Below are 72089 nucleotides of genomic sequence, written 5' to 3' on the forward strand. Positions count from 1 at the left end.
CATGAATTAACAATAGCATACACATATACAGCAAAATATAGCAACCAAGTTTGATACAAGTCAAATTAAATACAACAAACAATAAATAGTTTTTGGACATGCTTTTCCACCCCAAAACATTTAAAACCGAAAATAGGGGGAGTCGTGAATACTCACAATGATATGCAAAGCTATTTGTGATACCTTAAGCTAACTTCCCTCACGTCCTACTTCCGATTCCTTATGATAAGGTTACACACTAGTAAGTCTCTAGTTGAAAATCTAACACTAGTATACTTAATTTCTACAATAGAATTATGCCAATAGAAAGGTTGTAGAACTCGTTACTCGGTACCTGTTCGGTCGACTACCGAGTAGCAAGTACTCGGGAGTCCTCGGGGAGTACTCGAATTTGCAAATTTGTGTAGAAATATTTTCAGGAAATTATATATGTCAAAATCATAAGATAAAATCATAAGTTGGTTGAAATATATAACAAAATTAGATACATGTGAATACACAAAAAATGAAAAACACATAATGGTCTCACTTCGTGAATAATTACTGAAAATTTAAGATATATATGTAGTAATAATCACATGTGTGTGTGTTAAATAATAAATCATTAAGTATATTATACATATAAATCACCAAGTTGACCGAATTTCACAACACTACTCGGTTCGTAAGGGGCCGATCGGGGAGTACTCGGGATTATGTAACTCGCATCGGCAGGGGGGGGGGGGGGGGGGTAGCGAGTACTCAGATGAGTAATCGGCCAACACGGCGAGTTTCACAACATTGGCCAATAATGTGTCAAAATTAGGTTTTGTATAATTTGCAAACATTTTTCTATAAATTCAGATTTCTATGCATGAATTTGTTAAATAACAAATTTAAGTAAAAAACCCCACTTTTGTCAATGTCGATTGAAGTGTAACTATAACATTTTGAAAAGTGTTTCAAATGGTTAAATCGTTAAAACTAAATCATATAAGTTATAAAACTTCCCAAACTTTGTATTTCAGTTCCAATTATAATTTAGAACCCTCTTGTAATTTTTCATGATTTTTAAATATGTTTACTATTTTTCCACCATTAAATTCCTTGAAAACATCATAAAATCGTGAAAAATAATAAACAATTAATAAAAATTCCCAAAATTTTTGAAAAACTGTTATACAATGTATATAAATTGGGAAAAATACTCAATTTGATTTTTAAATAGTTTAACCTAGTTTTATGATTTTTGTATATTTGTTATAGCAAAAATCAAAATAAATAGGAATTAATTTACAAAATTCTCCAAACATTTTGTACTTCTGTTATTTAACATATTTAAGCTGGAAAAAATATCAAAGCTGGTTTTCAAATAGTTTAACTATTTTTCTTTGTTTTATTCATTTAAATAAGCATTAATTTGTGAAAATTTATTAAATAGTAGGTAAAATTCACTAAACTTTTTATTTATAATTTATATGTAATATAAGATATTCTGATGAAGTTTCATAATTTTTGGATAAGTGTAGCTATTTTTCATCAATTAAAACCCTTAAACATTCAATAAATCGGGAAAAATAAGAAATTGTCTTGGAAAAATCTGGAAAATTTTCATGATGTCTAGAAGATGTGAAAATTATGAAATATGGCTTTGGACATTCATTATTTTATTTTTCTATATATTTCTCTTCAACAAAAATAAATTAGAAATCGACAGAAAACAGCCTTAGAAATGCATATAACTTCATGAAAAGTCTTTACTCAGTGCATAGGTGATACCCGATATTTACCAAAATTTATTAAACATCAAAAGTATTTTATATGAATTATTCCTCTATTTTCTTGCAAAAACTAAAATAAATCGAGAAAAACGAGTGATTTTCTGAAAATTTCCAGATGATCTTATTTTTTTGTTTGGATTCTGGGAAAAATTGGATTTGAGCATAAAAGAAGTTTTAGATATTTATAAACAAATCCTTTATGAGCATTCTTAACAATGTACTGTGATAATCAAACATTCAAGCTTGATGTTCATAACATGCATTATGATTTGAAGACCATAAATAAACTTATTTTGTTCAAAATGATGTTTTTAAATGAACAACTTGAATGCATGTGGTTTTGGATCTTTAAAACTTGTAAAACTCAAGTTGATGGAATTGATTTAGTTTTTGATCATTGGATTTCAGTTTCTAACAACATGTATATTGTTTTTGGGTGAAATCCTACCACCATTATCATCAAAATCGACATGCATGAACATGCATGTGAATAATCACCAATAAAAGTGTTTATGGAGAAGAAAAATGTAAGAAAACTTGATATTTTTGAAAGAAAAGTGAACAAAATGTTAGGAGATTGATTTTACCTTGAATATCAACTTCAAATGATGAATATTCTTGAGTAAAATGAAGGATATTTGATGGAAATTTCGTGGGTTTTGGAGCTAATTCATAGAGGGAAAGAATGGGGGTTTTAGAGAGAAGAAAAGAGAGAAAAGAGAGATTATGTCTCTCTGGATACCCAATCTCTCCCATCATCTCTTTGGGGTTTCTCTCCACCAAAATACTGAGATGTATATGAACTCATGAAGAATCGAATGTAAAAATCTCTGTAACACCCAGGATTTTGAAAGCCAAGAAAGTAAAGGAAACCCTAAATTTAAGAGGGACTCGACGAGTCAAAGGAAGGACTCGGCGAGTCGGAGCGGGATCCGGGTCGATAAGAAAGTGACCAACTCGACGAGTCGGCCAAGTGGACTCGGCGAGTCTGGTCTGTGCGAGGAAAACCCTAAATCCGGGGCTTGGAGCCTATTTAAGCATCTCAATCTTCTTCCTAGGGCTCCTTTACAGCCTCTTGCACCCAGAACGCCGCACCTTAAGCCCCCATTGTGTTCATTCAAGCTTTTAGCCATTTTTGAGTGGGTTTAAGGAAGAAGAAGGAGTAAGAATCCTTGAAGCATCAGGGAGTGGCTTTGGATCTGAAGTTTGGGAAGCATTTCAGAGCATTAGAAGGTATCAATTCGTTTATCTCCTCCAGATTTTCCCTTGGTTATGAGTTTTGGGGCTTTTAAGCCATGTTTAAGACCAATCTTGAGCTTGAGGTCCAGATCTGAGGTTGCTACCTCAGATCCATGTTTATTTTGGTTTGTAATCCCAAAAAGTATCAGCCATTGGGTGGAAATTGGAGTCTCTTTGTCCTAAACCCTAGCTATGGGTGTATTTTGCCTAGATCTCACTCTCTACACGTAAAGTTTGCAACTTTACGTGGGAAATAGGCTTGGGGAGGGTAGATCTATAGTTTGGAGCTCATGCATGACTCGGAAGTCCTCTGCATGTAAGTGGATCTAAGTGGACTCGACGAGTCCTTCGAGTGGACTCGGCGAGTAGCTTGAAGATGAGGAGGAACTCGACGAGTGGGATGAACAGCTCGTCGAGCGGATGAAGATGGGCATGAACTCGGCGAGTTGGATGAACAACTCGTCGAGTTGGATGAAGTTTGTCGTGTGCTCGGCGAGTCTGTTCTTAGACTCGGCGAGTCAGGTCGAGTGGTCCCAAACCCTTCGAGTTAAGACTCGAGTCAGCGAGTCGAGCCAGGACTCAGTGAGTTGGTCAGGACAGGAATCGGGAATCAGTAAACTCGGCGAGTCAGGGGCTGACTCGGCGAGTAGAGTCGTGAGTGGAAGGACTCTGGATTTATGAACTCGGCGAGTCAGTGGGGTGACTCGGCGAGTAGGGTTGACCTGGAAGGTTGACTTTGACCGGGACATCGACTTTGACCAGAGTTGACTCGGTTAACCTTTGGAGGTCAGTTAGACTAAGTGTTATGTTGATATTGGTAGCTCGGGGAGCTAGCGGAGCAGCAGTTCGGAGTCAGTGATCAGGTAGCGGTCAAAGGGGTTAACAGCAGCAGTTCAGCAATATCAGGTGAGTTTTCCCTTGTATGAATGGGTCTACGGCCACAATGCCGGCCCATGTAGTTATGAGTAGAAGACCCGGGGGTTAGCCCTAGGCACAGTATGCTAGTATGATTTTTGGACGAGGTCCAATGACAGAGGGCGGGTGCCCAAGGAGCGGTTTATGTGATAATCTATACTTGTTGTCTGTGTGATACTTGTATGTGCCTGGTAGGGAGGTGAGAGAGGGCGAGGTCCCGTATCTCACCAATAGCAGAGTGTGGATGGTGTTCCACATCTCAGTAGCAGCAGAGCAGGGGCGAGGCCCAAGTTAGGAAAGGAGTGAAGGTGGGCTGGGCCCGAACCTCACTATCAGCAGGAGTATGGACGAGGTTCCATGACTCATCAGTAGCAGAACTCGGGCGGGGCCCAGAGATAGGCGAGGCCTTAGAGCAAGAGTTGTTAGTATATGTTTAGTTATGTAATGTTATGTGATATGTTTATGTGCTATTATATGTTAGAGGGCGAGGCCCTGTGACAGGCGAGGCCTAAGTGAAACAGATCTGTATCCGAGCGAGGCTCGAAGCCAGGCGGGGCCTGGAGCGGCGGGGCCGTTGTAGCGGGCGAGGCCCGAAGTAGGGGGGGCGAGGCCCCGGATAGCGGGCGTGGCCCAGTATGTGCAGTATGTGGTTTTGCATGGTATGTGGTAAGGTGGGGAACTCACTAAGCTTCGTGCTTACGGTTTTCAGTTTTGTTTTCAGGTACTTCCGGGAGCGGAGGGAGGAGCTCGGGGTGATCGCATGGCACACACCATAGATTAGTCAACCTGGGAATGTTTACTCTGATAATAAACATGTGTTTTGAAAACCTATACTCAGATTATGTTTTGGAATGATGTCTTTGGTTAAAGTAATGTTTTATTAAAAAGAAATTTTTGGTCTTAAATTTTGGGATGTTACAAGTTGGTATCAGAGCCTTGGTTTGAGGGATTCGGGCATACTCTCGGGTGTGCCTGAACTCAAACTGAGGGGTCGGATAAAAAGTTTTTAAAAGTGAAAAGGCCGTTTTGTAAAAAGAATTTTGAGAACGAAAAACAGTTTTAGAAAAGCAAAAAGAATTTAGAAAGAAAAGAACTTTGAAAAGAGAAAAGAGGTGTGGTGCATGCAATCAACCGAGCTCAAGTAAGTACCCCAAAATACCCATACAAGTTTATGTTATGATCATCAGTTGATGGAACAGCATGCTAGAATAGGACTAAGGATCGAGGGATGATGCCTTATGTGCCTGTTATTTGTGCTTTTGAGCTGCATGATAGTGCTGATTAGACAGTAGTAGGATAGCCTGTTTAGGTTATGCCTGAGTTTATGAGTTTGTGTTGCATGCTAGTTCAGATTCTTGCTATGTGGATATGATTGTTTGAGTATGTTGTGGTTAGGTTTTCCCCTTGTCCGAATGCTGCTTGCTTTGTGCATTATGGGATTTTGAGTGATGGGAGTTAGCCATTAGGTGGATACGTCACGTCACATGTGATCAGGGTTGAATAATCTCAGAGTGCTGGATTTGGCCCTATTGCGCAGCTCTCGTTTGAGTCCAACCGTTGTAGGGGCGAGTCTTTTACTTGAAGGATTATCTGAGCCTCGTCGCATGTGATGGTATCCAGGTGATGGCTGATTGGCATCACGAGGAGACCTTCAGCAGCTGAGGACTGGTTTGAGTTGAGTCAAAGGTTTCCCCTAGGGTAAGCCTAGGATGAGATAGAGTTGGGAGCAGTATGAGTGGTTAAGGGACCTGGTGGAGTCAAAGCAATTCCTGAGGAAAGTACGGATAGATGTGGAAGGTAGTATGGGCCCGTACTACTGAAAGCAGAGGATCCGTACTCGATTCAGGAAGGGCAGAGGCAAGACCGGGAACCTGGTAGGGCATGTTTGATCTGGTATCAATGATGGGTATTCTGATTGTGGTTGTGGTATATTTTCAGCATGGTGACATTGCGAGAGAGACCAGCGGGCGGATCAGGCGCCGGAGAGGGATCAGCCTCGGGTTCAGGGACCGAGCAGCTCGAGGAGCGGATGAGGGAGTTGATATCAGCTGAGGTTACGCGCAGTATTCTAGCTCAGACTCCTGTGATCTTTGGCACGGTTAAGGAGGGCATACTTGAGATCTTGGAGGAGAGGCTGGGAGCCTTCCGTGCTGAGATGATGGCATTGATGGGAGCGCGTACCTTGACATTTCGAGAGTTCAGAGCTTGCGGGGCACCAGATTATCATGGGGCTAGGGACCCCATTGCTAGCAGCAGATGGTTGGCTGATGTTGCCAACGCTTTTCGTACAAGCAAGTGTCCCGAGGGGGACAAGGTTAGACTCGCCTCCTGTCTTCTGAAGGACAGAGCGAGGGATTGGTGGGAGGAGATTGGTCATGCATTGGGGGATGATGCCGCGTTGGACGCGATGACTTGGAGCGATTTCTCGGCCAGGTTCAGGGCGGAGTTTTCGCCGATTATTGAGGTGCAGCAGCTGGCACGAGAGTTTCAGGATTTGACGCAGACTACTGAAACTGTGGCGGAAATCACCGCCAAGTTCAGGGAGAGGGCTCTTCTTGTACCGCAGTATGTAGCGGATGAGGAGATGAAGAAGGCTCGGTACCATGAGATGTTGAGGGACGACATCAGGGAGTTCGTGAGTAGGTCCAGCTGTAAGACGCTGGAAGATATGATTTCTCGGGCTAGGGAAAGGGAAATTGATTTGGAGCAGATCCGGAAGAGGAAGCCGGATGAGGTTCAAGTATCAACGGGTTCGGGCAAGAGGCCCAAGGGATCGGATTCGAGATCGAGGGATCATCAGGACCGCAGTCGGTGCGGAAAGTGTGGCAGGGTGCACGGGGGCGTGTGCAGGAGTGGTAGCGGTGGTGATTCTGGCTGCTTCAAGTGCGGTCGGACTGGTCATTTTAGCAGGGATTGTACTGTTACCACCGCGCAGGGATCAGACGTGATATGTTTTCATTGCAACCAGCGGGGCCACAAGAAGGCCCAGTGCCCCAGTTTGTCTTCAGCAGGACGGGTGATGGCACCTGCCCCTGCAACCTTGAGGATCGCAGATGGCCGTCAGGGCCGGGTAGAGGCACCTGCAGCAGGGAGCAGGGCTTTTCAGATGACGACCTTGGAGGCGCGAGCATCGCCGGACGTTGCAGGTATGCAATTTCCATTCTCAGTTCTCTTATTTTGTGCATGATTTCATTGTTATGGTTCTGCATCATTATCGGTATGAGTGTTTTATTTTGATTGGTTGATTGTGATCGAGTTATATGCCATTTGCATACCTTGGATATTTGTATGGGAGTTAAGGGGGGAATGTGCTCTATTGAAGAAGGTTTCGAAGGATGCAGTAACTGTAGCATGCTTGGGAGGGATTTGGTTCGTTTCGTTAGTTCGGAGTGGTGCAGTGATTGTGATGGATTGGCTAAAGCCCTAGCTATGGCAGGCTTGGATTCCTCAGTAGTCGGGCTATAGAATGGTAGTAAGGATCGGGATTTCTTTGAGTGATGAGCAGCAAGGGATAAGCAGGATCGAAGTGGGGGAGAATCCTCCGGGTGTGCCCGGAGGAGAGCACGCAGACCCAGAGCGAGTACGTGACCTCCGAGAGGGAAGAGAAGTAGTTCAACGTTTGATGGATTGAGGATTCCAGGGTTGGGAGTTTGAGAAACTCCATATCAGCTAGCGCGTGGGATGGTATGGTTGGTTATGATTGAGAATTCAGATTGTGGATCGCCTGAAGGACTCGCGGGAGTCGGAATAAGGATCTTGAGAAGTCGATGGCACGTGGGTGCCTTCGTATTAGCAGTCAGTGGTAGGGATGTAAGACTACGGGTAAGCCGTAGCATTCCTTAGTAGTTTCGTTAGCAGGAGTCGGGGCGAGGCCCTTATCTCCTAGTGATCAGGTAGGGATCAGGAATGGGTAGTGGACGAGAGTAGTAGAGAGTTGCCTGTATAGCTCTAGAGAGGTGAGACCTTGGGAGAGGCCGCTCCAGGATATAGTTGGGTGAGACCCGTGGGCGAGGCCCGTATGAGATTAGCGGTGCAGGTGAGACCTGGGAGCAGGGTTGCTCAGTAGTATGGTTGGGTGAGACCCGAGGGCGAGGCCCGTGAGTTTAGCAGCGCAGGTGGGACCTGGTCGGGACCTTAGTGTCAAGTTAGGGGATCGGGGATCCCAAGTTTGTAGTGCCTGGATGGCAGGATTGATTGAGCAGTTATAGATGGTCGAGGTTTCCTCGGTAGTCGCTGAGAACGACCAGGGATGGTGTTGGGTTTAGCTACCGGTGGGGGCCGGTAATCCAGTCATTGATAGGTTGGTAGGGACCAGGGCGGTCCCGGTTTATCAGGAAGTCAGTCGGGGAATTGCCAGTCGGTGGCAGTGTGAGTATGCAGCGTATGGTGGACTTCAGTTAGTTGAGTCGAGGGGTGCTCGACACCAAATGTTGGCAGGAAGGAGTGTCAGTGAGTGCTGACGGTGGTGACCCGTCCTGGAAATAGCAGGGAGATGATGGAGTTAGTGAAGGATAGGACCTTCACAGTGTCAAAGGAAAAGTCGGTAATGAGACTTTGCCTTGGGAAGGCAAGGGATTTGCGCAAGGAAAGAAGTGGAGAACCCCTGTGGGTTCAGTGCAGTATTCGGTGGAAGACCAGCGCAGGTAGGCGGCCGGTGTTGGGTATTGGAGGCAGACCGTTGGCGGTGGGCCATGGTAAACTTCGAGGACGAAGTTCAGCTTAAGTGGGGGAGAGTTGTAACACCCAGGATTTTGAAAGCCAAGAAAGTAAAGGAAACCCTAAATTTAAGAGGGACTCGACGAGTCAAAGGAAGGACTCGGCGAGTCGGAGCGGGATCCGGGTCGATAAGAAAGTGACCAACTCGACGAGTCGGCCAAGTGGACTCGGCGAGTCTGGTCTGTGCGAGGAAAACCCTAAATCCGGGGCTTGGAGCCTATTTAAGCATCTCAATCTTCTTCCTAGGGCTCCTTTACAGCCTCTTGCACCCAGAACGCCGCACCTTAAGCCCCCATTGTGTTCATTCAAGCTTTTAGCCATTTTTGAGTGGGTTTAAGGAAGAAGAAGGAGTAAGAATCCTTGAAGCATCAGGGAGTGGCTTTGGATCTGAAGTTTGGGAAGCATTTCAGAGCATTAGAAGGTATCAATTCGTTTATCTCCTCCAGATTTTCCCTTGGTTATGAGTTTTGGGGCTTTTAAGCCATGTTTAAGACCAATCTTGAGCTTGAGGTCCAGATCTGAGGTTGCTACCTCAGATCCATGTTTATTTTGGTTTGTAATCCCAAAAAGTATCAGCCATTGGGTGGAAATTGGAGTCTCTTTGTCCTAAACCCTAGCTATGGGTGTATTTTGCCTAGATCTCACTCTCTACACGTAAAGTTTGCAACTTTACGTGGGAAATAGGCTTGGGGAGGGTAGATCTATAGTTTGGAGCTCATGCATGACTCGGAAGTCCTCTGCATGTAAGTGGATCTAAGTGGACTCGACGAGTCCTTCGAGTGGACTCGGCGAGTAGCTTGAAGATGAGGAGGAACTCGACGAGTGGGATGAACAGCTCGTCGAGCGGATGAAGATGGGCATGAACTCGGCGAGTTGGATGAACAACTCGTCGAGTTGGATGAAGTTTGTCGTGTGCTCGGCGAGTCTGTTCTTAGACTCGGCGAGTCAGGTCGAGTGGTCCCAAACCCTTCGAGTTAAGACTCGAGTCAGCGAGTCGAGCCAGGACTCAGTGAGTTGGTCAGGACAGGAATCGGGAATCAGTAAACTCGGCGAGTCAGGGGCTGACTCGGCGAGTAGAGTCGTGAGTGGAAGGACTCTGGATTTATGAACTCGGCGAGTCAGTGGGGTGACTCGGCGAGTAGGGTTGACCTGGAAGGTTGACTTTGACCGGGACATCGACTTTGACCAGAGTTGACTCGGTTAACCTTTGGAGGTCAGTTAGACTAAGTGTTATGTTGATATTGGTAGCTCGGGGAGCTAGCGGAGCAGCAGTTCGGAGTCAGTGATCAGGTAGCGGTCAAAGGGGTTAACAGCAGCAGTTCAGCAATATCAGGTGAGTTTTCCCTTGTATGAATGGGTCTACGGCCACAATGCCGGCCCATGTAGTTATGAGTAGAAGACCCGGGGGTTAGCCCTAGGCACAGTATGCTAGTATGATTTTTGGACGAGGTCCAATGACAGAGGGCGGGTGCCCAAGGAGCGGTTTATGTGATAATCTATACTTGTTGTCTGTGTGATACTTGTATGTGCCTGGTAGGGAGGTGAGAGAGGGCGAGGTCCCGTATCTCACCAATAGCAGAGTGTGGATGGTGTTCCACATCTCAGTAGCAGCAGAGCAGGGGCGAGGCCCAAGTTAGGAAAGGAGTGAAGGTGGGCTGGGCCCGAACCTCACTATCAGCAGGAGTATGGACGAGGTTCCATGACTCATCAGTAGCAGAACTCGGGCGGGGCCCAGAGATAGGCGAGGCCTTAGAGCAAGAGTTGTTAGTATATGTTTAGTTATGTAATGTTATGTGATATGTTTATGTGCTATTATATGTTAGAGGGCGAGGCCCTGTGACAGGCGAGGCCTAAGTGAAACAGATCTGTATCCGAGCGAGGCTCGAAGCCAGGCGGGGCCTGGAGCGGCGGGGCCGTTGTAGCGGGCGAGGCCCGAAGTAGGGGGGGCGAGGCCCCGGATAGCGGGCGTGGCCCAGTATGTGCAGTATGTGGTTTTGCATGGTATGTGGTAAGGTGGGGAACTCACTAAGCTTCGTGCTTACGGTTTTCAGTTTTGTTTTCAGGTACTTCCGGGAGCGGAGGGAGGAGCTCGGGGTGATCGCATGGCACACACCATAGATTAGTCAACCTGGGAATGTTTACTCTGATAATAAACATGTGTTTTGAAAACCTATACTCAGATTATGTTTTGGAATGATGTCTTTGGTTAAAGTAATGTTTTATTAAAAAGAAATTTTTGGTCTTAAATGATTGACTTTGGGAGGAGAAAAGAGGGGAGAGAGAGGGATTCCGAAATTTGAAGAGGAAAGAGGATATTTTATTTTCTTATCTCTCTTTTTTTTAATTCCTTAATTTCTATAAAATTTCTTTCAATTTATATAAAATGTTTATTTTATATAAATTTTGCTCATAACTCTTAGATTTTTAGCTTATAAAAGTAAGGTTAATGTTAATGAAATAAATTAATTTCCTTGATTATATTTCCACATTTTAAATATTTTAATTTGATATTGTAGAGTTTATAAAAAAATTCATGGGATTTTAATGTAAAACTTCATAAATTTAAGTTTTTGGGACTTTTAGGGTTTTAAGGAATTTTGTAAATCTTTGGATATCAAAATAAATTGAATATTTGAGACTTCAAATTATTTTTGTGTTTCCTAACTCTTATTCAAGTTAGAAATAATGTTTGTAATTTATTTTGTCGGTTTATTGGCATTCTATGTAGTGGTTTCGAGATTCAAGTGAAGTTGATGAATCAAGTATACTAGTCCTAGTTTCAACTTTAACTTAAGTTTCTATGAGACTTTGACCTACTTTCTACTTCTAGGTAAAGTGCATGATGTGTCTACATAATTCATGCAAAGATGTTCAATTCAAGGAATGACCCGAATATGGATAGTCATTACAGTTAAGTAGTTGTAGAATTCACATACCAATGTGAAATTTAAGTACACTATCCTTCGATTCTAATTGTTTCCAAATTTCTAGTAGGTTATAACATAGTTCCTAGTTACAAAGTCTAGTATGTGTCATGCCTATATGTCGAACTAAGTTTATTCAAATCTAAAATTGTCTCAAATGTTGACGATTGTCACAACTTTTCAACTGAGCACTGACGAGGCCCGTGCAGCGTCGGATGTAGTTACTGGTATGTGAATTAACTTTATCTTTTATTGATTTCTTGTTGTACTTATTTTTATTATGATCTTTTATAGGGACCTTTTTGTTCAATGGGTTGCCAAATCATGTTATGTTTGATTCGGGGGCTACCCGATCCTTTGTATCTATTGCGCTCAGCAAGAAGTTTCCAGACACTTTGGGGACTTTGGATTCCCCTCTGGAGGTGGAGATCGCGGATGACCGTAATGTGAGTGCTGTGAGGGTTTTCCAAGGGTGTGTTATGAACATGTTCAGTGAGAGGTTTCCTATTGATTTGGTACCGATTCCCTTAATGGGATTGAAGGTAATCATCGGGATGGACTAGTTGGGGCCTAATGGGGCCGTGATTGATTATGAGTGGCAGTTGGTGAGAGTTCGAACCCCAAGTGGGGGAGAGCTAGTCATTCCTGGTGAGAGAGCCTCGCATGGACCAGCTCTCTGTTCAGCTGCGAGGGCTAGGAGGTTTCTACAACAGGGTTGTTCTGGGTTTCTAGGTTATGTTTCTAACACACGGGTTGATGCCTCAACCGAGTTGAGCAGAGTACTTATTGCAAGGGATTTTCCTGATATTTTCCCCGAGGATTTACCCTAAGTTCCTCCTGAGAGGCAGGTTGAGTTTCGGATTGATTTAGTGTCTGGTCTGCCCCAATAGCCATGGCACCGTATCGCATGTCACCACCGGAGATGCAACGGTTGTCTGCACAGCTGCAGGAGCTATTAGACAAAGGTTTTATTCGTCCGAGCAGTTCTCCGTGGGGAGCACCGATTCTTTTTGTGAAGAAGAAGGATGGTCCGCACAGGATGTGTATTGATTATAAGGAACCGAATAAGCTAACGGTGAAGAACCGTTATCCACTTCTGAGGATCGACGATCTATTTTATCAGCTTCAGGGTGCCTTTTGGTTTTCCAAGATTGATCTTCGGTCAGGGTATCATCAAATGAGGATCATGGATGAGGATGTATAGAAGACAGCCTTTAGAACTCGTTATGGTCATTAGGAGTTTGTGGTCATGCATTTCGGGCTCACTAATGCCCCAACAGCATTCATGGACCTCATGAATCGGGTTTGCAGGCCGATGTTGGATCGATTCGTGATTGCTTTTATTGATGATATCCTGGTCTACTACAAGACCAAGGAGCAACATGAGCAGCATTTATGAGAGGTGTTGGAGGCCTTGAGAAGGGAGAGGTTGTATGAAAAATTCTCCAAATGCGAGTTTTGGTTGCGTGAGGTGCAGTTTTTGGGGCACATCATCAACCAGGATGGAATGTTGGTGGATTCAGCCAAGATCGAGGTTGTGATGTGTTGGGATGTTCTGAAAAACACATCATAGATTTTGAGTTTCTTGCGTCTTACAGGGTATTATCGGAGGTTTATTCAGGACTTCTCCAAGATTGCGATGCCTCTGACTCGTCTGACCAAGAAGAATGTGACATTCCGGTCGGGTTCAGATCAGCATTTGGCCTTCGAGACAATGATGCAGAGGTTGTGCGAAGCCCCGATTCTCGCATTACCTGAGGGATTGGATGATTTTTTGGTTTACTACGACGCTTCTATTTCAGGATTGGGTGTTGTTCTTATGTACATGTGATTGCTTACGCCTCGAGGCAGCTAAAGCCTCATGACACGAATTACCCCATGCATGATTTGGAATTAAGGGCGGTGGTGTTTGCCCTTAATATCTGGAGGCACTATTTGTACGGAGTCCGGTGTACTATCTACATCGATCATAAAAGTTTGAAATATCTGATGGATCAGCCGAATTTAAATATGCGGCAGCGAAGGTGGTTAGATATGGTAAAAGATTATGACTGCGAGATTTTGTACCACCTCGGGATGGCCAATGCTTTGAGTCGTAAGGCGGTATGCTCATCGATCCAAGATATATGTTTGAGGATGACTGTCACTTCACCTTTGATGGATATGATTAAGGAGGCTCAGGTGGAAGGATTGAAAAAAGGAAAATTAGAAGACTAAGCGTATTAGAGGGTAGATTCCTTTGTTTGTTAGAGACAAACAGGGGTTATTGACACAGTGTGGTAGGGTTTGGGTTCCGACATAAGGTGGGGAGAGACAGACGAATTTGGAAGATGCACATTAGTCAAAATTTATCCACCCGAGGGCCATGAAGATGTATCGAGATTTGAGGTTGAGTTACTGGTGTCGATATCTGTGGTCTCGGATCGCGATGTTCGTTTCACCTCCAGATTTTGGAGGAAGTTCCATGAGGAGTTGGGTACTCAATTTCATTTCAGTACAACATACCACCTCCAAACCAACTGTCAGAGAGAGCGGACGATCCAAACACTCGAAGATATGCTTCGGGCTTGCATATTGGATTTTATAGGAAGTTCGGATACTTACCTTCCGCTGACAGAGTTCTCCTACAACAAAAGTTATCATGCTAGTATAGACCGACCTCCTTTTGATATGTTAAATGTAAGGAGGTGTAGGACCCGGATTTATTGGGGGGAGGTCAGACATCGGCTCATGGGAAGCACCGAGGTGGTGCTCAAGACTACTGAGTTGATTCAGCATGTGCACGACAGGTTGCGGGTCGCACAGAGTCATCAGAAGAGTTATTTTGATCAACATCGTTCAGACCTTGAGCTTCAAGTGGGAGATTTGGTACTACTGAAGGTGTCGAAGGGTGTCATCCGGTTCAGTCCCATAGCAATAAATTGTATGTTTGTATGTGTTACTTTGGGGAAAACTTACTAAGCGCTTGCTTACAGATTATGTTTATGGTTTCAGGTACTTCTGGTACTAAGGGGAAGGGTCCAACATGATGGCACAACATTCTCTCCCATTATTTATGTATTTTGATATTGTACTCTGATGTTGTGATATTTATACATTGTGATGGTTTTGGAACAATTTTTATACTTTTAGTACTTGTTTTAAAAATGAAAATTTTTTATCCTGTTTTGGGTTGTTACAAAAATGATATACCAAACATCATATAACATAAGCATATCATTATAAGGTCATAGACATCATCAAATCTACAAAAAAAAAAAAAAAAAAAAAAAAAAAAAAAAAAAAAAAACTATGAACCCTAATTCATCTCAAACCATTAATTTCTTGAGTTGTTGTAAAGGTGTAAACCCATTAATAATGAAATTAAAAATATAATATCATTGATCTAACAACATTATATGATTTACAGCATAAGCATTCCAAAATTTCATCAAGAATCACTAATTGCAGTCCATCCTCATCAAATTTCCACCAACATCAACTATGTTGATGTCTTATCTTTAAAAGGCGTGAACACTCTAAGGCAATTAGCAACCTGAGAGCCTCATTTTTCAAGGCTCTTCGAATCGAGGAATTCATGTACGCGAGGGCTTATATTTACAAAAAAAACTAAATAATAAATAAATAAAACTATTTTAGAAGCATACCTCATACACAAAATAACTTAATATAATTAACTTAAGAAGTAAAAACATCAATGCCATATCTCAAAAACACAAACACAGAAACGGAACAAAAATCATCAGTAACCAAAATGCCTAAAAGGCATCATCATCAGCAGTATCAATCCCATGTACCTTCTCCCCATCATCTTCAGAAAATCCAATATTTTCTTCTATCTCTTCATCAACTTCACCAATAAATCTAAATCCACCAAAAGCCCCTCTACGAGTGTAGGTTTCAAAAACACCATTTCCTTTATCTCTTAATGAATTTGAACTTGGTGTAGATGACCTCCTAGTGGAATAAGTAGGCTCAGATTCCCATGAAGCTTTATCAACACCAGACCAAGTTAAATCATCTTCATCAAACACAAAGTCATCATCCTCAACATTTTACTCATCTATTTCTTTCAAAAGAATAGTATGTGGTGTCCTTTCTTTGATATCTTATTTACAAAGCACGATTAAATTTAATATACACCATGTCATTTAATCGACTTTGTGCCAATCTATTCCTTTTTTATTGAATTTGTTGAAAAAACGCTACAGTTCCTCTCACAACACGTAGCACTACAAGTTAAGCTAAGAACTCGGATCGCAAATTTCTATAGTTCTGGTGTCGACGCTCCATATGCAAACCACCAATCCGCTACTAACAATAAAAATAAATCAGGCACTAACCTTTGAGAAATTATATATATATATATATATATATGTGTGTGTGTGTGTGTGTTTTATTACATGGAGCTCTTTTGCCTCTTTGTCTTATGGTCATCAGGTTGCCAAAAAGACCTTGGGCATTTTGATATAAGTCTATTTATTCCCTAATCTTATCTTGAGTGCTCAAATCAGGTACCAACCTTTGAATAATTACATACCATCCATTCATAACCTCTACACACATTGCATTCCTGGGGTTCTTGTAACACAATTCCGGATTTAAGAAAACCTCGTTTGCATGCAATGGTCTAAGGAGTTGGTAATCCAACCTTTCACCAATAAATTCAAATGATTTTTTATATTGTGCTTCCTTATGCAAGAAACTAGCAGAGATAGTCTCTTTAGACCTATCCATGGACTCATAAATGTATTACATGGTCAGCTTTTTATCTCCATCTGTCATTCTATCAACCATAACAAGAGGTCCATTCAACTTTAAAGAGTACACTATATTTCCCCAAAACCTTTCTTGCAAAAAAAGTTGATGTTAGTCTCTTCCCCGCAACATCTTTTAACCACTTGGTATTGTTCCATTCTGGAGAAGTGATCATCTTTCGCAAATTGTTTTTTTGTTTATGCATTTAGGAGAGATTAATGAATGATGTTGCAAATTTGATGATTGCAGGCCTATGTAGGTATCTCTAATTTGTAAACCTCTGTCATGTTGACAATGCCAACATGGCTATAGATATAGCCATTGCAAAACATGGCTCCCTTCAAAGTGTGTATGCATAAGTGTGTATGCATTTTGGAGACGTGATCATCTTCTACAAAGTGTTTTTTTTGTTTATGCATTTGGGAGAGAGTAATGAATAATGTTGCAAATCTAATGATTGCATGCCTATGTAGGTATCTCTAATTTGTAAATCTGATGACTGCTCCCTTCAAAGTATTTCGCACATGTGGGATCTTTCCAATATCTTCCAACATCAAATCGATATAGTGTGATGCAAAAGGAGTCCAGTATAAATGTGGTCTTGTTGCCTCTAACATTATTCCTAAAAGAGTTTGAGAGAAATAATAAAGATATTGGCAAACAGGTAATTATGTAAGAGTAAGACATGTGTACTCAAAACATATATCTAACATGTAAAAGAGTCTTACTAACAGGTAAGATTAACTAACAAGAAAAAGAGTCTTACTAAGACTTACTTGCTTTAACGTAGTTAGATGCATTGTATGTCACCACTTGCACTACATTCTCATCTCCTATATCTTCCACCATATCATCAACCTTTTTAAACAATATGTTTGCATATTTTTTGATTTCCAAGATATCCAAGAACTTTAAAAGACTAAACCTTTAGGATAATTCACTAAAAAGTTCACGATATCTTTCTGAACAGTTAAATTATGCCATCCTTCTGATAGAATCGAGCAACCTTTTACTGCCCTATCTTTCTTGTATTCTTTCAACACGTTTTGGGTGGATTTCACTTCATTTTTAAGCAGAGGAACTCTAAGCTCATGCATGCTTGCTGGTTTGAATCTCGGGCCAAATTATACAACATATTCCATTGCAATGTGAAAGTCATCGTAAGACGTTGTGTTAAAAGGTCGCACCGCATCATAAAACCAAGGAGCTATATCCTTACAAGCCTGGTCCCTAAGGTCTTTCGACACACTTCGTTTATTGTTTGTTGTTTCCCACCTTTTCTACCTTTGAGTATGTTATTTGGTTTATTAGCATAAAACTTGTCTACAAGACCCTTTTCTCTCGGTTTTCTTAGGTGGGGGCTTGCTACTCTTTTGTCACAAGCCATAATCATCTTCATTGTAGTCATCAGTTCCAATACATTCGAAGGTTCGGTAGTTCTTGAATTTTGTTCCACTTCTTTTGGGTCATTCGAAGGTCCGGATACTGGGAATTTTTTACAGTTTTTGAAACTACCGACTAAATGTTGTTTTATGCAATAAACTCCTCCAGAAGTTACCTTTGCACAAAATTTGCAAATAAATTTGTGCCTATTTGTTGGGCCGGGTGTACCATATCTCTTGCCCGGATCCATTGCATCATCAATACCAACAATAGCATTGCTGGTGTCCATAGTATCAGTGGAATGGGAAGAAGGGAAGAAAAGAAAAGACTTTAGAAGAATGGCAACATAAGAAAATAGAGAACGAGGGAAGAAAACCGCATCGATAAATAAATGAGGGAAGGATATACATGGATTTATGGTGATTGTCGAGAACTCTTAGAATACCCAAAAGAAATGTAGAGTCGACATCGATGCATGTGAAGCATGAACTAATAAACAACACATAAATATGATTACAGTTAAAAAGCAATAAAAATAATTAATATGTATATGGCAGAATTGAGCCCAAACCAAAGCCCAACGGTACATAAATCCCTAAAGGCGGCCTTGGTGCCTAAAAAAATCAATGATTCACAGAAAAAAATCGATGCCTCCTGTACACGACATCGCCTTGGAGGTTGGAGGCATTTCTCTTGTTTCCTAGCGCCTTAGGCGCACTTTTTAAAACATAGGTTGGTGTCCTCCCTAATCGGAACATATTATGTGTGAATCAGTTCAAGTCTTCAACAACTCATCTTCTTCAAGAGATCTTAACTTCGCTCCCGAGTTCACTAAAGGAAAGAAAAGAAAAGAAAACAAGAGAAAAGAAAAGAAAATGATTGATCTTCCTTTCCTTTCTCTCCATTTCCTCCCGATTTGGGAAGACAATTTATAAGTAAGATTAGTATAAATCTTTCTTCCCTTTCTCTCTTCTTCCTACTCGGAGCAATGATTTTTTTATCAATTTTCCCGCTTCTTTTCCTTTCTTTGCTTAAATGAAACTCTGGAGCAATGTGTTAAGTGTAAGAAAAGTATGGTGTAAAGATCCATGATATTTTTTTTTGGAAACGGCATATCTAAACTATTATACCTAAATTACACCTTAATTTCACCTATGTTCATGATAATTAGCAAATAATGACCGCATAACCACCAACCCTTCATTAATTACTTACATTATTGTACCATTTTACCCTTCAAAGCATTCATCTCACTAAATCTCATAATCTTGAGTTTGACCCCAATGTCAATGTCGGTCAAACTCACTAATAGCAGCTAACTTTAATTTCTTCTCACTATCAACCCTTAAAGTTCATCTTACTGTTTCTTAATATACCTTGCCACATTTATAACCAATTAACCTTTATAAACACAACAAAACCAAATCACAGATGTTGCATATACTAACTGTTACAAATGGAAAATTTACAAAAAATGATTATATAGATACAAAATGAGAAAAAGCTAACAAAATGTCCAACCAGCCCAAATCTATCAAAAAAATATCCTAGATAAAGCCAAATTGAGGACCCGTCCTACCAAAATATTTGCAACCTCTGCAAAGCTCCAAGATCCTGATCCAATGACATCTAAAGCCCAATCCAAATCTAATCCACAAAAGCCCAGAAAGCCCAATCCATCTGCATACCTCTAATAGAATTATAAGAGGATCACATTATGCAAGTCGGGATTATCTTTCAAGTAAATTAGAAAAATTTAATCATAGGGTATATGATCTATTTTCATAATATCCTTACTTATAAAAAGGTTGGTAGATGTGGCTGACCTCATGTGATCCATTTGTCACATGACAGCATGGTGAGAATTGTTCTTGTTGATGTCCATCATGTGCATGAATGGCATCCCCATCATGGTGTTGCTATTTGAACTTAATGATTGTTCTTCTTTTTTCCAGTTTGTCCACACCAATGTCCAAATACCTATACATTCAATATCAATAATAAAAACACAACAAAGATGGATACTCTGATTTTTAATATTCGAGACAACTTAAAAATCGGTGCACTTACTCAAGTCATTTCCATGTTGAGATTTTTAGGACTTTCTAAATCGCTAACTTTCCTTGAGATTCGTTTCCTTGGAATCACAAAGTATTTCTTAACATCTGAAAAAATTGAAATTATACTTTTCTGTTCGATCCGGCAATAATCCCTCAAGCTAATAACAACATAAATTACAAGAGCAATAGTCGAAGTCCCACTTGTCAAAACAAGAAGCGACCAAAAGCTACCAAGACCCAAACTTTCATACTCATCATGATCCGAATCCATCTCTACACATTTCTCAGAACCAATCATTCTTCTCTCTATCTCTTGTAGGGTTCCACTTTCAGACACATTCAATAACGCTTTAGTAAAATCAGCCACCATTGGAGAACCTTTCGGAAGCACCTGCAACCAAATCATATAACATAGATACAACTCGGTATCCCCAAATCCAACAGATATTCAAATGATAGATTAAGAAAAGTTTATATAATCTTACAAATGCAAATCCTCCATCCCCGAATGTAGGTCCAGCAGTGATAAAGCTCTTGCAATACTTAGCGAGAAACAGTTTAGTGAAAGGAGCTTCAAGAAAAACCGCTGATATTTCTCTGTTTTTAAGGGCACGTGCGTATCCTTCTGGAGAAGTGAAAGCCCTAATGTTTCGATTCTTGAAACCAAGAACATCCACCAAATAACTGGCAACATGGGCCCCTTGACCATACCCCACAACTGCATTACCATTTTTTAGGGTTTCAAAATCTGCTACTTTAGGTATCAGCCGTTTCACAGTGAGCATGCTGGTGAGACTAGCGGTGTAACACTGCCCGATGATTATTGCCGCCAACAGCCACGCCACTGTTGTCATTCTGGTCAAATTACTATGAACTTCATCACCTGAATGATGATAATGATGATGATAACAGATTAACACTGTTACAAGAGGATTGAAATGTGCGTGGAATGTTTTATTAAAAAGTTACCATGAGTGAAGAACATTCTAGTGAAGGCTAAAGAGAGAAGAATTCCAGTGCGATTCAAAGCGGATCCTCCAAGTTCAGGGGTGTTTTTGTGCTCAATCAGCCATATCACAAAGGCGTTATATATATTGATTAAAATTGTTAAAGCCCACATGCTTAATGTAAAGGGCTTCACAAATAACCATTGTCCATGATACGATGTAACAGGCACTATCATCACTAGCCCTGTTTCTGTATACGGATGCGTGAACTCAGCATACTTATAGCGCCTCGATACTACTGATACATCACCAACTATCACATCGAATTTCTACAAGAATAAAGAAAGAATTTAATACCAATAACAAGAACAATATATGATTGATTGAGTCATTGATTTACCTTCAAATAAACTTGCTTCACTAGAGAATCGTATGTTCCATTGAAGGGATGAAATTCATATGGCAAGTAATAAGGCAAGAGTTTGATGGTTTCTTTGAAAAGCTCAATTGAGTAGCCTTTGTAAGTGAGATTATGATTTTTATGATCATATTTCACTTCTACAAACTTTTTAAACATGGCCATTGTTGGGACACCTACTCGTAATGGATTGGCATTTGTAGGAATAGCCCATCCAATTGGAGTATGCAACGGTTTCCCAGGCCAAAAAATGTAGCCTAAACTTTTCAAAGAGGGATCATAAGTGGTTTTATCATTAATAACCTCAGAAAAACCGAGTCCTTCTGACCAAAACCCTAGTTCTCTATAGTATTTTCCTATAACATTTATGATTGGAAATTTATGTGATGCAAGTGGTTTTTGGTCAACGAATTGTAAAGAGGCCACAATCAATGTAGCGTCATACGCCTGAGCTGCAAAAACCCCAGGGATGTTGTTTTCTTCTTCAGGTTGTTCGAGTTTAAACTTTTTCTGAAACTTTGTGGTAAATTCATCAAACTGTGAGAAGAAACTCCCAATTCCCAAAACGCCCTCCATTGTGGAAAAAGTAGAGGAATTTACAGTGTGGAGAAGATCTGTGATTAAACTTGTTGTGATCCACACATAACCCTTTTCCATCATCCCCATGTTCTTTGCATTTTGAAAAAGGCGAACGCCTGTTTCCAAAGAGGAATGAAGAAGAAACACTCTGCATTGTTCTTTACTGATTCTTTCGAGTTCTTTTGGCAATGAAAAGGAAGAGGATAAAGGCGAGAGCTTTACAATGCTGCTTATTTCTACAGTACTAGATTCTTTAATGGCTTCCATGAGATGTGGAATGATTTGAGTGGATGCTGAATTGATATCTTCGTATATGAAAGTAAAACGACTCCATCCGTAAGATTCAAGAATAGCAACAAAAGCTTTCATTTGAGGAAACTGAGAAGGCGAAGCTTGAAATAGGAAGGGGGCCCACCGATCTAGTGCCCATTGAGGAACTGAGTCAAAAAGAGAGAAAGTTGGAACTTGTGCTTCATTACATACCTCTGCAACTGAAACCACTTCTTCCATGGTGTGTAGCCCTAAAATCGCCTCCACTTTATGTGTTTCAATGAGATAGGTGGCTGCATTTCAACCAAGTTCATGAAACATATTGGTTTTACCAAAAAGAAAAGAAACATATTGAACAAAACAAATGGCATTAGATGAGTTGAGTTACCTTCTTGGATTGCTTGAACAATATTTCCTTTAGAATTTGTGGTGTAAAGCGTCAAGTTTTGATTTGTTTTTGCAGTGAAATCATCTATGGCAATTTCCATGGCAACTCTAGCCTCTTTGCCTACTCGAGATGACATATCCACAATTGCACCAATGACAAATGGATCACTAGAGTTACTTCGTATAGATTTGGCATCGATTTTAACAATAAAAGGTATCTTAAACAAACAAATGGTGAAAATAACAATAATAGACATAAGCTTGTTTTTCATTATAGGAAAAGAAAGAGTATGCCTACAGAGTAAAAGACAATCCCACCCAATTTTCTATTGGTACTCTTTCACCATATATATATATATATATATATATAGGAAAAGGTGTGATCTAACTGATTTACTATTATTCAGTTATTATTGAAAGTATATATGAGTATTATATTATAAGAAAAGTCAACAAAGACTATAGAAATGATTTCAAGGTTTTAGCCATGACATAAGAAATATCTCTTCAGTGTATTCAAGTCGACTAACTATATTTTCATTCACAAATTGCAAAGGAATATAGAAAGTCGTGGAAATGTTCAACATTTTATGTCCAAATCATACAGGTAAGAAAATAATATGTATGCTTCTGGATGATAAGTCCCAGTCATTTGGATAGTTTAGGGAAATTTTCATGTAATTACAATTGTATTAATAAGTAAGATGTCAACCAATAAGAGAATAAAAAAAATCAAACTATAAGACTTATCTGGTATGATAGAGATATTGTTTTGATTTTTATTTATTTAGTATGCGTAGCAACTTCATTGCACTTTCCTCGAATTACTCTTATGTAATCTAATGGAAAGCAAGTTTTTGTATTCAGAAAATGAAGGTTATTTGTTTAAAGCTACGTACAAAAATAACTGAATGATTTAGTTGACTTTATGATTAAAAAAACATATTATTTTATGAGCTGAAAAAAAAAGCAAGCTATATAATAAAATTTCAATTGGATGAAAATATAATAATAATAATAATAATAATAATAATAATAATAATAATAATAATAATGCTACGTAGGGTATACTCTTCTTGTTGACTCTTTCCACCATGTTTACGAATTTGTGTTTACTGAATTGCAAGAAAACGGGTTGTTAGAATCTAATTAACAAACTAATGAAATGTTTAGATTAAATATAATTATCGATATAAAATAAATATTTGTGAAGTCTTTAACTTAACCACAATAACTCAATTTATAATTATAAATAATTACATCAAACAACTTAGAAAAGTTGGTGATTTGGTGTCACAAGGCAACCGAGTGTAAATATTAGAATATATATGAGTATCAAAAAAGACTCAAATTGTGATCTACTACAAGTAAGATGTGCTGATCAGTGTACATTTTCATAAAGTGAATTTGATCCACATGTGACGGTTATTTTCCAGAGAAACATTTATTAACTGCCGAATATTTCGTTAATTTTATCCATTTTGCAAATAGTATGAATATATATAATCAATATACTGTACGCTTTTTTTTGTTATCCTAACATCTTGAACATTCCTACACAAGAATACAACTCTACTATGTTGCTTTCTAGTTTGTATATGAATCAGAAAGTATCCTCGGTGATTATCTCATATTAGAATTCATGATACTAACACATAGGGGTGAAATATCAATTATGATCTTTTTGAAATATCAATTCATGTTGTAATCGTGTGGAGGTAGTGTTATTAATAGTTTGATTTGGGTTCATGTTGCTAGATGTTTTTTTTTTCATTTGTAAGTTGGCCCTTTTCTCACTTTTGCTCAATTTACGCTTTCTTGTTTCTGTTCAAACTTGGCACACACATAAAACCACAATCACTTTAGTCGAATTTTATCTGTATTTTTTCACCCATCTTTGTAGTAATCAACAGATTCATCTTATTTGGTATTTGTTTACACAATTCGATTGATATCAGCATTATTTTGACCTAAGTGGCATATACTTGAATCTCAATTTTCTTACAACATTAAACAAATTTAAGAGCATAGAATCGTTTTATTTGTCTATAAAACAGGAGGTGTGGCTCCAAAATCCAATCTCTATGGAAATTCATATGGAACTTGAAATAAATAGAGTAAATGCAAAAAATGACAAAGTACTTCCATTAATTTGTTTATTATCGCGTCCAACTTTCATTTCTTTTTACAACATTGTAATTTGATATTGGTCCCTAGCATCCCTTTACTTACATATTTTAGAGGGCGTTTAAAGTTTGTACAAATAGTCAAACAATAAAATTACAATTCTTTATGGGTATTAATGTAAGAGAATATGGGTTATTTAGTCAAAGCCACGTACATGTTGACTTCTGAAAATGACACAAGTTGACATAAGATGCATTGTAAACTAAGAATAACCAAAATTTCATTGCATTTTAAAGTTTAAACCATTGGTAGCTCTTCGGATTAAGACATTTGCATTCATATTTACTATAACAACATTCACAATGTAAGTGTTGCTGATGGCTTGACTTCATTGAAAGCTACAACAAATTTTTTTCTTGGGAAACTTTTTAACAAACAGTGTGATGGAATCTTGAGTACAAAAAAAAATTATTTTATACTGGAATGACCATTTGGGGAATAGGAAACAACTTTTGAGATATATAAGAGTCTATGTAATGAATAAGGAAGAATATCAATGAAGATGCATAAGTTTTCAAGTTACCTCAACACTTTGGTTGCTTTCTCAATGCTGTGGTTTCTTCTAAAAGCTTCACTCACCACTGGAACAGAGACCAAAGTTACTCTCATATTCGAAAGCTCACATTTAGCCTCAACAGCATCAGTCATCTCTCATCTCTCTCAGGCATTTCGACAAACAGGTTCTGAGCTAAACCATATCTTACCACTAACATCTGGTTCGTGCTTGTTAGAAGAAGAGCTTGAGGTGCTCAAGCTACAAGAAGTGAAAGTCTTTGTAATTCATAAGTCGCTGGAACTTATTAAGGTTCGCCTGTTTAAGGCAGCCAAGAAGATGGAAATGGCAGGAGACGGGTGTCTGTGGATTTCAACGAATGGAATCACAGATCTTTTTCATTCCATTAATTCGACCATGATTTCTTCGCTGAAGGGTATGGATGGAATTAAAACCTACTTACTGGAAAACACGCCGGATTTCCTCGATTTCAAAAAAAGATTCCGACTAAAGTTACGTTCCGATTACCCAGAAGAAGAGCACGACGAACCTGGAATTTTCTCCGTGCAAGGATATAATAGTGTCGGGGAATTGTTTGAACTAATTTCACCTGAAAACTTTGATCTCAAAATACCACTTGAGCAGAATAATCAAGGTTTTCAGAGACCGTTGAATCTGGCATATGATTATTACGATGCATTGTCGAGAATACACGAGTACTTGGATTTCACGCAACCGTGCATTGAATCAGTTTTGGAGATGATTGTCCCCAATCCCATTCAATCCAAATCATCAAACCGGCTATGGTTGTTTATGAAGCCTTTCAGTGCTAAAATGTGGTTGTCAATAGCAGCAGCCACCCTTTGGAATGGCTTCACCATTTGGTTGATCGAGAGACCTGATAAAATGCGGTGGTTAATAGCAGCAATCACCAGCCTTTACACCAGCCTCATCATTTGGTTGATGAGACCCGATTGCGACTATCTTTATATTCAAGTGATCGGAAGCACCCCGAAACGACCATCAAAAGGAAAGAACGAGCGATATCGGGAGAATTTGGGCCGGAATGACAGAAGAAGAAGAAAATCTTGTAACGGTCAAAGGTTCCACAGTAGGGCTGGACATGGTGCAGACTGCAGAGTAGGACCACTCCGGTCAGCCGCCTAAAAACGGGCCGTTTTCACTTTTCACCCCTGGTAAGTAGGACTGTTTACTATTCCGATGTAGGTAGGACTGTTTACTATTCCGATAAAACCGAATTATCCAATTGGACAATTTGGATTAGATAATTCGGTTCAGATATTCGGATTTTTGGATTGGTTTTCAACAAAACCGAATTATTATTTTAGATTTCGGATTGGTTTTGGTTTATAAAATAAGAACCGAATAGTCCAAAAAAACCGAATAAACATTTATTATTTATCTATTTATAATATATATCTATAGTTTTTTATTAATTTTGTAATTTATTTTTTCAAATAAGAATGTTTCACCCGATAAAAAAACATTAATATGTATTTTCACTTAAAAGTTTTCTATCTATAAAATATTTAACCATAATATATATTCTTATTAGTTGTTTATAAATTTCAAATCACAACTAAGTAATTTGTTTTTGCTTCTTGTGTAAAGTTTAATAATATTATAATTATTTGTTGTTTTAAAATGTTTCGGTTTTTGAAAACCGAATTATAAAAACCGATCCAACCGAATTGTAATTGGATCGGATCAGATTGGATTTAAATTTAGTTTGAACTATTCGGATTCATGTTTTGAAAACCGAAATCAATTTGGATTCACTTGATTGGATCGGATCAAACCGATCCATCCAAACGAACACCCCTACTTCCTGGCTTTCGATTTTTTGTTATAAAATTTTAGATTTTAATTTTTTTATTTAAATGATTGGAATTAAATTAAAAACTTTGTTTGCGGTCAAACTTTTATTTTTAGAATAAAACTTTTAATCCAAATTGTACTTCAAGAAATTTTTAGAGCTATTGGTAGATATATTCTTTTATACATTTTAAAAGATTATAATTACTTTTGTTGAAAACTTCTATTTTTTGCACGTAAAATTTATGTCTTCTAGCTTGTAGAGCAGCTACCAACTACAAACTTTCAGTTTCTAGTTACAAACAAATTTTACCAAAAATACCCTTTAACTACCACTTCTTGTTATTTACACAACTAATGGTGTTGGATCCATTCATGACCTAACTGAAGTGACTAAATTGACCAAGGTGTTGATTCTAGCCATGCAGAGCAACACTAGGTTGTGTAGGATAAGGTTTGATGAGCGGGACAACATCGGCTAAGCATAGCACCAATCGAGTAGAAAAGCATGTGCGGAATAATCCATAGCAAGCTTTATTCCCCATTGTCATTTATGGTGCCTTCATTGTCCCTATAAATAGAGCCATCATTCCACATTATGAGGTTGACGGGGTTTAATCTCCAAACTTTGGAGCTCTCTTTCTCCCCCATACATACACTCTTTCTACATCAAGATGGTTTTTTCCTGTAAACATATCTCATTTGTTTATTACATAATATTCTGTTGGAGATCGGTTGTAACATTGTCTTGTTATTGGTGATGTGAATGCGGAGTCCGGTTATCGGGTCTTGGTTAGAGGAACCTTAGGAAGAGCTTTGTCTTAGGCATGATTTTTCTATTCACAAATGAAAACTATTCTCAAACTACGAATTTGGATTAGATTGATCATCATTCCAACTAATCCTTTGAGCAGTAGATTTTAGTGGATTATCTTGTAGACATCATTCAATATTAATTTCATTCTTGTTTGTATTATTTATCATTTAAATAATTTTCAACCCAAATTTATTGTTTATTAAGGATGGGATCCATATTTGGCTTTGCAATGTGTAGAGGGGTGTCATCAACACACCATGAAATTAGTTAGGTAAGCAATGCACTTTGCGAGTTTCAATATCCATGAAAGTCATACATCTTTTGAGATCTATTAATACTATTAATTGCATGTTAATATCGGATTTGCATGTCCTCTATTTGTGGTTGGGATACTAAGGTCTCACAAATAAGATTGTGAACCAACCATGCAAAAATGTGCAACCCCTTGAGTATGGTGTGGTTCTCTAATTGACGTGTCGGTTAACCACACACACGATTCGCCAACAAACCACAACCACAAGTGTCACATCATCTTCTTCTTACATATCAAGTTTATGTGACGCTTAACCACACACGCTCCATAAATAGACAATAAGAAATAATGTGTGCTTTTCATTAGGGGTGTTCGTTTAGATGGATCGGTTTGATCCGATCCAATCAAGTAAATCCAAATTGATTTCGGTTTTCAAAACATGGATCCGAATTGTCCAAATTAAATTCAAATCCGATCCGATCCGATCCAATTACAATTCGGTTGGATCGGTTTTTATAATTCGGTTTTCAAAAACCGCAACATTTTAAAACAACATATAATTATAATATTACCGAACTTTACACAGAAGCAAAAACAAATAATTTAGTTGTGATTTGAAATTTATAAACAACTCATAAGAAGATATATTATAGTTAAATATTTTATAGATACAAAACTTTCGAGAGAAAATGCATATTAATGTTTTTTTATCGGGTGAAACGTTTTGAACCTATTTGAAAAAATAAATTACAAAATTAATAAATAATTATAGATATATATTATAAATAGATAAATAATAAATGTTTATTCGGTTTTTTTGGACTATTCAGTTCTTGTTTTATAAACCAAAACCAATCCGAAATCCAAAATAATAATTCGGTTTTGGTGAAAACCAATCAAAAAATCCGAATATCCAAACCAAATAGTTCAATCCAAATTGTCCAATTGGATAATTCATTTTTATCTGAATAGTGAACAACCCTACTTTTCATGAGTTAGCAACTATTCACATTTACTAATATAACCAGGACAAGAATTTTGTTCTAGTATTTTACATGTTATACTTTTGAGGAGACATTGTCCTACCGAACCCTTTTGGCTAATGACAATTAACCAAATAAAGAGGCAGTGAGTGAAAGGACACGCATTTAACAGTCATTTTATAGGTTATGTCCTTATAACTGTAGCACCCATAAAAATCAAGCCAATTTAAAACTTTTCCAAAGATCCAGAAACCATTAATTATTACAAAACGTTTTCAAAATAGTTTAATATCAGAGTATTCCAAAAACCATAAGTCCAAAACACGAGAATGTGTACGGTCACGCCTTCGCCCTACCGAGATATCTGAAGCACATGAAACAATAAACTGAAACCGTAAGCACAAGCTTAGTGAGTTCCCCCAAAATACCAACCTCATACAAATATAACCATATCATATAACAAATACATAACAACATGCATAATGAGCCTTCAGCCTGACTGAACCGCCTCGTAGGGCCTACAGCCTATATGGACCGCTCCCGAGCCTTCGGCATGACTGAACCGCCTCGCAGGGCCTACAGCCTATTTGGACCGCTCCTGAGCCTTCGGCATGACTGGACCGCCTCGCAGGTCCTACAGCCTATCCAGACCGCTCGTCGGGTATGTTAGCCTACAACACAAAGTAGGACCGCCTCAACCCAACCCACAACCAAACAAACATGTACACATAAATATCATACGCTAGCCCATATCATATAACAGTCAAACCGATCTAAAAAATCATTAATCATAGCAACATCCTAATAACCGCGATACAAACCTAACCGGTCACTAACATAGCATCATCCTATGACCATGACACCGACCTAACCAGGCCACTAAGCATAAGCATATCACCGTCCTAACTACCATGATGTAATCAATAAACATATCATGCCATAATCGGATACAATCCATAAAGGGTCGGCCTTGGAGTCGTAGACCATGTTGATATAGTGAGGATAACTCACATGGCACTGTTGAAGTCCCGCAGATGAAGCTCCGGCTGGTGATTGACAAATTCTTGAACTGCCAACATCAAACAACACCCAATTAATAATTGGGCTCCAAGCCCAAGGTCAAACTCACACTCCAAAGGCCCAAAAGTCAGGTAATGGGCCAAAGCCCAACATATGGCCCAGTTTTCCAAATTGGACCCAACCCTTTACATGGTCATAATTAAAGGCCCAACTACATAGTCTAGTCCAAACATTTGGCATTTCCAATGGCCCAATATCATATAAGCATCAAGGCCCAAACTATAGCCCATCTACGACCCAATTTTCCAGATTGGGGCCAAACCCTCATGTGGGGCTTACCCTAAAGCCCATTAAATTATTCTAGTCCATTTGCTTGTTCTTGGATGGCCCATTAATAACCCAATTACCAAAGCCCAATAGAAAGGCTCAATTCAAGGCCCAATTAAAATTAGGGTTTCTTACATGAAATGATGATTATGTTTAAGTGTTCATATTTAACCCATTAAGGACTTAATCCATCAAGTCCTATATTGCTTTAGGTTGATTGCAAATGATTATTAATTAATATATTAAGTTTAATGAATGATTCAAGTGCGGTTCCCAATCAAATTCCCAAAATTAGGGTTTCATATAAAATGACAACTACGGTTAAGTGTTTCTCACTTAACCCATTAAGGACTTAATCCATTAAGTCCATCACTCTTCTAAATAAGTCATATGGTGTGATTGGGCTTTATACACAACTCCCATTCCAATAGCCCAAATGTGGGTCCCGATAAGTCCAAGGCCCACAAATCCAATATTAGGGTTTTCAAAACCCTAATTAGGGTTTCCAACCCCATCGTAGCCCAATAGGCCCAGTAGCTAGGTCTATTGATCAGTTAGGGTTCATTAGGCCCATTAGGGTTTTAGTCCCTTTGTCCAAACATCTCAAACGAATCACAATACAAACAAGGCACAACGTTACCCGACACAGCGACTGGTGGCGGCAGGAGGCGGCAGCCACCACCTCACGGTGGTGGTTAGGGTTTCTTTTCATTATTCTTTTGCTAATTACAATTACAATGATTTAATCCAAAACTAAACACACACACTAACTATCATAAACACACACACAACCACCTTAGTGGTGGCCGGCGGTGGAACGTGGTGGCGGTGGCTTTCATGATTTTCCGGCTAGACAAAACATGCACAACACACACTATCAATGGAAAATACAGCCGCACACACACCTAAACACATAGTAAAACACGCACACAGCCACCTTCCATGGTGGCCGGTGGCGACGGAAGATGGAAGCAAACGACGGCGCGACGAAAGGGCCGATGAAACAACTGCAACGACGAATGTGGTTGGTGGTTTACGGCCTCCACAGTAACGTATATCCCTTCCCGATACGAGACCACCTTCCAAACCATCGACTGGGAAGAAGTTGGCACTTGGAACAGGTTGAAGTGGCGGCTGAAGCCATTTCTGACGGCAACAGTGGCAATCGTGATGTCGAACACCTCGAGAAGGACAGAAATGCGAAACGAGTTGGTCTAACAATTAGATTTTGGTTGTCCGCAACCCGCTCTTCTTCGTTCATAGCTCACACTCCGATCTCGGGGGTTTCTCCGACCATTTCCGACATTACTGGCGACATCAGGTGGCTACGACTTGCTTCCCGTTGTTTTCCGACTGAACTATGCTCCATCATCGGTCTCCGTCTCCAGCAACAACAGGAACGAAGGCAACGGGGCTTGACTCGATGGGTTGCATCCTCCGCACGGTGGTGCACAGTAACTATGGAAGAAATGATGGCGTCGGGAGGAAAAGGAGGGTGGAGAGGGTGGCGGATGAACATTGGTTAGGTTTAGGGTTATGAATGGCAATGAAATAGTTAAATACCGTTCCTCATCAAACTTCCTTCCATAATGGCAGGAATGGCCCTTCTCCATAACAATTTCTTTTAACTTAGGTCTAAAACTTACCAATTAGCCCCTTAGCCCCAAATTATCTTCAAATTAACTCCCAGAAGTTACCATTTAGTCCCCGCCTTCATAAATACTTACAAAATCAATCCAAAACTTATACTTTTAACCACCAACTTCTAAAATAGTAGCAATTAACCCCTCGAGACCAACCCTGGATATATAATTATCGATTTTAGGGCTACTATATGTTTATTAATTTATTTATTTAATAAATGGGGTGTTACAATACCTCTATTATAGCATGGTATCATGAATGAGACATGCTCTTAATTTGACTAGCAATGTATAGTCAAACATGTGACGACACATGTTGCATAATTGTTATACACATAGTAATCATATTACATATATAAATTTAAAATCTTTTAGTTTTACATATAGTAAATATAAACTACCATAATTATATGTAAGGTGCATTTTAAACGATTTAAAAATACATGATTTAAACATACTATCTTTAATTAACTTTTAATTAATGAAAAGTATGATTATTAACGTCTAACAGTAATAAGTCTGCTAGGTTCCACTAGACTGTTTAGAATAATCAGTGATCATCATCTTACTTCGACATATGCCTTGTCCCTGTAGCATAATAGTATGTGCATTAATGGTCATGGCCTCACACCACTATTTGTCTTTCACTACCCAATTTAAATATAAATTAATTATGGTAATAAAATAATTTTAGTAATAAAGCTATAAAATTATTTTCATGATTTACCATTAAGGGAGTGTTTGGGATTGCTTCTCAAAGTGCTTATTGGCTTTTTGGAAAAAACCAGGAATTCATGGCTTTTTGGAAAAACCAGGAATTCATGGCTTTTTGGAAATTCAATAAGTTAATAAGTCTCTTTAAAAAGCATTCCCAAACACCTACCAAGTTAATCATAATCTTGTCATGCAATTTATCCACATAATAGATAACATTAAATAAGCATATAATACATAATGAAATTCAAGTAATAAATTATTTTATCTATAATTGTGTACGCTGAAAGTAACTATGCACTCACATGATCCACCGGGTGTATATCTCATATCGTAGTTAGTTCTTACAGTAATTCATCGATCTCTTATTAATTGATATTTCCCTCTTACAAAATATCTTTTATTCTTTCTTTCTAAAATTTATGTTTGAATGGTATGCTTCAAATTCAAATCGATACTCCTATTTATAATACATTAGATTCACGATGATGTATTAAAATTCGTACAATAAATTCAATGCTTTCATATCCTTTTTCAATTCTTATCAAAGAAATGTGTACGATATCTTAACATGTATCTATTAATCTTAAGACACGAATGTTCGTATGTGAATCACCAAAAAGTACAATTATCATTGAAGATATGTGACTCATTAATAGACACATAGTGTAACACCCGTTTCAGGTACAAATTTAATTTACAAATGTCAATATTGTTTTGGGTGGCCACAACGTGGTGGAGCCTTACCATGGTGTGACATTATCTTATGGGATGCGGGTTTTAATGAACTAACACCCCTTAATTAGTTTCCCTACACCCACTAATGGAAGAAAAAATAATATTCCTATAAGCTAAATATATGCCACGATCCCAACATGAATGTCTCATTTGACCATCCTGCCATCCAAATCAACCACTGTCCACTACCGGAGGGCGTGTGGGGTTTTCTGCATCGGAAACTACTCTCGATGATTGTCTCATTTGATGTCGTTGGTCTTTCATAAATGTCGATATTAGTTGGAAAAAATTTACGAATCCCTAAATATATTCTTTAAATACTCTAGTCCTCATGACAATGTACACGACAACAACAACCGTTGATGTTCCTCCTGTTAACTCAAATAGTATGGAGAAGCTTCGAAGGCTAAGACTCTCATCTTCATTAGAGTATAAGGTATGGGACATGTTGCATCTCGTTGTTGCTGAGGTGGAGCATCCTCAATGTCGTTAAGATGAATCAACACCACGCCCCCCTTCTTGTTGTATCTACTTGTGTTGCTTCTTGTTGTGGCCATGACTAGATGAAACGTGATTTTCTATTGGTTGCACAAATTCTCTCTCTCTCTCTCTGTCTCTCTCCCTCTCTCTCTCTCTATCTATCTATCTATCTCCTCTTAACATGGTGTTATAACACCATGAACACCACCCCTTTTTCTTGTTGCTTCTTGTTATAACACCACTTCAAGTTACCCATACCATATACGAAAAAGATTCTTCATCCACAGACTTCTCAGATATTAGAAACTTATCTTCAAGTTCTTTTAGTTTCCCACTTTCTGTTACCCTAATCACTACGTTGTTTGCATCCGAAAGCCTAGGAAAATCCCGGGGGAATGCCTGCGATTTAGTTTGAATTTTTAGGTCTAAAGACTTGACTTTGGTAAAATCAATCACAATTCACAAGTACTTACGAAACCGAAACCCCCAACTTTGAATGTCTCTACGGTTCTGACGAAGCTTTTGCAGTACTGAGCTAGAAATACTTTGGCTGCCGGAACTTCAAGAAAGATGGCGGCGATTTCACCACTGTTTAGGGCTTCTGCATATTTATGAATTGAATTATAGATGTTGGTTTTGATGTTGTTGAAACCAAGAACATCTTCCAAGTAGTGATTCACAAAGGACCCGTTGCAGTACCCCACGGTTGCATTCATGTTTCTGAGCATCTCAACATTGGTTGTGGTGGGTTCGAGTCGTTGAGTTGTGAGCATGCTCGCAAAGCTAGCCATGTAGCTCTGTGTGATGATTAGCGCCACAAACAGCCAAACGACAGCCGCCATTCTTGACAGATTGCTATGCAACCAGTCCCCTGAAATTGATCATGTGTGAAACGACGAGATCAAAGATTAGAGAAATGTAAATGGTACCTCACAAAGTGAAGAGTGTGGTGAATGCAAGCCAAATTACTATTCCGATTTGGGTTATGATGGAGCCTTGAAGATGCTTGCAATGGGGTCTCTCGATTAACCAAATGATGAAACCGTTGTAAAGGGTGATTGTTGCAATTAACCACCACATTGTTGCAGTGAAAGGCTTCATGAACAACCATGGCCGGTTAGATACTCTGGATCGAATGGGGACAATCATATTCAACCTGATTCCGTATAAGGTTGTGTGAAATCCAAGTACTCATGCCAGGTCGACACATTTGTTACGTCGCCTGCTATTGTGTCAAAAGTCTGCAACGATTCGAGAGAAAAAAATACCAAATTAGCGATATGTGCAAAAAAGTTTTGGTTCGTTATAGAGTTGTTAAGGTTATGATGGTGACCTTTGCAGGTATTTCTCTCATCATTTTATCGTAAGAACCATTGAAGGGAAAATAATTGTATGAGAGATTCAATTCTCTCATTATTTCATCAAACACAGTGATTACGAATCCACCGATTACTGTTTGATTCTTCTCGGGATTATATTCCACATTCACGAATTGCTTAAATAGAGATCGACCAGGAACGCCGACCCTCATCCGATGCTCTAAACTTCCGGCGAGATTTCGGCGTCTTCTCTAAGCATACCACGGTTGCACCGGCCACAAAACTTGTCCCACGCTATCCATAGAATTGGAGTAAGCGGTTGCTCCATTGATGTCACCGTCAACATTCTCTGAAAACCCTGATTCTTCGGTCAAGTACACACTGTGATATCCCTTTCCGATCACGTTAACGATCTCGAAGGGAATCTGCTTGAATGGTCTTTTGTGATCAAAGTTTTTAAGTGAAACTTTTTCTAACAATTTCACAGCATTATATCCTTGCAGGGCAAAAACTCCAGGCTCGTCCTGTTCTTCTTCTGGGTAATCGGAACGGAACTTTTGTCGGAATCTTTTCCTGAAATCTAGGAAATCTGGTGTCTTTTCCGGGAAGTAGCTTTTGACTCCAACTATACCCTTCAGTGAAGAAATCATGGTGGAATTAATGGAATGAAAAAGATCTGTGAGTCTATTAGTTGCAATCCATAGATACCCGTCTTCGGTCATCTCCATCTTCTTGGCTGCTTGAAAGAGGCGAATCCCGAGTTGCAAAGACGTATGAATTACAAAGACTTGGCGTTGTTGTTTCTTGAGCACGTCAAGCTCTTCATCGAAGAACGATGAACCAGTTGCTAGTGGCAAGATATGGATTAGCTCAGAACCTGTTTGTCGAAATGCCTGAGAGAGGTCAGAAATGATCGATGTTGTTGAGGCTAGATGTGAAGTTTCGTATATGAGAGTAACTTGGGGTATACCCCATGACTGTAATATGGCAGCAACTGCATTCATCTGTGTTAACTGTCTAGTAGTACTAGCTAGTGAGAGAAATAATAGGATACCATGACCAGCTTCACTGATAACCTCAGCTATGGCAGAAGCTTCTTCCCATGTATGACCTACCAAAATGGCTTTCACATTGTCTTCATCAATAAGATGTTTTGCTGCATTCCCACATCATCTTACGATTCTATACAACCAAATCAAACTTCTTTAACATGAATTTGACAACTTTTTATTAAGAAAAGCATAATACTTTACCTGCAATAGTTGCATGAAGGGGTTTGTTTCGAGAGTTTTGAAGATATAGACCAATTGTCTGATTGGTTTTGAATTTTGATGTTGAAATCTTGAATTGCTATCTCAATGGCTACTTTGGCCTCTTTTCCAGGCCTAGAAGTTTGATCAAGAATCACACCAATGCTGAAATTTGCAGTGATCACTGATGCTTGCAGAAGAAACCACAACATTGAGAAAGCAACCAAAGAGACCAGGTAACATGCACAACTATGCATGTTCATTTAGATTCTTCTTTATTCTTTACGCAGATTCATATAAATATCTTAAAAGTTGTTGCATGTTCCCTGGAATCATATGATTATTTCAATACATAATATATTTTCTTTTGTACCCAAACGTCCATCACACGGTTGGTTAGAATTTTCCAAAGGAAGAAATTTGTTATAGCTTCCACTAATGTCAACTCTATGAATTAATATTCTAAGCAAACCATAATTTCAAATGTTATATCATATACTTGTTTTGAATGGTTTAAGAAGGTTTTATGCTTGTATAACTATTTTAACATATATAAATAAAAGTGTCTCGAACTCTTGATCCAAAGTAATTTGGTCAATACATGGCTATTTTTTGGTTAGTCTCATTACTCATTCAAAGTCTTGCAAGGTTCTTTTTCTACAAGACATCTAATGTCTACTTGTGTTATTTTCAGAAGTCAACATGACTAAATGATTCAAGTTGGAAGTAAATTTGAAAAATCAAGATTTGACTTAATAGAGGGAAGATATGTTGTAGCACCTGGTTCCTGGTATGTGAAATTTATCTAAGTGTTTTGCATTTTTAGCCTTGGACTCGACGAGTTGTAGGCCCGACTCGCCGAGTAGAGACGAGATATGGAACACGTTTAAGTTGGCGACTCGGCGAGTCCATATTCTGGACTCGGCGAGTCCCCGCTGTCTGATGAAACCCTAATTCCAAGGGTTTGCACCCTATTTAAACCAACCTTATGCGCCCCAAGCTCGCCCCCTTCACCCTCAGAGCTCCCTATATCATCCAACCCTTGTTCCTTGTGAGATTGAAGTGCTTTGGTGTGTTTTCTTGAAGATTTTGAGAGAAAAGGAGAGTAGATCAAGAAGAGAAGAAGGAGGTCAGACATCTTGGTGTTATTTCAGTGATTTCCTTGAGGTATAACTCAGTTTCCCTCTGTTTTCATGCTTATAGTCCCTTATAGCTCCATTAAAGTCCTTCTTGAGCCATTTCCAAGCTTGGGTATGATTTAGGGTCTGTAATAAGTTGATTAACCTTTAGATCTAGGCATGCTTGAGCTCCAGGAGCTCGAATCCACTACCTTTATGAAGCCATATTGCATGAAAGCCCTATATCTACTCTTTTAGTGCATTTTGATCCCTAAAACCTTCATTGGTGTTTATTTACACGTAAAGTTGGAAACTTTACGTGTTAATCAAGCCCTAGAAACCCAAATCTAGGTGTGGCATGAGCTGGATTCAAGCAAAATCGAGTATATAGTATTTGCATGTGACAGACTCGGCGAGTCGAGTCGCGAGTCCCCGAGTTTTCCCCCTTTTCGTGTTTGCGAAGTGGAGTAGTGAGTCATGGGGCGTGACTCAGTGAATCGGAAGCCAGACTCACCCATGAAGTAACTCGGCGAGTCAATACCCTGACTCGGCGAGTCCAAGGAAATCTTCTTGCCTCAAGAACAGACTCGGCGAGTTGTTCATACAACTCGGTGAGTCTCAGCATAACATGTTCTTCGGATGAAGATGAACTCGACGAGTTGCTCATACAACTCGGCGAGTAGGATGAAGGACTATTGGACATTGGTTAGAAGAAAACTCGTCGAGTCAATGCCTAACTCGACGAGTAGAGACGGGATTATGGTCAATCGAATGGATAGGGACTCGGCGAGTTGGCAAGCCAACTCGGCGAGTTTGCAAGCCAACTCGGCGAGTCGGGCCAACTGGAAGTTGACTTTGACTTTGAATCTTAGCTTGGTTAGGGATAAATGGTCATTTTACCCTGAGGTCGGTTAGTAGTATTTGACTGAGTGTTTTGTGGGAATTATAGCTGGAGGATTTCCGAGGCAGCAGCAGCAGAAGACAGTCAGTTCCCACGCAGATCAGCAGCTAGTTTGAGGTGAGTTACCTTCCAGTAGCGGTGGGTCTACGGCCACAATGCCGGCCCACCAGTAGGAATTGTATGATAGATGTTTGTCTCTGTGATATTCATCTAGGGTTGCTGCTACCTGTGATATGTTATTGTGCTAGTATGATATGATGCTATGTGCTAGTGACAGTAAGGGGAGATAGTCCCCCAGAATACCGGTCGATAGGGGCGAAGGGGCGGTCGTGCCCAACCATGCTACATAGATTATGTGATATATGTGTTATGTGGTAGTAGTAGGGGGTGAAATAGTCCCCAGTATCCGGTCGAGAGGACCGAAGGGGAGGCCAGCTCCCAGATATGCTAGTCAACATCCGGTCGAGAGGACCGAAGGGGAGACCAGCACCCAGATATGCTAGTCAGTATCCGGTCGAGAGGACCGAAGGGGAGGCCAGCTCCCAGATATACTAGTCTGTATCCGGTCGAGAGGACCGAAGGGGTAGGTCGGGCACCCAGATATGCCTGACAATATATGTATGTTATGTGATTGTATGGTATGTGGTATGTTGGGGGAACTCACTAAGCTTCGTGCTTACAGTTTTCAGTTTTGGTTTTAGGTACCTCTTCTTCGAAGGGGAAGGAGCTAGCGCGGTAGCGGCACATCACATACATGCTTTGTATTCCGCACTATGAGATCTTCCTGGGGATTTGTACTATGACATTATTATGTTTTATAAAATGGTTTCTAGGCACGCAACATCTTTTATGAAATGATATGACCGGTGAATGTTTTATTTCTAATGTTTTGCAAAGTATATGTTTTAAAAATGAAAATTTTTGGCTCGTATTTTTGGGATGTCACATATGTGCTATGAAACACCCATGAATTTACCTATTGGGAAATAGCAATATACTCTAGGTATCCATACAAATATAGTGAAAATTCCAACTAATATCAAAACAAGGCTAAATAAAACCAACTTTATAAAAAGTGTTTAACATCACAAACTAAACCTAGACTAAACAAAACCCAATGTAAATTTTAGATCCAGTGGCAATTTCCCACATGAATGTAATCATAATCATAATAGAAAATATTAAAAGTCTTTTAGGGGCCATTTGAATTGTGAGAATATTTTTGTTAGATTTGGAATGTGTCAAAGGATTTACATGTCGAAGATCATAAATCAAAGGCTTTCATGGGTTGATAGTCGGATACTATGAGTCTTTCATTAGTATATAGACAACGCTTGGATGCAGTGATCTTAACATCAGTATTAGATGTGGCAATCGTGTCGTGTCGTGTCGGGCAGGTTCGTGTTGTGCCGAAATAGTAAACGAGTTGAAAGTGTTTGACCTTAATCCGACTCGTTTAATTAACGTATCGTTTTGTGTCAACCCATTTATTTTCGTGTCGGGTTTCGTGTTAGGGATATACCTTGAAATATGTCATTTGAGGTTGAAACACTAAACATGTTGAAGGAGTAAGAGTCGGATAGCCGAAAAAGAAAGGCAAAAGTAATAGTTGGGAGACGAAATAGATAAAGTCATAACAAGTTCAGATGACAAAATGGAAAAAGTAGGATTGAGGAGGCGGAATTTGGAATCATGAGGATGAGTGACTGGTTAAAGAGACTGTGTAGATCGGGAGAGAATGAAAAAATAAAAATTGTTTCACATTACACTATGTTTTTTTTTTCCTTCATTTTAAAATACATGTGTACATTAAATACAACAAACACTGATAATACAAAAAAAGTCATTAACTTACTAGCTAACACGCCCCACCCCTCCAGGAGAAGTCACTGTTTTAACTCTTTAGAAGTATCTAGTTTCCCAATAAACTTGTCATTAGAAATAGTCAATTGTTTTTTAAATGAGTTATGAATGAATTAACAATTTAAATTGGCTTAAAGATTACCATGACATATTGTTTATTAGATGTCGCGAACACATGACTTACACTAGTTTTTTTTCATCATTTTAAAATACACGTGTATATTAAATACAACAAAGATTAATAATACAAAAAATAGTCATTGATTTAGTAGCTAACGCGTCCCACCTGTCAAGGAGAGGTCGTAGTTTCAACTCGTGCCTTCGTATTTTTCTTTTTTCATTTTAAGTTATTACGTTTTAAAATACTTATTCGTGGCTGGCCAATGGCTAAAATGATTTTTTTTTTCTAAAAAATAATGACAAATGGGGAACAAACAAAATATTGGGGTTAATTGCAAAGTCATACGTAAATAGCTAAATATTGAGGCTAAATGCAAACTATGAAAAATACGAAACCGACATATTATCATGACCTTTTGGTGACCGGCCAATGATCCAAAAATAAAAGGTTTTCTAAAATATAGTGACAAATGAGGAAAAAAATAAAGTTGGAGTCACAACGATTTATTGTAAATATAATGGGTTTTGTGGGTAAACCTTCCCAACTTTAATAACAACAATTTAAGGTAACAAGTTTTTGGTATTTTCTATTTTGGGAACCAAATGAATGGCTCAAACTGAGGCTATTATAACCAGATGTTAGGGTTGATCTCTCCGAACTTATTTGTTACATAGATTTTCTTTCGTCATTCTTTTATATATCTCATCCCACAATCCATCCATCCCAAACTACATGTATTGTTTTTACTTTTTATCAACTAACACATCTAACAACCTGTTTTGGTAGCAACAATCAAGATAGACAAAACTAAGGGGTGTTTGGATAGAAAAAAAAAAAAGGTGTTTTATTGCTTATTCCCACAATAAGCTAATTTAAGTGTTTGGATAAAATTCAGCTTATTAGGCTAAGAATAAGCTATAAGCAATAAGCTAAAAAGCTAATCCAAACACCCCTTAAAAATTGTTTATCTTTAATGGAGAAATATAAAATTTATTTAACTTAAATGTGAGTAAAAATAAAAACAAACAAAAAATTTTATCTTTAAGGAAAAAAAAAGATTCATATACCTCAAATTGAATTTTTTTCAAAGGTCAGTTTTCTACTAGGAAAAAAAAAAAAATGGTTACTATTTAAATGCAACCCTATTGGACCGAATTGACGGATCCTGCTAGTAGAAATGGATCAAACTATGAAGGGCCAAAGCCAAACCAAACCCAACAAAATTGAAAACCCTTGCAAGAGTTCAAACGTCCCCGCCGGAATACTTCGGTCGCTCTCGCCGAGCACTCACTTTCAGTTTTCCTCGGTCGCCGCCATAATAAGGGGAGCACCTCGCCTGCGAACTATCCGAACTACAGAATGCGATAGCCCTACGTATTGACAAACTGGTATACCCAATGGACCTTTCCATGGAAATCGATGAAGACGAAGATATTAACAAACTGAAAAAGAGAAAAGCAACGAAGGCGAATCGGAGTAAGATCGATGACGCAGTCGTCGTTGCATCGTCGGGGAAGAGGAACATTAAAAGAATCATATTATCTGTAACGAAGCCCTCATATACTTTAAAGAGAGGCTCAGGGCGAGATATGCGTAGTTTGCGGTGGGAACATCGGAATAAACTGCGATACCTTCTTCGACAACTGATTCGGCGTCAAAATTGGGATGAAGCGTCCGGCGTGTTGAGCGTGTTGTTGAAGGGGACGCACAGAGAGAATAGTTTATCGACGAATCGGACTAAATATTGGGTATATTCATTTGCCTTTTATAAAGAAATTACAGATATACTTCAACTTTATCAACTTACTACGTCCCATGGTCCAAGATTCAAGCCTAACGCAATTGATTTAACTCGTAGAAGGCGACTGTACACATTGTAAACCATGTACCATTACGCCTAATCTTCCTCCATTTAGTAAGAATGCATCTTCTTGGAAATCAGAGATGCATTTTGAAATTGATCTAATCAACTAGAAACGTCCTATTATTAGTGTTTAGTAGGAATTCTCTTGACTTCCAGTGCTCCCCCATAGTTTGGTAGCTGATTGTTCCTTTAGCACCTTGAATGGTTTCTATCCTGTCATATTCTTTATGCAACTATAGCAGCATCATATACAGATGAAACAATTGTTGATCACCATTGCCTAGTTTTCAAAATATGGTCTTATTTTTAGTTTAACCTATGGTATTGCTGCTCAACTAATTACTTGTTTATGCACTTACAATGTAGACTACATTGGCTCTTTTAGAACACATGGGATCTGCGAAAACAAAAACAAGAAAAATCCATCATTTATATGAAATATGGATGAAAAAGAATTTTGCAATTACAAAAAATAGGCGGTGGTTAAAGGTATGTATAGTCTTGATACATACTTTTTATGTAAATATGTTATCTTTTGCCCTTATTGAAGTTTTGGATTTTTGGCAGGGTAGGTTTGATGTACAGTTAGAATTCCTCCTTTACTGTCTTTCACAAGGTGACTCAGATGGAGCTTACCAGGCTGTTATAAGGTTATTTTCTTCAAATACCTTTCTTTTTATTCTTTAGTCTGTATATATAAGGGCTTTTTTGTAAATTCTAATCAAACTAAATGGCATTCTATCAGTTTTCTGCAAGAAACAGACTTCACAAGTGACCCAATAGCAAATTTGGTTGCGGGGTTAGCCTTTTCTCATCTATGGTACAATTCCATTAAAAAAGAGATGCAATTGCAGGATTCACTTGAACCTTCTACTTCCATTCAGTCAGGAATGTCTGGAATTGACCATTCCAATGGACAATGTGTGGTTGAAGTCGAAGATTCCGATTCCGCCTTCGAAAGGGATTCAAACACCTCTATCAGAATTGGCAAAACAATTGATGGAAATAGAGTAGTTCCAATGGAGGTTGATTATAATGTGAAAAAGGAAATGCAATATGAAGAACTACATTTAAACTCTCTTGAGAGTGATCAAATTGACGACTCTTCTCAATTCCCTCATACTGGCAACAAGCGATATGGTTCTATATTTTATGCTCATGGTAAGTAATAGGGGCTTAATTGTACAAAATGTATTGAATAAAATTCAATCATTGAAGCATTCTTTTGGTATATACTTGTACAGATCTTGAAAATTTCTTGATGCCTTTGAAATTTCCAAGCACAAAAGAACTCGGGGATTTTATCTCTTTTCAAAAGAGAATACACACTGATCACTATAAGGCTGCAGTGAAGCATTTAAGAGGTGCTCTTCATTCTACTCCACCAGCTTTTGAGGCTTTACTTCCTCTCATACAGGCAAGCAGCATTTCTCTGCACTTTCTAATTTAGGGTTAATGTCACTATCTAGCCACAAACTATTGCCATTTTGCTATTTAAGTCCCTAATCTTTTAACTGTCTTCAATTGCTCATTAAACATCTAATGTGTTTTCAATTGAACACCATTGGGACCAATTTTAACCTGATTAACCGGTAAATACTCTGACATGGCATCCTACGTGGCATACAGTTGGATACAATGACAAGAATGGGCGCCCTATAAATACCATTTACAAAATGTAAACAGTCTCGCCAACTGTATGCCACAGGAGAAGCTTAATGACCTATTGGATACAATTAAAAGATTATGGAGTTAAACAGCAAAATGACAATTTTAACCCTCTAATTATCTCAATGTAACTAAATTTGCACCATTTCCATTTTGTCAGATGCTGTTGTTTGGGGATCAAGTGAAGGAAGCTATAGAAGAGGTGGAAAGTGTTGTTCAGATTTCTGATGCCACACTTCCTTTTAGGTGATCATTTTTTATTATTTATTTGTGAGAGCCGAAAACTTAATGTTAGGGTTTTAAGTGTCAAGTTGGTTCATTATGTCGATTAATTTTTGCAACTTTTTGTTAATTAAATTCTTTTTTTTTTTTTTAATGATGAAGGTTAAAAGCTAGTCTTCAGGAGCATTTTTCCAATGAGGATGCAACCAAATTGTCTGCATGCTTTGAGGAGACATTAAAAAAGGATCCAACTTGTAGCCATTCAATTTCAAAGCTAATAAGCTTTCATCATGATGGTATGTTATCATCTTAAACCTTTCCTTTCACATGTAGCATATATTAATATATTTTCTTTGAGTTTTTTTTTTTTGTCCAGATTGCTATAAATCATAAGTGCCTGTTTGTCTGATTATTATATAATTTTCCAGGGTTTTACAATACGGAAAATTTAGTAGAAATGATTGCTTTGCATTTAGATGCCACATATGCAGACTGCCATATCTGGAGAGAGTTTGCTTCTTGCTTCTTAAGGCTTTCTCAATGTGATGAGGACAGAATGTCAAGCTGTGTGGGTGAAGGCAAAGATAGTTCCAGAAAACATTCCAAGAATACCCCTGATATGTTTAAAGATAACACATCAAGAAAGAATTGGAGAATACGTTGTCGATGGTGGCTGACACGTCATTTCACCCAAACCATACTCGCATCCGAAGTTTCCTCAGGTATCCACCAACCTAGACAACATTTTCAATGAGGAGGACAGAGAGGGCATTTATGTCTTTTTGTAATTATTGTCTAGTTGACAAGCACAGTACAAGTCTGACATGTCATGTTGCACTGTGAACAGGTAACGTGGAGCTTTTAGCTTGCAAAGCAGCTTCGGGGTGTCATCTTTATGGTTCGGAATTTGCGTATGTTGTCAAGGCTTGTACATACTTAAAAAAAGAAAAGAGTCGAGAAATCTCAATTTTGAAGATGCACGTGGAGAATGCTATTGGAATTTATGTCGCTTAGAGGGTCATGTATTTATTGGTTAAACTCAAATGTAATGGCCTTGTGTCCATTATCTTTTTGTATTTTATGAGAGGGTGTCTCAAAGTTTTGGTAGAAGTTAGGCTATTTATTACCCTCAAGTTTTGTAATTTTCTACTTGCATATAAATGTATAATATAATATTGTTTAGAGCATTTGTTTTAGTAATATTTATTTGGTTAATGTGAGTTGTAGTTGAAAAAGATACATGAGGGGTCCAGTCTCTCTACAAGCTATAAGCTATGTCTAAGTGTCTCTGAGCATTACATGTTTTAACATTTTTTTTATACAATATACATATATAGATGGTGTTGATCCATTTAAATGGTCAAAACCAAAACCCAAATTGAAAGGACAGCTTATTAAAACAATTTATGTCAACCTATTAAACAACTATATGTTAAACTTTATTTTATATATTATTTAAATAAAAAGTCAAACAATTTACTTTTTATTTTTCCTTTTCATAGAGTTGATAAGATGAACGCAAACAATTAATGATAAATTTACATTTGTTATGTGTTTTCTTTTCATATTCAACTCAACATTGCTCCAGATTATATTTTTCTTAGAAATCTTTATTTAAAAAAAATTAAGTATGTTTTTTACTATTTAAATATAAACACTCGTTTGTTGTGCCCGATATCAATTAAGTCATCATTTGGTTAATTGTTTGATTGTAACATTTTTAAAAACTAATCTTAATTGAAAACAAATGAAAGTACTAATTAAATTATGCTGTGAAAAAACACAAACAAAAAAATAGACAAACTTTTTTTCTCTTGTTTATTTAATAACTAGTTATGTCTTGTCATATATATATATATATATATATATATATATATATATATATATATATATATATATATATATATATATATATATATATATATATATATATATAGAGAGAGAGAGAGAGAGAGAGAGAGAGAGAGAGAGAGAGAGAGGTATGTTCAAATGAAAACATATGAGAACATTTTTTAATTAGACTAATACAAAAGCCCTCACCCTACTATGATGTCTCTCAGCCTATTTTGAACTTGCACCACCCACTTAGAACACCGGACCATTACCGGAGTCACCATCCGTCGTCGAAATCATCGGACCAACGCCTGAATCAGCCAACCATTTCCTTTCCCTTTTCTCCTGATCTAGTAGTTCACCACCTCTCTAGATCTATTGGGTGCCATCTCCCTCTGACTCCCACCGTCGGGAACCGCAATCTCCCTCTACCTATCTTTGTTTGAGAGAAGAGTAGAAGCGAACCAGGTCCAATAAGATTACGAACTCGCCACCAGGTCCGACTATATGCAATCTTTGAGTTAAAGTTGAGCCTTTGATCTACTCCAGAAGCAATGGATGTTAGATCTTAGCTCCATGGAGGTCCCTTGTTCATAAAAATACGGACTTTGTGAAAGATATTGATCCATGCAAGTGTTAAGAGCTTTATTAAGCTTCTTTTTTAGTATTGGGTCCCATTAAACCATGCATGGGTGTAAAGTTGTCAACTTTACGTATTAATTCACCCTTAGGGACAGGAGTTAAGAGTTTGGCAAAAGGTCTTAATTGTTTAAGTACTTAATGAAGTGGTTTGGTAGTCTGGGAAGTACGTTGGGCATACCCAGCTGGTACACTGCACATACTAACCCCGGACGGAGTACGCTAAGCGTACGAGTTGAGTACGCCCCACATACTCAGCAGATGAACACATGGGCTTGGCGTTTATAGATTTGGGCCTTGTTGGGCCATTAGACTTTTGATTTGGACTTTTCATTAGCATTTTATGCTTCCTTGGATTTAGGCCCATGATGGGTTTGTGTAACGACGTGAAATATTAAAACAATTTTTCATTTTTAAAATGCATACTCTTCATAACATATCTTATAAAAATCTCTTTTATTTAATTACAAAGCACAACTCCATTATTAATCCAGGACCCTCTCAACTCTTTCTCTGGAGTGTACAATCAAGTCGGTGTCGTCCCGCGATCCAGACAAGAAAACCTGAAACACATAACACATAACACGGTAAGCACGAAGCTTAGTGAGTTCCCCAAAATACCACATAAAACACATATTATCCACTCGAGGCTATAACTCTATGGACCCTCTGGTCCTAACTCTGTGGACCCTCTGGTCCTAACTCTGTATACTTTGGAACACACACACAACATAAATCACATAGAAATAACGCAGTGCATCACATTACATAAATATCATACAAAATACTCTGTCACATAACTCTAATTACCACTCTAGGTAAAGTATAGTGAGAAGATTCACCTCGGGTGAAGAACAGCTCCTATAGACACTGCTGCTACGCACCGGCCTCTAACCCTGTGCCAAACCCACAATTACCTCAATTAGGAGCTAAGTTCAACCTTTCACTTATTGGGTCTAAAGATAGACCACCTACCAGCCCATTAATTCCCTAAGCCCATTGGGCCCGCCAAGGCCCAATAATAAATGGGCCATCACACGGCCCAAATCCCAAACTAAGAGGCAAGCCCAACCAAAGGGCCCAAAGCACATACATATGATTCTCTGGTCCAAGGCTCTATTGCGTGAAGTCTGAACCCCAGGCCCAACACTCAAGGCCCAACACATCACTTAGCCCAAAAGCCCACAGAGGGGTTACGTGGGGCGTACCTCCTTTGGTACGCTCAGCGTACTCAAGCATGCACAAATTTGATCGGTGACCTCAACCCAGTACGCGGGGCGCACTAGAATTACGCTGGGCGTACTCTCATTTTTGCTTAAATCAATTTATGGGTCTTAACCCGTTAAGACCGTAACTCATCTCTTGGATCTGGACTTCCTAACATCTCCTACTTCATAAAGTTAACGACTTTAAGCCTTTGCATGGCTGAAGAAGTCACAAGCACACAAAACACTTATTCTCTTTACCCATTATGTAACATCCCGGAATAGCAAGAGTAAAGTTGAAGGGCTAAAAGAGTAATATGGGAAAGAGAGACTCGGCGATTCCATGGGTGGACTCGGCGAGTAGAGTCGCGACTTGGTCGTGTGTTAAGTGGCCGACTCGGCGAGTCAGTGTATTGGACTCGGCGAGTAGGCGCTGAGTGGAGAAAACCCTAATTCTTGGGGTTGAGTCCTATATAAAGAACATAACATCCATTCCCCCAGCCTCCTTACTCATCCTCAAGTCCAGAAACCCTAACCTTCGTGTGTGAGTGGATCAAGTTGCATTTGGAAGCTTGGAGAAGCAATTGTTGAGGAAATCTTGAAGGGTAGGAGGCTTGGAGCAAGGGGCTTTGCTTGGATTCGAGTTTCATTGTTGTTGGGGCGTTCTTTTGAGGTATTATCTCGTTCTTGGGCTGTTAATCATATAGATTCATCATTTTGGGGTTTATGGGAGCTCATCTTGATATGTTTTGGAGTTTGGAGGTTAGATCTGAGGTTGCTACCTCAGATCTGGAATGGAGAAGGTCTAGAGTGCATTAAAGTCCCTGTGTTTGAGTGTTTAGTGAAGCCATCATGTCCCAAAACCTAGCCCTAAAGTGTAAAAGGCCAAGATCTCTTTGGATTCATGTAAAGTTTGCCACTTTACGTGATGGATGGGTGGTAGAAGGCTAGATCTATGTTTTGGATCAATTGCATGGCGTGGAATGCTTCTGTATGGATTCAGACCGGTGGTATTCGGCGAGTCACATGGGTAGACTCGACGAGTGGCTTGAAGATGAGCTGGAACTCGACGAGTTGGAAGAACAACTCGGCGAGTAGGTTGAAGATAGCCTTAAACTTGGCGAGTCTGCTCTTGGACTCGGCGAGTCTTGTCGAAGAGTCCCAATATTTTCTGGTTGAGTCGAGAATCGGTGATTCAAGGGATGACTCGGTGAGTTGTGTGCGAGTGGACTCAGAATTGTTGAACTCGGCGAGTCTCGGGGTGACTCGGCGAGTTAGGTCGCGGATTGAGGGAAGTTCTGAGCTTGGGGACTCGGCGAGTCATCGAGTTGACTCGGCGAGTAGAGTCAGTCAGGGGTTGACTTTGACTTTGACCAAGGGTTGACCAGTTGTCTTCCAGGGGTATTTTGGTAATTATGGATATTTATTGAGTTTAGTGCTTGGGTGTTGTTCAGTGGAGGAGTTCGTGTCGGAGTTTGGAGCAGCAGGATCTTATTCTTTCAGCCGTCAGTTTCGAGGTGAGTTATCCTCACTATATCAACAGGGTCTAAGGCACCAAGGCCGGCCTTTATCGGATTGAGATCCGGGTATTGTTGTTATGTTATTGCCTTGATATGTTTACATCCTGGTAGCTAGGATGGTATATGTTAGAGACCTGATTGAGATCGGTATTCTGAGATGTAGAGTAATGTTATGCTAGTGATCGGTTAGGTCGGTATCCTGGTTAGGATGATGATATGTTATGTGATCTGTTTGATCGGCTTGTTGACTGTGAATTTCTATGTGATTGTATGTTTATGTGCACATGGTTGTTTAGACTGGAGTTGGGTTGAGGCGGGTCCTGCTTTGTGCTGTAGGCCAAGATACCCAGGGCGGACCGGTTGACCCGAAGGCCCAACGAGCGGTCCGGATAAGCTGTAGGCCCCAAGAGGGCGGACCAGACGTGCTGAGGCTTAGAGAGTGGACCAGGCCGACTGAAGGCCCGGTGCGGGCGGACCAGTCATACTGTAGACTCAGAGAGTGGGCTAGGTGGATTGAAGGCCCGGAGCGGGCGGACCAATCACACTGCAGACTCGATGTATGTGGATAGATTCGGAGAGTGGACCAGGTGGATTGTAGGCCCAATGCGGGCGGACCAATCATACTGCAGACTCGAGGTTATGGCTAGACTCAGAGGGTGGACCAGGTGGACTATTGGCCGGTGCGGCGGACCAGTCCCACAGTAGACCCGAAGTGCATGGTTGTTTTGTGATCGGATGTGTATGGCATGTTATGCGTGTATGGTATATGTGGTTGGTGTTTTGGGGATATCTCACTAAGCTTTCGGGCTTACAGTTGTGGTTTTATGTTTTTCAGGTTCTTCAGGAGACCGTGGCAAGGCGAAACCGCTCCTCGTATTTATGTGGTGATAAGATTCTGGGAATACTTTAAATAAATTGTATTGAAAACCTTTTTGTAATAACTTTAATGGAATCGGGTTGTTTTCGAAAATTTTAAATTGGTTGAAATTTTTGGTCGTTACACATTAAGCTTTTATCTCATGCATAACTTGGTTCCAACACCCAAGGTCCCATTTTTATGACATTACACCACTAATAAGCTCAAAAGGGGAGGGTCTTAGTCTCTGGAGTTCAGGATCTCATCAAGTCTCCACCTTTTGGGACAAAACCCTAAAATACCCCCATTAACATACTTAAAACAAAAGAGAGGTAAAGTTTGAAGCTTTTTACCTCAAAACGAAGCTCCCATCTCAGATATGCTCAGATCTAGAAGTTAGGACTCCAACTCCTTCTTCTTCAAGGCTTCCACTTCTCCTCAAGAGCACACAAAACTCTCAAAAGCTCTTAAATACACATACAAGCTCCAAGAATGAAGGACTAGGGTTTTGGAGGGTTTGTTCTCTGAGAAAGGTGGCCAGGAATGAGGCCATCTCATTCTTTGTATAGGGTCACTTAAAATATTAGGGTTTTCCCTCTGTGCCTAGTACACCCAGTGTACTAGGTGGCTCTTGCTTAAGGAACACGCGCAATTGTACGCTAAGCGTACGCATGCGTACGCCCATCGTACTTCGCTGCCACACTTCTCCACTTAGGGACTCATCTTGCCAAATCTTCAAACTTCCATAGCTTCTTTGATATAACTCCGATTCCAAATATCCTCATACCTATGGAAAGGTGATGAGATGCCTTATGATTCCAGCAACTCGCCACAACCCGAGACTTCCTTATGCCCGACTCGTGGCCCACGAATTCTAATCATGGACAATCTGAATCAGGATGTTACAGTTTGGGCCCAATTTGGAAGATTGGGCCATTTTGGGTTTTGGGTAGCCATTTAGAATTTGGGCCTTTTGAGTAGTTGGGTTGGGCATTGGTTTTGGGCCAAGTAAGAAAAAGGGTAAAATGGTCTTTTACCCTGGTTATGGGTCAAGTAGCTTAGATTCTTGGTTATAAGTCGAGATCCAATTATTAATTGGATATTATTTTGATGATGTCAGCACAGGGATTTTCCGAGCCAGCAGACCGAGATTCATTAGAGTGTTTCAACAGCTAGAGATCAGTTTCCTCATTGTGTTTAACGGGTCGAAGACACCAATATCGGCCCATGGTTTGTTATGTTTAGGATATTAGACGTCTGATTTGGGCTTTTGACTAGCATTGTGGGCTTCCTTGGATTTAGGCCCATGATGGGTTTTGGGCCCAATAGTATTATTAATTTAAAAGCGAAAAATTTTAGTCTTAATTTTGGGACGTTTCAAAGGGTCTGCTGGATAGGAAACTATTTATGATGCTCGACTGAATTCCTACATTTCTTCCATTGACAACATATAGTAATTATAATAATTCTATAGTTATAATATTTGATAATTAATAAAATCAAGTTTATGTTTTATTAATTATAGTTATTAAGATCTCTATAAATAAAAAAAATGTATTTTTTTTAAAAAAAAATTTAGCATGTGTGTGTGTGTATATATATATATACACACACACACACATGCTAAATTTTTTTTAAAAAAATACATTTTTTTTATTCTATGAGAATTAGTAAAAGAATAAGATGTTTAGTAATGTGAATACGTTAAACCTCACACAACTATTTTCATTTTCATATATTCTCACTAATTTTTATTCATTTTTGTTCTCACGCATCATTTTTCACTCATTTTCATTTTTACATAATACAACTCAATAAACATCCTGAATGAATTAGAATAATAATAAAATGTTTATAATAATTTTATAGACGATTTAATTAGTGAGAATGTGTGATAATGACAATTGTTATGTACGATTGAACGTATTCACATTATCACACAACATATTTTTTCTTTGTCATTGTTACAGAATAACACTGTCCACACGTCCGCGCAATAGATGTCAATCCACATTTGAACCTAGCTCTCTTTCTTTCTCTCTCTCTCTCTCTCTCTCTCTATATATATATATATATATATATATATATATATATATATATATATATATATATATATATATATATAGTTTTACAAAGTAAAAGGTTTTATTTGAAAATTAATATAAATATAAGGGTATTTAATGTAAATTTAAAAATCAGATTTTCATAGGCACGTTAATTTAATAGATTAAAAATAGTCCAATTTGTTACTGACACATATCCATTCAATCAATTCTTTCGCTAGTTCAAAAAAAAAACCTAAAATAAATATAAAAAACTAAACAATCATGTATAAAACAGTAAATGTTAAACACCACAATGATTAATAGTGTTTTTGACTTGCTTAAATGGTTTTCACCATGGTGCCATTAAAATCCCCCATGAAATATGTTTAGCTTGTTGTAACACATGCTTGGAATTTTAGGGGAGCATGTGATACATTGTAGATAGATATCGGAATTCAAGTATCAAAATGATATGGTTAAGGACTTTTTTTTAGATGCATCGTTTTGGTTGACCCTTTGGAAGGCAAATCTACTCATACATTATTACATTGGTTGATGTTTGTGTGGATCTAATAAGAGTTACGTTGCGGGCTTGAAGAGTGTAGTTTCATTATGAGATAGCCTATTTTAAAAGTTGTCTCATACAAAATAACGAAACATGAGAAAGTAGTACATCATAAATCCAATGGGTGGGTCATAGATGTTATGATCCTAAGATCTACGAATGTATGTTTAAAAGAATTACTTTTGACGTCAAAAATAATAGTTGCATAGCTTTTTGCACTATAATATAAGACCCGGCGGAGTGCAGCGGTAAGTAGCCGCAGGAAGCTTTCCCGCTCACCAGAACACAGCACCGGGACTGCGGGAACGGTGGGTCAGGAAAGAGGTGGAGGATCCGGTTGCCGCACTCTCTCTCCGATTTCTATTGACCATTTTTTTGTAACGTTAAGTAATTGGAAAAGTATATATATCATCAAATTCAGTTACTTTTATTTAAAAAAAGAGTGAAGGAAGTTTCTCATACACTCTGACATTTGGTGAGGGAAAGGATGAAATCGCAGACAAAAAATGAGAGAAGTTTCTCGTACACATCCTTCGGCCTAATAGGAGGTAAGGTGTGAACAACTATAATTGTTTGCATTTATGACCATTGACCGGGTGATCTCTTCCAAATACAACATGAGCCCAGAAACCCCACTCAAGAAAGAAATATTTTTCTAAATAAAACATCAATCTATAAAGAATAAATAATCGAGATGGACGATCTCTGGAATGAGCATCGAAAGAAATCTTCTTCTTCTAAGTGAAACATCAATCCAAAAAAAAGAAATAAGTAGAATTGTGACAAATGAGAAAAAAAAAGACGTACTTCAATAAGAACATAATTAAAGATGAGCATGTATGCATATACATACAAAACTAATTTGCAAATAGTGGCACAATTATTACAATAAAAATGCAATAAAAACCTAACCACATGTACAAAGAGGGAAAGAAAGTTAAAACCCCTTCCAAGTTTGACCTGATATCATAGGGGCAACAATTTTGAAAACCACATATATTTTATAGTTGCTTCAAGTTTGACCTGATATTATAGGGCAAGAATTTTGAAAACCACTTAACCACATATATTTTATAGTTTCTTAATTCTTATTTATTCATATTTAAAATGAAATTCAGAGATAAAAGAGCAAATCAGTTCCCTCGTTGACAGTCCCTTGCCAGCCCAACATCTCTTCAGCTTCGAGACGGGTCGGCGCCTCTTTGCGTCTACATGAATCATCCCTGCTCGTTGCTCATCGTCTTTTAAGAATCAAAGTGGTTTACTTGATACTCATTCTTCAACCGAAGCTCTCATTGAATCATACTAACTGAAACCTGATGGCGGCGTATAGAGCTGACGATGACTACGATTATCTCTTCAAAGTCGTTCTCATCGGAGACTCCGGTGTCGGAAAATCTAATCTGCTTTCCAGGTTCACTAGGAACGAGTTTAGTCTTGAATCTAAATCCACAATCGGTGTTGAATTCGCCACCAGGAGTATTCGCGTTGATGAGAAGATCATCAAGGCTCAGATTTGGGATACTGCTGGCCAAGAAAGGTTCGTATTTTACCACCTTCTTTTCTCTATGTTTGCTTCAATTCAATCCGATTCAATCACGTACTTAGTGAAATGGTAATCAAATGAGGGTTTTGTCTCAACTTATGGGTTTTTTAGGGTTTACAATTACAATTGGGGGAACATAGTAAGAATCAAATTACACTTTCTATTTTCTGATTTCTGGCTACAGGTATCGTGCAATCACGAGTGCTTACTACAGAGGAGCTGTTGGTGCTTTGATTGTGTACGACACAACACGCCATGTAACCTTTGAAAACGTTGAAAGATGGTTGAAAGAGCTCAGAGATCACAGCGACTCAAACATTGTGATAATGTTAGTAGGAAACAAAGCAGACTTGCGTCACTTACGTGCAGTTTCCACAGAAGATGCAAAGACATTTGCAGAAAAAGAAAACACGTATTTTATGGAGACATCTGCTCTTGAGGCCATGAATGTGGAGGATTCTTTCACTGAAGTTCTTACACAGATATATCATGTGGTAAGCCGAAAAGCACTTGATATTGGGAATGATCCTGGGGCTTTGCCTAAAGGGCAAACAATTAATGTTGGCTCAAAAGATGATGTTTCTGCTGTCAAGAAAGTTGGTTGCTGTTCTAGTTGATGAAAATGGTGGAGAATGAGGATCAAGATTTTTGAAGATTCTGGTGATATGATATCAGGTTAGTGTTTGAGCTTTTAACAAGAAATTCAGTAGATGAGGCTACTGGTGTTACTTCAAATTTTCCTGGTCTTTTTGTATTATTTGATTTGTTAACTACTATGGATTGGATCATGTGTTATATATTTGGATACTTGTTCTTAAGATTTATAACATTTTTCGTTTTTAACGGTAGATTGAAGTAAATTGGGATGTTTGTTTTGATGGTCTTTTGAGCACATGATCTTTGATGGATTGACGAAATTGTCTGAATAGATCTAAAAATGAATGCTTCCAAATGTGTTTTCTGGATTTTTAAAGCAAAGCTGATTTAGATGTGTTTGGCAAAAAAGCTTATGGCTTATTAGTTTATTAGGTTATAAGCTAATAAGTTAGATGGAGTTTAACTTATGAAAAAATAAATTATTAGTGGTTTGCCACCTTTATAAATTGTTTTTTATCCAAACATTTTTTTTAGCTTATAGTAGTGTAGAACCCATAATAAGGTAATAAGCTCATTTGCCAAACACCCTCATAGTCTTACTGTGAAAGGGTTAATGACTTGGTTATGGTTATGAACTTACAGGTTTTTCCTAAAAGTATGCAACAACATATATTTCTTACCACTTTACGCGATCATGATCCAGTTTGTCAGCAAAAAATCACCAATTTAGATGGTAATAAATTCATTTTATCGCACAAATTGGTAACACAGTAGCAAATTGAAACATACCGTATAAAATATAAATTGATAAAAGTTGTGACTTTTACTTTTTCTAACCAAAGAGGACAAGAAATGACATGTTTATACATTTGGGATTTTAGCTGGTAAAAAGGAAAATAATATCATTGAGACTCTAAAGTTTTCATTTTGTTTTAAAAGGCCTCTAATGGTTGTTTTTTTTTATTTTTTTATTTATTTATTTTTTTTTTATTTTTTATTTTTTATTTTTACTCTTAAGAACTATAAGTCCATTTTTCCATGTTAAAAAAAAACCATTTTAAGGTGATTAATGACATAACCACATCACAATTCTATTTCTTCTTCAATTGTGGTCCTCTCTAAAACTCAAGAACTCGTGTTTTTCAAACACATAGATACACACATGAAGGGATTTAGGGTTTTTTTTGGGGTCACAATGTATGCAAATCAAAGCTTTCAAACCTCTTGTTTGTTCCTTAAAACTGTTGGAGAAGGAGTCTAACATTGTTGTGATCGGTTGCTTCGTTGCGATCGCAAAGGAGTCAACATCGTTGCGATCGGTTCCGATCGTTGGAAGCCGTCAGACTTATTACATCAATACGTTAAGTTGGGATTATTGACTTTGTTGACTATGTTTGACCTTCTGTTAGAGAGTTAGTTTAGTTAGTTGATCAAAGTTAAGTTAAATGGTTGTTAGTTTGATGTATATATAGTGTGTATTGTTTGATCAGATGGGTTAATCAATGAGGAATTCTTTTCAAATCTTGAACTTCTACATGGTATCATAGAAGGAAAATACGATCATGCATTCTTCGTTTTTAAATCATACTGTAGATTGATTCTTGTTTTTCAATCTACATCATTTTTTTTATTCAAATTATAGATTGATTCTTTCATTTTTTTTTTCTCTCTCATTAGATCGTTTTTTTTTTCCTTTTCTTTTTGATCTAATTCGTCATCATGTCTACAAATCCATCTTCATCTACAAGTTCATCTGGAATGCCTGAAATTTCTAATTCGTTGTTTCTAGGACCTTCTGATAATCCTAGCACAATTCTAGTTTCAAAATTTTTTGATGGATCTGATTTTCGATGTGGAAGAGATGGATGATTCTGGCACTTTCAGCTAAGAACAAACTTGGATTTGTTGATGGATCCCAAGTTCAACTAGATGGATCCCAAGTTCAACTAGATGAAGTTTCTGCACTGTTTTAAAATTGGAATGGAGTCAATTCAATGGTTATAAGTTGTTTGTTGAAATCGCTATCAAAAGATATTTTTGGAAGTGTTCTCTTCTTACAAACTGTTAAAGAGATCTGGTCAAAATTAATTCGAAGATATGAGCAATCCAAGGGAGTATTGATATATCAGATTCAAAAACAACTAATCTCACTCAGTCAAGGATCGGATGAAACTATTCCTTTGAAATGTGATAATATGGTAGCCATCTTTATATACGTCATCAACTTCAACTGCCATCAGGTTGCAATTCAAGCGCTTTTTTTACTTCTTCTCTTCTCAAAAGTGAAAATCAATACCCACCTAAGTTTAGCAAAGAACATTCAACAATGTTCGCCTAATCATATAGACCCGTCAACCACCCTTATAATTTGTCTACAGATCAGATCATTACATGTAAGGAAATTATATTCTTATTTAAAATGAAACTTTTTGCACACAAACCTTTAAATTAAATGTCTATTCGAAGTGGTAACTTTGTTGGATTTAAGAATCTAATTTTTTAGCTCGTATTTGGAGTTGGTGTATGTTGAAGGAATTTAATATGGCGGTTTCAAAAATCGTGAACTCACCACCTCCAGCAAGCAATCTCAGTGGTTTGACTTTTCATACGGTGGTTTGGTTTCCTGAAATCTTCGATTTAAAGAATTTAAATCGTCAACATATTGTGAACTTGACTAGGCTTACACGTAGGATGCTAGTGTACTAAATTGTGCTTAGGATTTTCTACAATAGGTTAAAGGTCCAAATAACAGGTAAAAAGACTTTAAGCCTCTAACTACCAAAAAAAAACATTATGGCCCTTTTAAAACAAAATGACAAAAGTTTGTTAGGACTCGGTGATATAATCTCAATTTATCAATTGTTAGTAACAAAATAAGATATCTTTTTCAAAAATAAGATTAAAATTTAATATATTTTTTTTAAAGTGACTTTCTATAATCTTATTTCATCGTCTTACTATATTGTGTTTTTCTATACAGATAATTATCTTATTGTATTCTCTTTGTAAGGTTTTAAAAAAAAACACAACATAATAACTTAACAAATAAAAGCATCCATTTAAAAAAAATTTATTAAGATTATCTTTTATCTTATATATATCATACACACAATACATGTTAAACCTCTCTATCAAATAAAAAATATAATTATATTATAGTAAGATAATAATAGCATATGTTAGACAAAAAACTACAGTAAGATTATCATATGATACATTAATTTGTTTTCACATTGATCATAAAAGTTTTACACGTAACAGGTAAACAAGCAACAAACTGCGTTGCAATCTTTTTTTGAATAGTAAAAAGTAAAAACACAACAAGAAGATTATAATAAGATAAGATAAAGATGATAAATGAAGATTATAATCAGAATACTTTCTTGGAAAAAAAAAATAGAGTGAAATTACAATAAAAGTATTTTTGCTTAGATAAAAAAATATACAATAAAATTATATTAAAATAATAAAACGAAATTATAAAAGTCAATTTTAGAAAATCCTTCAATTTTTTATCAAACGATCATATTTTATTTGTAAAAAAATGACTTCAGTAATAAAATCTCAAATCTTCGAACATTTATCAGTTTCTTTATTTTTTCCGTTAGATGAGGTAAATACAAGGACTTTCACAATAGATAAAACTTCAATTATATGTGTAAATTAAGTTTTGCACACCCACCCCCACTAGATGCCTGCCTAGGAAAAAGATAAGTTTTAAAACTTGCTTCGAGTTTTTAGTGTAAATTATATTAACTGCAACTGTAAAATAAGACAAAATAGAACCTTCAAAACTTGTTTTTGATTTATGTAAACAATATCCTCTCTTTTTTTTTTTTTTCAAAACAAACTTGGAAAGTAAAGTTAGCATCGTTAAAACCAGCCACAAATCAAATAAAGTAAAAAAAAAAAAAAAAAAAAAGTAAAAGAGAGATTGAATGAAGAATGTTCAACCTGATATTAACATTCATGAGTACATCCATACCCCAAACAACATCATCCATCATCCATCATCATCCACCGACAGACACCCAGTGAACCAACAGGAAAAAAAGTCTGTACAAAAAGGTTCAACCAACCCACGTTTTCAATATTTACCATAATTTATAACAAGAGAAACAACACCATCACCTTTCTTTCTCTCATTTTACTCTTATATATATTTATATAATATATATATAAAAAAGAAAAACACAATGCCCGAATCTTTTTCAAGCTCTCATGTTTCCCTTTCCATTTCTTGGATTCCTTTTCATGATGACATCGACTCCTTTGGTTGTCCAGCAAGTGCTGTTGATTTGCAAACGGGGCATGTGTTCTTCACCACCAACCACTTTTTAACACATTCCACATGGTACTCATGCCCACAATCTACCACCCCTATTTCTTCTCCATTATCATAATTTGTCTGTAAAAACAACACAAATCACAAATCCTTCATTTTTTTTCTACTTATCAAACAATAAAGCAGAAAGCAGATACTCATATGACATGAAATACCTGACAAATTACGCAAGAGTTAAGTTCTTGATCATTGGAAGATTTGGATGATGTAAATACCCTTGTTTTTAGATGTTGTACAACGAAATCATCTGATAAACGTGAACCAACGCTTCCAATTTGTTCACCAAGTGCAAGAAGTTCCTGAAAAGATACAAAAATATTGCAAGAATCACATGACAATATCTTTACCAATGTCCCATTACGAAAAATTACAATCTTTATCTCGTTGATGTAAATGTGGTTCTTTCAAATGGGTTAAAAAAGGAAATGTGAACCTTTTTTTTTATTGTTTGGAAAAAAAAAATGATTGTTTAACAACTTGCCTCATATGACATGTGATCGATATCTAGGCGCATGTCTCTGTGATGGTCAACTGAATGTCCTCCTACTTCATGGTAACCAGACATATCAAGGATTGCAACTCCCTACATGTCAAAAACACATGAATTAGTCAAAGTAACAAACTCAAGATTTTGTTTTTCTTGGAATTTAGATCCAACGTTTACTATTTACTACATACACTCTTATAATGCTAACAGGCGTTTGGTTCGCAGTGCTTTTGAAAAGATAAAAAAAGAGAATCTGTCGAAGGAATTGGAATTTGATGGATTTGGAATATGAAGGGAATTGAATTTTGCAACACATTTGATTGGCAGGAAGTGGAATGGAATTGAATTCCTATTCCGGCCAAATCCGGTAAACCAAAGAATTGTTGTATTTATTTTGAAATGGAGGGAGAATTATTTAATACCAGAGCATGAAGGTTACTCTTATAAAGGCAAAAAAACTTATTTATGCAAACAAGTTACTTCTTTACCAATTTATGCAGAGCCATGTTTTCAGTTTGCTACCAATTTATGCATTATTATATGGTTGCATAGACAGATATAAAACTTGGTAACATATTAGAACATGGCTTCATAAATTGGTAAGAAATCCAGTCACTTTGCATAAATAAGTAATATAATAATTAGTAAATAGCCCTAAGAGGGAAATTTGCATGAATACATCTTCAGGGAGAACTCTGAGATGAGGAAAGCCACGATGCCTTGCGGTTGCCTCAAGCATCAACTCGCGTCTGTGGGGCCGATAAACCCTAAGCCCGGTTGGCGGTGTGGGTGTGGGACCCACAAATCTAGGCCCGGGCCCGGGTGGTTCCATCCCATTTTGAAAAGGATTTATGGTGGCGGTGTTTGCCGGAAGTCTGAGTGATGTTGATGCTAACTGAGAATGGAACTCCATATTCATATTGTGCCCTTGCATTGGCGGCATTGGTGGCGGTGGTGGGTGGTGGAGATTGTGGGGTCCATGCACAAAAGCTCCCGAATTCCTGTTTCCATATCCATGTAATCCGATGTTTGCAGCCTCGTTCATATGTCCTGCAATAAACAAAAATTTAAAATTGGATTGATTTATCAGGGTGGGGTTTGGAAATGGAATGGTAAAGGTAATGGAATGGAATGGAATGGGTCATTACATTCCATGATAGTGTTTGGTTGGCCTGTAGGAAACTAGGAATGGAATGAATTTTTTATATTATACGTGTATACAAGGTATAGTTTTGACACTGCTCTATACATTATCGAATATAACTAAGTTACAGGCAAATTTAGGAAGTCATGCCACATTCTCTAATAGTCCTCATGTTTATGAAAATTACAGAAATGATCCTTGCAAAATTATCTAATGGTCCCTATGTTTGACAAATTTACAGAAATTGTCCCTGCAAAATTATCTAGTGATGCATATGTTTAAAAAAATTACAGATATGGTCCCTGCAAAATCATCTGGTGGTCCCTGTGTTTGGGAAAATTACACAAATGGTCCCTGTGTAAAAGCTGTGTAAAGGTCTCTATGTAAGACACAATTACAGAGATGGCCCCTTTGTAATTATGAAATTATAGTGATGGTCCCTGTGTAAGAAAAAGATACAGAAATGGTCCATATGTAATAGCGATATTATAGAATGATCCCTGTAATACTGCAATTACAGAAATGGTCCCTGTGTAATACTGAAATTACAGAAATGGTCTGTGTAAGACAAAATTACAGTATAATTACAGAACTTGCTATTTACAAAACTATAAACTCAACAGATAATAAAAGTTCATTAAGACCCAAATACGATTATAATAAAAAAGAATCTAGTTAATTTTTAAATAATAAAATTATAACTTAATTAAAATCATGAAATTCATAAAAGAGATTCGTGTCATTAAAAATTTAGAAATAAAATGAGGCTATATAACAATTTCCCAATTTGGAATGAAAATTAACAAAATGAAAGGGATCAGATTCCTTCTCTTCCATCAAGCACAACAAACAGTTTTTTTTTTCCATTCCGATGCAAATTAATCATTCCATTCCTTCTCCGATTCCAGCATACCAAACCATACCTCAATGCTTTGTGATGGTAGTAATACTTGGCAAGTAATTAATTTTAAAAGTCACCAAATTAGAAATCTTGTGATTGGATCATTCACCAAAATGGAAATCTAAACAATTATTTGTTAAAATACCTTGAAGATAAGGTAAACCAGGAGCATGATTCCATGAAAAAGCACCAGAAATGGAATCACCACCATTCCCACAAAACTGCTGATCCAACCATGGCGCAGGCACACCATAATTCCCTGGAATCAAATGCCCACTACTATGAGCCAAAACAGGGTCAACCCCAATTCCACCAGAACCTCCTCCTCTATTCCCCCCTCTGAACTCTGGAATCGCAAACGAACCAGAACCGCCATCCATCATTCCCCCCTCTGTGTTCATCGGAATCGGAACCGAAGAACTCGGCCCAGCTGCTGCTGCTGGATAAAAGTAGTGAATATTCCCTGGAAACCCTTCTGCATTCTTTCTCTTAAATGCACCATTAATTCCAATTCCAATTCCATCCATAAACTGACCATCATTCCTTCCACGAATGGAAAACGGAATCTGATCTGGAATTCCATGATTGATGGCAACTGGAAAGACTCTAGCACCAGGAGGTGTCATGTATACATTATGATGATGATGATCGTACTGAGTCATTGTGTGGGGCAGGGGGGCATGATTTTCGGGCAGGTGTTGAGGGTTGAAAGTAGTTCTGTTTCCGGGCAGTGGTGGTAATATTGTATGATTTTCGGGCAGGCGTTGAGGGTTGAAGCTTGGGATTCCACCATAAGGTTCTGGATGAAGATGACCATGTTCTGTTTCAAGTATTGGACCCGTATAAACCATGTTTCGTTGTCCCATGTTCTTGAGTTATACGTTGCAAGAAAATCCTGATAAATGAATAAAAATACAAACTTTTTAAGTTTTAACATTATAAAGATAACATAAGAAACCCACCCGGAAATAATGTTCTGTATAAGACTACATAACGAATAATCAAGAAACATTTAAAGAAGATGACAAGAATTTGTTACTTTTTTAGAGTGTGTGTTGTCTGGATAAATGATGTCTAAAAGATATTTGAGAATAAGAGGACAAATTCGTAAAAAGTTAGGAGGTAATGAGGAAAAAGCTTCCTTGTAAAGACTTTCTCTAGTAAGTCGTTCTTTCTGCATTAGGTCAAAAAGAAACACTTTGGGCCATGCTCCTATTAAGTTCATTAAGTCAAAAAGAAACATCATTTTAGAGGGTTTTATTATATATAAAAACATACATTATAGGATCTGAACACGTGTGGATATGTACTTTTAAGAATGGTTTAAAAAGTGGAATCTCACCAAAAATAGAAACTAAATTTTAGAAGGCGGAAATGAGGGGACTACATGAAAAGCATTAATAGCCTAACCCTAATATGGCACTCTATATTTGCAACCACGTTACGTGGTGCATAAGAATTTATAAAATTGCACCTTTTGGAACTCTAATAACCTAAGTTATATAATACACCGATAGGCAATGTATTACATATGATGCTTGAAAATTGAAATATTTTTGATGGCTCACTACATCACAAGTTTAGTCAACTAATATGACACCACACAACTTATAAAAAGGTTATACAAGTTGAAACAAATGCTAAATTACACCATTCTTTTCCTCGATTAAAGTATTTAAGTTTATGCTAACTATTAGAGTACCTTCCACCTTTCACCTTCTAGGCATAGTACATAGAGGGTGGGTATGTTTCTTTTTTTCACATTAAGTATGTTTGGATAAATGATGTTTAAAAAATATCTGATAAAGAGTTATAACTTAATGGAAAGTCTCTTTTTCTGATGTTCTCTATTAAGTCGTTCATTTTGCTTTTAGTCTAGAAAAAACACCCATATACAGATTACCATATTAAGTCATCTCCCCATTAAGTGTTTTAAGTCTACTAATGCATAAAGAAACAACACCTTTGATTTAGATGGAAAAAAGTAGAAACTGCAACTCTTTATCACTTAAATGCATTTTTGTAGTGCATTTTCAAAATCATTAAAAAAAAGTCAAAACAGTACCAATAAGAAAAAACATGAATGTGCTTTTGACTCCGGATATAATCCAAAACAAGACATAGAAATGGAAGCTACACAAATCGACAAAAGAACAAGAGCACAAGCTTTTTAAATTAACAATAGGTATAATATAACCTTTATACGCGGAGAAATTTGACCAATAGTTGCTAAACATGGAACAAGAAAAAGAAATTGTTACGAGTGATAAATAGTATATAATAAAACCCTAAATAGTATGTACTCGTTTGACTTTACGAATAACACAAAACATGAAGAAGAAAAAAAAACACATAAGCTCTCTTTGTTCCAAATCAAGAGAGTGATTTCATAATTTTGATGTACATTTCAATACCCGAGTGATTTAACACCACAATCGCAGTTTTTGATCATTACTTAAAGGCATACATGATAACATAAGGAAGTCTACAAAAAATTGAAAGAAACCCTACAAGCTTATCCTTTCTTTTCACAATGCCATAGGTTCAAACCCTATAAAAATTTCGTTGCCTGATAAAATTAAGCAGGAATTCAACCAAAATCAAGAATTGCCCCAATTTTTCACGCATCTTTTAATAACAAGAAACATGAAAGAACACAAGTATAATCTTGCAATCAGCATTTGACAAAAGATGGTGCCTTTTTCGTTTTTTTTTTACCTAGCAATCGGCATTTGGGTAAACAAATGCATTTTCTGGGTTTGATTTTGTTTCGTTGTTTTTAATTCCGTTTTAATCCTGCTAATGAAAATTTTCCAGTTCGAATAAGCAAAAATCAAACAACTTCCATCGACAAATAAAATTCTCAAAACAAGTCAACAAACAGCATAATTTCCCACAAAACCCAGTTCGAAAAATCAAAAATAAAACACAAATCATCGAAAAAACTGTACCTTTTTATCATCAACGGACTCCAGAGCTTGTATTAAGTTACCAATTTAAAGCCCCTTCAACAGAAAAAGCCCTACCAAGAAAGACGATCATCAACACATTTATAATCCCCAAGGAAAAACCCTTTTCCCTCAAGCAATGATGATCCATGTATGTTCGAACAACATCAATTTTATGGTTTTGTTTTTTTATCTACTAAAAATACTTAAAATCAGATTCTATAAACAAATTAAAGACAAATTGGGGGAAATTGGGTGTAGATTGATGAAGGACATACCCTAATGAGGGTTGATCGGAGCCTTGAGATGGTAAAATCGATCTAAATATTTTCCAATAAAAGAGAAGATAAATTATTTTGAGAGAAAGAAAGAGATTCTGATGAAAATGAAAACCCTCGTTGTCTACTTATTTCTACAATTTTGGCTTTAACCGCAATCGTTTTCCGTATTTATATTTACCCATTTTTATGCAATTTATTACAAAAATATATATGCTGTCCATGTGCTTTTTCTTTTTATTTTTTATTTTATTAGTTTTCCGATTCAGTCACTTGTTTATCTTGGCCTTATGAAAGTAGAAAAAATAATAATAACAAACAATTAAAAAAAAGTATCACCAAAAAAGTGAAGAGAGAGAAAATAAAAGAAGAAAAATAAAAAGATCCGGATTAAAAATAAATGAAAGGCAAATGAATATTTTATGTGTTCGGAGTGGAAATAAAGGAAAAAAGATTACATTCAAGTTTTAATTTCAAGATCATTTTTTTAAATCCTTTCAAATTGAAATGAAAGTTAGGAGGCGTCCTTTATTTTCTTTTTTACTTTTTTCATAAAAAGAATTAATGAACATCAAAAAAATTTAATATTTCTTTGGTTCCATCAACTTCTCTCTATTTCACTCTTTAACTTGTACTTATTAGGAACATACAGTAAAGTTTTAGAAAATAAAAAAAAATGAACAATAAAAAAGTGGCAATTCTAAAAAAAAAGATGGTTAAATGAAATCCAAAAATAATAAGAAATGGAGAGTGAAGTCCATCCTTGAAGCAAAACCTACCATGACAATGTCACTACGCTTTTTGCTTATTTCCCTTTCCATAGTTCGGTCTTGCCATGTTCAGTGACAGACCCATAATTTCGTAGTAGGTGTTGTCGGTGGCACATTTTTCCTTTTACGTAGTGACACAAATGTAGAAAAAACGAAAAATTCGAAACTTTTTACACTGTATCCGAAAAAATAAGGGGTTGTCAGTGCCACTGTGGGCGTCATAGTGGAACCGTCCATGACCATGTTTGTGGTATATGAGTAGCTGTTATAGAATGTTGGTGTGTTGTGGGGCATGTCATTAGGAAGTGGATTATGAGATATGGTATCGGATTCAATGTATATCTTTGGGTTCATGATGATTTCGCATTCATGTATAACGGCTTCCATGTTTAGGACAACAATGATCATGCAAGCTAGATGGTTGAATAAGGTGGATAGATGTATTAGTCACAGTTGTATACTTCAAGCTTTCAATACCATTTCGTTTTAACTAATAACTTTAATTGAAATGCATTAATCATTAAGCATCGACCAAGGTTTGGTATTGCATTTTCACTATTCAATGTATGTATGTGAATTTAATTATCATGTATACATAATCAATGCAAGTTTATGATAGAAGTAATATAACAGAAATCAGTAAACATTTTTACTTAGAGGTGGTATATTTTTTTAATATCGCATACAAGTCACAACTAGTGTTTGTGGACATGTAATTGAGGGATTCAATGATCCATAAATTCAACAAATATTATTATTCTATGTATCCTTAAAACAAAACAATTTAATAATGTGAGAAGGGAAACTTCATTTCTTATAAATAATATAGAAGTTATATCAACTTATATGTATAAATGACAGATTTTACCTATAGAAAAAACAACTTAAGGCAAGCAATTTAATAATATACATGACATGTAAACTCTTATAACTTAGTTACATTTTCAGTGGTCTAAGGCTAGTAGTTATGATAAATTCAATATGAAATGTTCATCATATTGAATACTTAAAATGGTGACGATTAAGCCAAATTACATAAATTCTTACAACTTAGTTACATTTAATCATTTACCAAATTATATAATTTCGTCAACTTTATGACGGTTATCATTTGGTAATGACTAAGTTGTTGTTTGTTTTTTCTAAAAAATCATTTCATACCACTTATTGTTGCGTTGCGCAGCACACGCGCAACACTTGGTCCTTCGCAGCTATTTGTTTTTCAGAAGACTTCTGACTTAAAAAATGTTGCATGTATGTTGCGTGGCGCAGCATTAGACCAATTGCTTCAAACATCTTCACACATTAGTTTAACTTACTACAACAGTCTGCAAACGTTAAAAAACAAACAGATTTTTTATTAAATGTTGCGGTTGTTTGGTCACCTCTTCTGCAACAGAGGGTTGCAGAGGTAGTTCGCAGACTTCAAACATTTTCGTTTTGAAAAAACAAACACCACCCAAATGATGACAATTTGAACTTGGATGGCTAAATGATAACGTTATTATAATTTTAATAGTCATTTAAGTTAAAAGTACTTGAGGTAACATGCAAAACCAAAGAGTAAAATGTCATAAGGGAAAAAAAACACAAATGAAAATGCAAATATTTAATTAATACGATTTGAACTTATATAATTAAATGAATACATTTTATAATTCTCATGGTCATTTAATTCATATAAACATTTAAACAGTCACATGTAATTGACTTAATGTATGTTGATTGTGTTTAAAAACCAATTTATACAAATATAAAACCCCATTGTTACTATCGGTACTTGGTATAGCATGTAGACATGTTTTATTATTTTTGTATTAAGATCAAAAGTGAAAACACAATTTTTAACTGAGAGTAAAAACATAATTGAATATATGAAATCATCTTATCTTGAAATATGATGATTATAATACAATTTCATTAGATTATTAAAGTATTTCATTTTTTATATGTTTGAATATTTTTTTCATATGATCAACTTGAAATATTGTTTAGGTGAACGTTGTTCAACAAATCATTTTCTAGAAATAATTCATGTTTGAATCATGATCCATTATCGTATAAGACTTAGATGTACATGTATATATGAACACATGTTTATAGTTATTTGATAAAACAAATAAAGTGATTATTAAAAAAAATAGTTCAAGAAAATAATTGCTAATATTTTTAATAAATATTAAGACAAAATAGATAGAGTTATCATTTTATTTCATTCTTTTAAAAATTACATATTCATATGCATATATCAATGGTCATCGCATGAACCTCATATGAGATATTCACAACTTTATTTGGTAACAAATCTTGTACCCTAATAAAAAAAATAACCGAAAACAAAGTAAAAATTATTTCCAAATTTTGAATATTTTAGGCTTATGCCAAAAAGAAAATGAAAGCAACACAATGGATGTTTATGGTGGTTCATAGGTAGGTTAACTTGCAAGTTAGGGTCTCAATTGGGCAACCAACAATAATAAAATCTTCAATGGACTATTTGTTTGCCATGAAAACTACCCCTAATTCGTATAATAATTAAAAACAAATGGTAACTTTATTTAAAAACATATAAACAATTCAAACACACCAGATAGTAATATTTTAATTACAAACTAATTAAAAATATATATTTTATTTTAAAATGTATTTAAAAGGTCAACATAGAAGAGCCAAAGGTGATGTATCAAATAATGATGGTGCAAAGACCCCTTTTACATATACTTTGCACATTGTATATTTGATAATTGCAAGTGGATGTTATGAAATAAATAATTATAGAGCTTGTAATTAAAAAAATCTATTAATACATATTGAAGCGGATTTCGTAGGATTGAGTTGATGTAAAATCCTCAAGTTTCGATAATATTAATTTGGGGTGTATTTTCTATTTTTGGATAATTATTTAATGGGAAATTGAGTAATCTAGCCCTTGTAAACATGGTTGTTAATAAAAATAACCACTTCAATTTATTTATTTTTTGTAAAAATGACCACATGCTCTGGAATATCACATTCTGGAGCGCGTAATTTTGTTCCGAACTTCAGATCTGGAATACGATATTCCGGAGTATTTATGATGTTGTTTTGGAGTTGGTGTTGGTTGGTGGGGTTTTTGTCCAGAATCCGACATTCGTACGTCTTTTACTGATAAAGTGTATTTCAGTCTACAGTCTGGAACTATTGTACATTCAGTAGTGATATTCCGGAGATCTATAATTAGGGTATTTTTTTCCTGTTTTGTTCCATATATGCAGTATATTTGTGTGCAATAACATATTTGTGTGTTTGATAATTTCAATATCCATTCCGGAATGAGTATCTATACAAGATTTTTTCAAGTGACAGTTTCTAGTGGAGGTCAATGGCAGCGTATCGACGGATGTATGCAGTATCTTGCTTCGGACTACACATGCTTTGGTGTAGATATAAGCAATGATATCAACTTCATTGGGTTCGTTACGTTGGTTGTTTCCAAGTGCAGGTTACATACTAACCAAATCCGTCTATCTTTTCAATGTTCTGGATCAAATATAGTTATGCAGATTCTTGACGATAGTGATGTTATATATTTTCTTAGTTTTGATAATACTATGCCTCCCAACACAGTACATTTATTTGTTGTTAATAATGTTCTGGAAAGTGGTGTTAATCGATTTCCCAGGTAAAATCGTTATAGAAATGGTTCTTCCGGTGTTGGAAGTAACCAAAATTGTAATTTATTACATATGACAACCAACCATGTTCCGTCTTACAATGACCCTATATGGGGTGATTATATGTCTAAAGGTAAGGTTGTTGTGCATGTTGACCTTACTGTTGATTGATGAATCTGTTAATGATGAGGCAAAACTAATGATGTTAGTTGATGATGGTAATATAATTCCACATGGATAGCCAGTTGAACATTTTCGAAGTTACACTGAATTTGATGGGGATGATCATGAAGGTGGATAGGAGGAAAATGATCCCTTACAACCCCAAAAAGCATAACAGGAAAAGTTTCCTTTTTATTTTTTTGATTCTAAAGAAACACAACCCACCCATTGGGGTATGCCTAAACCTGTACCTTTTCCCGAATTATCTCAACAAAAACGTAAAGGGGCAACAACGCACAACTATACTTCCAATGTGAAGTTATACCAACTCTTTAAAAACAAATAAGCACTTAAAATTAATTTAGGATTGAAAAGTGTTAGTGAAGGTTTCCAATATAAAGTGAAAAAATCTACAAAAACTGTTTGAAGTTGTTTGCTATATGGAAAATTATGATTGGCGCATAAGGGCAACAAAAACATAATATTACTTATACATTTCAAGTGGTTAAACTATCAGAGAAACATACTTGCTCAAACACACAGCTACGTCCCCATCACCGACAATCCAACAAAAAGGTATCGGTTCACTTCTTGAAGGGCATATTAGCTGATAGTACGGGTAATATGATGCAGGGGAAACAGATACAATGAACTTTAAATGACCGTCTTTGTGTACATATTTCATATTGGCAAACATGGAATGCTAAAATGTATGCTCTAACTCTATTGAAATGTATCGTTGAATAAAGCTTTCAAAGACTACCTTTATATTGTTACAAGTTGGAGAAGAATAATCCAGAGACGGTTACACATATAAAGATGAGTGATGATAACAAATTTAAATACTTTTTTATGGCTATCGGTTGTGCTATAATATTTTTTATATACTAACTTGCATATATTTAATGTCAATACATGTGTGTTCGCTTTAATTAGATTATTAATTACTTTTTAGGTTCAAGCGTTTCAAAGAAGTTTGTGTCTAATTATCATCATCGATGGAGCACATGGTGGTCGTCGAGGCCAACAAAATAAATACCCTAAATATTACACACTAAAATAGTGTATAGCGGTAAAGGGATCGTATCCATGGAGATTGGTTCAATTTAAATCTCTATGTAAATCACTTGTTCAAGTATTACGAGTAAAAGTAAAATGGGGGGTTTTAATTTTTATGATTGCTTGAGAAAATTAAAACTAAGCTAGAATGTAAATATGACAAGTAAACAAGTAAATGATTTGATTAAATTCAATGAAGTAAGGTTGGTCGATTTTAGGATACACCACATGGATGACATAGTTGACTTATCATTAGACTAAATTGAACAACACTTGTGAATTAATTTAACTTGGCTATAGCAATTTATAAGCACAAATTACCTCAACTCTTCATTGTTATTAAAATGGTTAGAGGAGATCTTGACACATCCCCTTAATTAAAATCACAAAATCAATGAAGCATATAATCTTGTGAAAATCAATTAGCTTTAAGTTTTAAGAGTTACCAAGTCCAAAAGATAATCAAATGCTTACATTATCATTTTGGAAGAAACATTTCCATGGTTTAAATGAAATGAAAACAAACATAGAAACTACTTGTTGCTTACTAATTTGAGGGTCCATTACTTAACCAAGAAATTAGTCAACAAAAATAAGCATTCATTCATCAAAGCTCGTGATAAAGGATAAATAAACACAAAAATATGTTTGACTATAAAACATTTCCATAAACTTCAAACACAAGATAGCATAAGTATTCAAAACAACCAATCATCCATGGCTAAACCCTAATCAATCAAATATAAGTCTAGCCAACCATGGCCAAAATAAAAGAAATGCAAGATAGTTTAGAGGCACAAACATGATTCAAGTTGCAAGATGAAATGGAATTACACCAATCTTCAAAATCTTCATTTTCTTCCAAGACCTTCTTGAGAGCAAAAAGAGTTGTTATTGAGAGTGTTGTTCATGAACTCTATTCAAAATCTTCAGTAAAAAGGGTTCAATTTCCGGATCTAAAAGTTGGCCAAAAGTAATCCACCAACCTTCCTAAAGTAGAGAATCATGCCAAAAACCCGGATTCTTCACAGCACGATCCACACAGACCGTTTGTGGATCCATGCGGACCGTGTGGGTCTCGCTGAATGGGTGCCTTGGCCCATTTAATTAATACACCAACCCAATCTTTTCATTAATGTTTCAGCCCATTTGAACAATTTTTTGGGAGCCCAATTATGCTCTTCCAAAGCCTTCAAAGATGATCCAATGCTCCTTTAATCTTCCTTAGCTTGAGTCCTCGTCGTCATGTCATCATTATCGTCTAAAAATTAAGTCCGACTCGCTTTCTTGTTTATATTGACACCAAACCCAATCGCACCACTTCAAGTCCATAAGCAAATCGCAAGCCTCCAATGTCCCACAC

General features: G+C 37.2%; 4 protein-coding genes and 1 pseudogene across 12 annotated transcripts; 2 read left to right on the top strand and 3 right to left on the bottom strand.

Moving 5' to 3' along the window:
- Positions 1 to 19066: 19066 nt before the first annotated feature.
- Positions 19067 to 25203, bottom strand: LOC111919980 (glutamate receptor 2.8). Of its 5 annotated transcripts, XM_023915554.3 has the most exons (8): positions 25067 to 25203; positions 22358 to 22477; positions 21103 to 22262; positions 20725 to 21031; positions 20241 to 20638; positions 19766 to 20146; positions 19493 to 19675; positions 19069 to 19385 (listed from the first exon to the last, which is right to left on the bottom strand). In XM_023915554.3, exons 2-6 carry the CDS (start codon positions 22455 to 22457, stop codon positions 19766 to 19768), a joined length of 2346 nt encoding a protein of 781 aa, XP_023771322.1. In that variant the 5' UTR covers positions 22458 to 22477; positions 25067 to 25203; the 3' UTR covers positions 19069 to 19385; positions 19493 to 19675. The 5 variants fall into 5 exon arrangements, with proteins under 5 accessions (XP_042758841.1, XP_042758840.1, XP_042758839.1 ...); XM_042902907.2 differs by lacking the exon at positions 25067 to 25203 and having other exon boundaries at positions 19067 to 19375; positions 19522 to 19675; positions 22358 to 23355; XM_042902906.2 differs by lacking the exon at positions 25067 to 25203 and having other exon boundaries at positions 19067 to 19385; positions 19522 to 19675; positions 22358 to 23355.
- An 893-nt stretch (positions 25204 to 26096) lies between these two features.
- On the top strand, positions 26097 to 45388 carry LOC111919979 (uncharacterized). 2 transcript variants are annotated; one of them, XM_042902908.1, is made up of 9 exons: positions 26097 to 26232; positions 42650 to 42772; positions 42851 to 42933; positions 43029 to 43444; positions 43528 to 43700; positions 44112 to 44197; positions 44336 to 44469; positions 44602 to 44895; positions 45021 to 45388. In XM_042902908.1, exons 2-9 carry the CDS (start codon positions 42674 to 42676, stop codon positions 45185 to 45187), a joined length of 1452 nt encoding a protein of 483 aa, XP_042758842.1. In that variant the 5' UTR covers positions 26097 to 26232; positions 42650 to 42673; the 3' UTR covers positions 45188 to 45388. The 2 variants fall into 2 exon arrangements, with proteins under 2 accessions (XP_042758842.1, XP_023771320.1); XM_023915552.3 differs by lacking the exon at positions 26097 to 26232 and adding an exon at positions 41617 to 42167.
- On the bottom strand, positions 33668 to 36673 carry LOC111920011 (glutamate receptor 2.8-like; annotated as a pseudogene).
- Positions 45389 to 53953: 8565 nt separating the features above from the next.
- Positions 53954 to 55230, top strand: LOC111919978 (ras-related protein RABA1f). The gene is made up of 2 exons (XM_023915550.3): positions 53954 to 54376; positions 54567 to 55230. Exons 1-2 carry the CDS (start codon positions 54156 to 54158, stop codon positions 54997 to 54999), a joined length of 654 nt encoding a protein of 217 aa, XP_023771318.1. The 5' UTR covers positions 53954 to 54155; the 3' UTR covers positions 55000 to 55230.
- A 3683-nt stretch (positions 55231 to 58913) lies between these two features.
- On the bottom strand, positions 58914 to 65238 carry LOC111919977 (probable E3 ubiquitin-protein ligase ZFP1). 4 transcript variants are annotated; one of them, XM_023915546.3, is made up of 7 exons: positions 65083 to 65238; positions 64808 to 64878; positions 62002 to 62751; positions 60491 to 60861; positions 59806 to 59907; positions 59480 to 59623; positions 58914 to 59387 (listed from the first exon to the last, which is right to left on the bottom strand). In XM_023915546.3, the coding sequence occupies exons 3-7, from the start codon at positions 62720 to 62722 to the stop codon at positions 59232 to 59234; spliced, it is 1494 nt and encodes a 497-aa protein (XP_023771314.1). In that variant the 5' UTR covers positions 62723 to 62751; positions 64808 to 64878; positions 65083 to 65238; the 3' UTR covers positions 58914 to 59231. The 4 variants fall into 4 exon arrangements, with proteins under 4 accessions (XP_023771314.1, XP_023771315.1, XP_023771316.1 ...); XM_023915547.3 differs by having other exon boundaries at positions 64808 to 64997; positions 65083 to 65228; XM_023915548.3 differs by having other exon boundaries at positions 64808 to 65000; positions 65083 to 65215.
- Positions 65239 to 72089: the final 6851 nt, after the last annotated feature.

Source organism: Lactuca sativa, chromosome 5 (genome assembly GCF_002870075.4).
Source record: "Lactuca sativa cultivar Salinas chromosome 5, Lsat_Salinas_v11, whole genome shotgun sequence".
Classification (NCBI taxonomy): domain Eukaryota; kingdom Viridiplantae; phylum Streptophyta; class Magnoliopsida; order Asterales; family Asteraceae; genus Lactuca; species Lactuca sativa.

What these genes read in the sequence shown, in the direction of transcription:
- LOC111919978 (XM_023915550.3), top strand. Translation starts at nt 54,156, where the DNA reads ATGGCGGCGTATAGAGCTGACGATGACTACGATTATCTCTTCAAAGTC. An exon ending in GATACTGCTGGCCAAGAAAG is followed by an intron (nt 54,377 to 54,566) that starts GTTCGTATTTTA and finishes TTCTGGCTACAG; the next exon opens with GTATCGTGCAATCACGAGTG.
- LOC111919979 (XM_023915552.3), top strand. Translation starts at nt 41,817, where the DNA reads ATGGACCTTTCCATGGAAATCGATGAAGACGAAGATATTAACAAACTG. An exon ending in CGAATCGGACTAAATATTGG is followed by an intron (nt 42,168 to 42,649) that starts GTATATTCATTT and finishes CTTACAATGTAG; the next exon opens with ACTACATTGGCTCTTTTAGA. An exon ending in GATGCCACACTTCCTTTTAG is followed by an intron (nt 44,198 to 44,335) that starts GTGATCATTTTT and finishes TTAATGATGAAG; the next exon opens with GTTAAAAGCTAGTCTTCAGG.
- LOC111919980 (XM_042902907.2), bottom strand. Translation starts at nt 22,628, where the DNA reads ATGAAAAACAAGCTTATGTCTATTATTGTTATTTTCACCATTTGTTTG. An exon ending in TGTTCAAGCAATCCAAGAAG is followed by an intron (nt 22,263 to 22,357) that starts GTAACTCAACTC and finishes GTTGAAATGCAG; the next exon opens with CCACCTATCTCATTGAAACA. An exon ending in GGGATGGAGGATTTGCATTT is followed by an intron (nt 20,147 to 20,240) that starts GTAAGATTATAT and finishes ATTTGGTTGCAG; the next exon opens with GTGCTTCCGAAAGGTTCTCC.
- LOC111919977 (XM_023915546.3), bottom strand. Translation starts at nt 62,722, where the DNA reads ATGGGACAACGAAACATGGTTTATACGGGTCCAATACTTGAAACAGAA. An exon ending in TCAGAGTTCTCCCTGAAGAT is followed by an intron (nt 59,908 to 60,490) that starts GTATTCATGCAA and finishes TTTGACATGTAG; the next exon opens with GGAGTTGCAATCCTTGATAT. An exon ending in TCGATCACATGTCATATGAG is followed by an intron (nt 59,624 to 59,805) that starts GCAAGTTGTTAA and finishes GTATCTTTTCAG; the next exon opens with GAACTTCTTGCACTTGGTGA.